Genomic DNA, 71,639 nt, shown 5'->3' with positions numbered 1-71,639 from the left:
TTCAACCCCAAAGGGCTTAGGCCTCTCAGGCTCCAGGCCCAGCACTTGCTAGGAACACAGTTGAGTTTGGGAACCAGATGGGTAAGTTATATGAAGCTAAAATGGGCAAGGCTCTAAATGGAAGCTCGAAGTCTTTGTAAGAGAGAATTTTAGACAGAAACACAAAGGCGACGGCCCTGTGAAGACAGGGCAGGTTGATACGCATGCCAGTCAGGCACTTAGAAATTGCTGACCCAAGTCAGAAGCAAGTAGAGGAGCAGGATGTGGTCTTAGAGCCTCCAGAAAGAAGCAGCGTATCAAGGTCTGTAGGTCCCTGGTGCTGTAAGACTGGATTCCCTGGCAGCTGAAGCAAGAGCTCTGCCCACCTCTTCAGTCCACTAGAAGAGTCAAGTCCACTTTTCCTTAAGCAGCTTCCGCCATTCAACAGGGAGAGGCTATCTCTGTGATAATGGATATAAGGTGTATCGGTCAGACCCTGGTTGGTAAGGAGCAGCTCTAAATGGCACTTGTCATTACCAATGCTGGTTTATTGCAACGCCAGAGCAGCGGCCCTGTCACAGCCTGGGTTCCTCAGGGAGAAGGCACTCAGGAAGAGGCTAAGGCTAAACCTCTGTCAGCAGAAACAGGGGGGAAAGACACAACATGAGACAAAGGGATGCTGCTCTGGGGTTGTGCCCACTGGGAATTATGCAGCTCCCATTGCTCTGTCCCGTCCTACTGTTGGTGCACCTAGACTGCTGGGCCTTTCTGTGCTCACGGCCATCAGCCCTTGAGCTTAGACTCCCTGAGAAGAGGTGACATCCCAGGACAAGCCTCTCCCTGCAGCTAAGGCTGTCCCCGAAGGGGCAGACAGCTGAATAGACGCACCCCCAGTCACTGTGGCAACATGTCCTTTAAAGGACGACCCAAGAGGAGGAGCAGCTCCTATCACACTAAACGCCTATAGAAACCTGCAGGAGGGAAAACATTCGCCATTCATTCAGAACCCAGAGCTGACGGTGGCCTAGGGGTCTTAGTCAAGGGAGCCTTTCAGACGCAAAGCCCCCGTGGTGGATGGGGATGGAGTCAGGGCAGACACACCCAGTAGGGCTGGACGTGTGAGGTGCGAGCAGGCGTGGTGGCTTGGCCTTGCTCAAGACTTGCACTGAGGAGTCTCCTCAGTTGTCTGGATGAGCTCGCAGGCAAGCAGAACACTGTCTGTGGCCATTTTAGTTGCTTCTCCTCTTCATAAAGGCTCCGTCCGCCATTTGTCTTCCTCTGTTGCATTCCTCTTTGTGTAAGTAGGGTGTAGTCTTCCAGTTAGCTAACCCTTTGGTTTCCCTGTTTTGAGAGCTTTGATTCCCAGGCCTATTCCTCCTCTAGCCCTGGTATCTATACATCTCACACTCCAATAGAGACCTTTTGTACACACTTCGGACTTACACATGTGCTTCGCTAACCCTGGCCAGGACAGCTGCTGACCTGGCCCTCTCTCAAAGCCGGGCCTGTCTGCCTTATCAGGTGAGAACCAAGGCTCAGAGAGAGGAAGTTGGTTGTTCAAACAACAGTAGGTGGTTGAGCCAGGAAGTGGGACTTACTCCTCACCCCCACCCCCACAGCGTTGGCCTTCTCTGGGCACAATGCAAACCCCCATGGAAACCAGGCTTCTCTCTCACATGGGCATCTGGCTTCACACACAGGGCTTCCCCCAACGAGAGCTCCAGAGGCCAAGGCTGCCAAAGGCTAGGACTAGGAGGGTAGCCGGGCACGAATGAAGCGGGCCTGTCTCTGAGGCCACCCTCCTTCTCCAATTACAGGCAGTGAAAATCTGAGTCCCAAGAAGAGGTAGTGACAAAGGTAATTTTCCATAGGGGACAAGCCCAGGTCAATTGTCCTGTTTTCCTAACATTGCCTTGTTCCCTGAGTTCACGTGGAGCCCCCTCAGAAGCTGTTTTATTATATCTGGTTTCCAGCACTGCCTCTCTTACCTCAGGCATATCATATACTTCCTAAGGGCAGGTTGCCAGGATGGACTCTGGGACGGGGAGTCACTTCCCTGGTGCCCTTTGGTTTCCTGTCTGCTGGTTAAGCGAGTGGCTTCCGTGAAGGCCTTTCCGCTTTGGAAGTATCTGGAAGGGATGGCTGTGCAGAGAAGGACTTAAAGGAGAGACAGGCAGGAGGAGCCATGTGTGGAAGCCAGAGGCCTGTCTGCTAACAGGAAGGGATTGGGGGGCAGGGTAGCAGGGAGTCAGGGCAAGGCATGGGACTTTCTTGCCGTGAGAGGGGATAGCCCCAGGAAGAGGACAGAGGAGAGAGAGATCCCATGCCTAGGTTATGAGCTGGCTCAGAAGGGGAAAGACAGGTGTAACACCTGGAGCCCAAGGATGCTTAGAACTTAACACCTCCTCCTCCTCTTCCCAGATCCAGGGCCCTGCAGCTCCCCTGGGGGGAGAATCCTACTCATCCCACCTGGTGTGGTGCTCCACATTGGATTTGCCTAAACCTGGGTCAGCTAGGTAACATCTGGTCACACTTCATACCTCCATTTTCTGATGGATTCCTTTTCTTACCAGTATTTGTATATCCTACTAGAGACTCGAGGCCCCTAAAGGATACGGCATGAGGCTCCTAATAGTTAGTGGTCAAGTGTTCCTGGGTCCTGTCTTTGTCTCCCAAATGTAACTCTCCTTACATTATATACACCCTCTGACTCTTCCCGGCTTCACTCCAACAGGATTCACCCGAAGACCCTCACTGGTTATTTGTGGATTGTACGGAAGGAGTGTTGAGCATTAAGCAGTGGGTTCCAGAGACCTGGGTTCCAGTCCTGCCTGGACAATTACCACCTCTTTTATGGAAGGCCAGAGATTCAGAACTTCTGTTTTCTTGGTTGTAGAGTACTGAGCTGGACCCTGAGAGGGGTGACAATATCACTGTCAGTATTATTTGTCCTCTGGAGTCCTAGAAGGGCAGCTCTGCTTGGCAAACCCCTCTGCTGTGGGCAGCCCCACCCTTCCTGCTCCTCTCTCTGCCCCTCCCCAGCCTAGTGATAGGTAGCGTGTTTTTAGGACAAGCATCCAAATTGGACCTGGCTTTTCCCACAAGCACTATCCCTTGAGGAAGGATGGCCCTACTCTCAAATGGGGGCACCCCTGCAGAGACCCTGGAAAAGTCCAGTGACCAGGGGCCTTTGCGAGCAGGAACATGGCCGGAAATGGGTCGGATGGCAGTGGCTGGTTGCTTGGTTCCTGGTTTAAATGAGGAACTGCCTAGACTACCCACTTAACCACAGACAAGGGCCTCAGCCTTTCTGCTTACCTCTGTCTCTGAACTCCAGTGTCTGGGCTGGGTTCCTGCTAGGATGGGCAGGACACCATGTTCCCAGCATTCTCCCGCCTGTTCCTGTCTGGGCCGTGAGGATCCAGGTCCCAGTTGTGTCAGCCCTCTGCCCCTATCTGCCCCTTGGATCTGTTCAGCCTGTGAGCAGTTACCAAGCCTGTGGCACTTGGTGGTTCCAGCCCCCAGGCACTGGTGGGGTTTACTGTGTTATTCCTGACCCATTCCACTAGGTTTGCCCAAGGCCAGGCAGCTGATTGGTGAGCACTGAGATATCAGCCAGGATCTGGCTGTCCCCAAGGCTGTTCAAACAACCAGGAAAGGAGAAGAGGGAAGGGAAGAAAGGAGAAAAGAGAACGGGTTTTGCCCATGTGCAGAACGCAGCAATTACCGCCTAGAACTGCCTTTTAGCTCTGCTGAAGGAACGTTTAATTGCTTCCTAGAAATAATAACAAAACCCTGCGCAGTGCCGGCTTGCTGTATGCCAGGGACTGAGTACTTCACATCATGAGCTGGTCCCAGGGTCGGGGTCAGCAGCACTGTCCTCTCTCAGAAGTCCCAGCCGTCCCACACTGGCCTCCGATAATGACACTCTTGCTTTGGCATTAAATCAGACATTTTCTCTGCCTCCAGTCAAGGAGGCTTTTGACCCCAGTTGGCTACTCAAACAGCACCCTGACCTCCAGTTTTGTGGCCCCACAAGCTGGACTGAAATCGTCTCTCCCTTCAGCAAGTGGCACCCCTGGTAGGAACTTTGACCTTGCCTTGGAGAATTCCTTTCTTAAAATCCCCCTCGGACTACAATATCCTTGCATCTACTTAGCCCCAATTCCTCATAGGAAATTCTCGTTTTGTACAAAGTTCAAACAGGGTATGGCAAATCACTCCTGTAATTCCAACACTTGGGAGGCCAAGGCAGGGGAATTACTGTCTAGGCTGATCCCTAGACCAGCCTGGGCTAAGGTGAGATCCTGTATTAAAATAATAATTATCACGTCAAAAGTCCAACATATATAAATTTCTTACTTAAATGCATGCATGCACATATGCGCACACACACACACACACACACACACACACACACACACACACACCTCACACACACAGATGTTAAGAAGATTGAAATTGTAGGACTCTTCTTTGGTCAGAATTTAAAAGCATCTATGTCATGCGAGAGACAGCATCCCACGAGGTGCTGAGAGACTAAGACAGTGTCAGGCACAAGATGTGCCAGGGTTGTCACTGCTGCTTAACACGACAGTGCTCTGGAATTGACTGCTGGCAGGTGCCAATGACCACCCAAGCAAAAACAAACCTTCAGGTGCTCAGAGCACGGTTTGTACGTATGTGCCGTTCTCTACAAAAGATACTGGCGCTCCTTGAGGAAGGCAGGTGCCAGGCCTGAAACAGGGAAATTCTCAGAAGACATGGAACATCCGTTTGTGTCAGATGTGGCAGATGGAATCTATAATACAACACTCAGGAAGCTGAGGGAGGGGAATTGCCATGCATTCAAAGCTTTAATCCACATAGTTTAGGCCAGACTTTGAGCGTTTCAAGGAGAGGAAAGAAAGGAAAAGAGGGAGGGAGGGGGAGGGACAGAGGAAGGAGAGAGGGGAGGGGACATCTTAACCTTTTTTGGTGCCAGGCAATGAGGAAATACTCAAAGAATTGACGTCAAAATGACACAGATCTGTCTGATGGGGTTCCCACTGGCTATATCTAGGACAATTTGGGTATCAACATAAATAGTTGTACTAATAAATTATAATATTTTGGTTAAAATAGGAATTTGTGGATCTATGCATTCCTTATAATAGAATGCCAGCATATGCATACATGTATGTATGTATGTATGTATGTATGTATGTATGTATAGTATGTATGTATGTATGGGCATGTATGTGTATGTATGTATGTGTGTATGTATGTATGTGTATATAGTATGTATGTATGTATGTATGTATGTATGTATGGGCATGTATGTGTATGTATGTATGTGTGTGTATATAGTATGTATGTATGTAATGTATGTATGTATGGGCATGTATGTGTATGTATGTGTGTATGTATGTATGTATGTGTATATAGTATGTATGTGTATATAGTATGTATGTGTATGTATGTATGCATGTATGTAGAGTGAATGATGGGTGTGGATGGTCTTCATGTGATACCTATCGTGGTGGATGATGGAGGCTGAAGTCTTCAAAGCATGCTAAGGGTAGTGGGTAGAGATGTGGGGACAGAATAATGGTGCTGTCTTGCAGGGTCTCCTCACCACACAGTTATCAAATGCAGAGCAAAATATGGTAACTGTGTGATGGAGAAATCTGGCTGGACCAGCTCGACTTAGTGGCAGGATGAGCCTCGTTGTTGGGGAGAGCTGTGTCATCCTGTGGGGAGCATAGTGTCTTTGTGTAGTGTTCTTGCCAAGAGCAAGCGAGCAGTCTAAGAGCAGAGGTGAGGACACAGGCTGGGGAACATCCAACAAAATGGTGCCCTGTGCTTTTTAATATTGTCACCAGACATGTGACCCATCCTATAATCCCAGCACTTACTTGGGAGGCAGAGGCAGGAGGATCACAGAAAGAATGAGGTCATCCTGGGGCAGCATGGCGCGTTTCAGACTCTTCAGGGCTGCATGAGACCCTGACTCGGAAAGACAAAAGGTAAAGAGTTGTGTCAGGGCGACAGTGTTAGGCGGACTGAGTTCTGCCTGAGATCCAAGGGAACAAAACAGGCATGATGGCCAAGTGCAATCCTCAACCCTGATGTGGATCCTGAACCAGAAAGGTGAACGAAGCTGGGAACGCTGAAGGCATTTGCGTGAGGCCCTCCAATAGGATGACGATATTAAATTGATTTCCTGATTTGGAGTGTCGAACTGAGGGAATGAGGAGAGGGTGGTGTTTGGAAGAAATGGGAACTGGAGCAGTTAGGATGGTGCTTCTCACCTGTGGCTCCCAGCCCCTTTGGGGATCGAACGATCTTTTCACAGGGGTCACATATCAGATATCCTGCACATCAGGTATTTACGTTACAATTCACAACAGTAGCAACAAAAATAATTTTATGGTTGGGAGTCATAAAATTGGGGTTTTAAAGGGTTGAAGCTTTAGGGAGGTTGAGAACCAGTGATTTAGAGGTCATGGGGCATCATATCTACCAAGTCACTCTCTCCTTACATTCCTCAGTCAGGGCACACAATCTTAAGTTCATTTTTCTCAATATTTTTTTTTAATTCATATTACATCCCAATCGCAGCCCCCTCCCTCCCCTCCTCCCAGTCCCACCCTTGCAAATCTCTCCCTCCATTAACCCCTCCCCATCTCCTCAGGGGAGGCCCCATTTGGGTACCATTCCATCCGGGGACATCTAGTTCCAGCAGGACTAGGCACATCCTCTCCCACTGAAGCCAAACTAAGCAAACCAGGTAGGGGAAGGGGACCCAATGGCAGGTGAGAGTCAAAGACAGTCCCTGTGCCAACTGTTAGGAGACCACACAAAGACCAAGCTGCACATCTGCTACAAATGTGTAGGGTGCCTAGGTCTTTGGTTGGTGGTTCAGACTCTGTGAGACCCCCTTAGGCCCAGGTTAGTTGACTCTGTAGGTCTTCTTGTGGTGTCCTTGACCCCTCCAGCTTGTTTAATTCTATCCCCCACTCTTCCACAAGACTCCCCCCAAGCTCCACCCAATGGTTGAATGTGAGAATGGAAATCAGGGTGTCTGGGGTGCATCTCTAGGACTACCTGGAGGCCTGCGATGGGGAAGGCTATGAGGAGTCTATGGTGCTGACCCTAGCTGATATTCCTACCAGTGGGGGAAATGGACCCTGCAGAGGCCACCTCCGATAGCTAGACAGGACTTCCAGAGGAGGGAGCGGGACATCAACCCACCCACAAAGCCTTCAACCCAAAATTTGTACTGCTTGGAGCAGAGACTGAGGGAACAGCCAACCAGCAACTGCCCCCAACTTGAGACCCATCCAATGTGAGAGAGTCAACCCGACACTATTAATGGTACTGTGCTATGCTCGCTGACAGGAGCCTAGTGTCTCCTGAGAGGCTTCATTCAGCAGCGGATGAAAGCAGATGCAGAGACCTAGAGTGCATTTCCTTAATAGGTTGCTTTCTTCTTCTCAAAGAAACTTCCCTGGGACTCACCTGGGAGAGGTGGCTCAGTGGTTAAGAGCATCAGCTGCTCTTCCAGAGGTCCTGAGTTCAAATCCCAGCAACCACATGGCAGCTCACAACTGTCTATAAGTCTAGTTCCAGGGGTCCTGAGATCCTCTTTTGACTTCCAAAGGCACTAGGCATGTATGTGGTACATGAACACATATGCAGACAAAAGCCCATGCACATAAAATAAAATGTTAAAAAAAAAAACCCAGAAGTTTTCAAGAAAAGAAAATTATAAATCTATGTAAAATATTAGGAGAACACACAGTCCATCTTTTCTCCATTTATATGGGGATACCGTTGGAAATAAGGATTTTGTTTTTATGGTGCCTGAGAGAGATCAGTGCAGGGACCAAGTCCCCTTCTGAGAGGCGCCCTTTCTTCCCAGAGAAACAGGTCTCAGGAGATAACCATGCTCAGAGTTACCTTAAAACATCGTTGAGTTTCCAGTTTCTGGACTTTGATGAGCCAGCTGATAGCACATTAGTAGCTTGAAAGCAATAATGGTTGGAGGACACCGGGAGACTGGGGTGTGTGTGTGTGTGTGTGTGTGTGTGTGTGTGTGTGTGTGTTGTTGTTGTTGTTGTTGTTGTTGTTGTTGTTGTTATTTTGAAATCCAGCTAAATAAACTTACTAGCATACTACTGACCATCAACACTCCCATCCAGTGCCCTGATTCTCAACCCTCCTAGTGCTGCAACCCTTTAATACAGTTCCTCATGTTATGGTGACTTCATAACTGTAATTTTGCTACTGTTAGGAATCATCATGTGCAATGAATCTGAGATGTGACTCCCAGGGGTCATGACAGTGGTGTAGAACATAGGCTGAGAACTGAATGCTGGGAGAGGTCTAACAGGTCTGATAGGGACTTGTGATCCGAGTCCGGATCTCCTCTTGAATACCCTTGCAGCTGACTACAGTAAGACGCTAAATTTACTTCATGTAGCTAGGATTGTACTTCATTATGCAAATAAGTACAACCCGTCTTCAAAATACTAACTCTGGGATGCTTTTTTTTTTTCCAAAAAGCAATCATAGTATCCATATAGGACAGCACCACAGAGCCAACCACAGAGTCAGGGGTCCCCAACAGTCTCCAAGACAGAAGAGGCGTCTCCAGAACAGGTAGACCAGTAGACCAGGAACTCGCCTGGGTACACAGCCTTCAATACAGGCACTGGCCTGGTACCTGCCCCTCTCTTCTCAATCCTGTGACCTTATGTTTCTTCCTTGACTCAGATAACCATGTGGAGATTGTCTGCAAGGGTGGCTGTGGTTCACCCAGGCTTAAATATAATCCCAGAGAAAGGCGACCTGCAGAGTTTGAGGATGAATGAACAAATGGAGGGTCTACTCCCACCCTGCTTCCCAGGCGAGCGAGGTTTTTGCTGCCTGGTCAGCTTAGAAATGGACTACCCTGAGCTCTCTCCGGGGAAAGCTCAAGGAGAGAAAAAGAATCAGAGGACTGGACGAAAGGCTTTCACTCTGAGCCTCTCCACAACCACGCAACTGTGGGCCATGGTGACCAGTCAGAGGGAGATGGGTTGAGTGTGACCCAGGAGTAGGGGTGAAAGGGCCAGGCCACAGCAAATTCCAGGAACACAGGGATGTCTGCCCTCTTCTGATTTAACTTCTCTCTGTGCCTTAGTTTTCCCATATGTGAAATGGAGCTAATCGTCCTCAAAACACCCCTGCAAGGTACTAATTACTGTCTGTGCGAGGCCTTGAGATCCTTGGATAGAGTGTAACCGTACTAATGGTGGGTAATAACACTCTGTCCACCCCCCAGCCCTTTCATCCGAGGATCTCAAAGCCTTTTACAAACCTTAATTAATTCTCACAACACCCAAATGCAGGAGGCTGACAGTCATTAGTCCCATTTTACTGGTGGGGAAACTGAGGGAAGCCAGGAGACTGGCTTGAGGCCACACAATAAGCTGGCATCTATCTGATGGGGGCTAGAACTCACAGCCCCTGGCCTCAGGGAAGGACTCAGGCAACATGGTTTCCGCCTGCCCAGCATGGAGATTCAGGGCAGGGGCCCCTGGGGTGCTGCTAAGGGGTCTATGAGACACACTGAGCCAAGAAACATAGGCACCGGTCCAGGGACTAGGGGCTGGCTAGCCTGCTTGAGGAGAGAAGTAACATTTATAGGGTACCTAGTGTGTGCTGATCACTAAGAAGAGATAATTGATCCATTCGTTTGTCTGCTTGTCTGTCTGTTTATCATTTGGTCTAACCCCCACCTGTGAAGAGAAGCCTACTGTCTCATTTCACAGATGTGGGACCTAGCTAGTTGAGCATGTTACCACTTGGGCTCACCTGCTAGGAACTGAGACTCTAGCGTGCGTGTTCATGGCCATAGCCATTCGGGCAACGGGAGGGGGCACCGTCAGCCATTAGAGATAGAGAAACTGGTGCATACAGAAGAAAACCAATTTGCTTGATGGTGGGACTTTCAGACAAGCCGCTGTTCTTCAATGACCTCTCCCTTCCCCAGCCCCTGCCTCCCTTCCAACCCCACATGAGATCATGTGAGGGCTTTGAAGTGCCCAGAGGCAGCAAGTCCTGGTCCTCCCCAGGGAAGACGAAGAGACTTGCCCTGGGTTTATGTCGTGGGGAAGTTCTCAGAATATCGGAAGCAACAGGGTCATCTGGGGACAGACACTGTGCATGGGCTTTGGGCTTTGCCTGTGGGCCGGTCTAGGAAAGAGGGGTGAGTGAGTGTACTACCATCACCTTCCCTAACATCTGTCTTCCTGGCTGACTCTTCCTCTAACCTGGGCCTGGTTTTCTAAGGAGGTTGACATGGACGAAACTTTGGAAGTCCCTAGAAGCTCTGATGATCCTGTCCCCTAAAGGTAGGGCCACTGCAGCAGGTCGTTGTAACTGTAACCCACCCCCGACCCTGCAAACATAAAGGATCTGTCGGAAAGCAGCTTCGTCCCATGACAGCGACAGAACCTGGGAGACTGGACAGGGTATCAGAGACCTGACTGTAGGCCCTGGCTATCTCTCTAGCAGGCTGTGAGGCCTGAACGAGGCCCTTGCTTGCTGTTCCTTGGCTCTATTTCCCTGAAGGTAAAAACTACTGTGGGGAAAGACCAGCATAGCAACTCTCATGGGGGCTTTGAAACCAAGGAAAGGAGTGCAGAGGTTGTTCTGGCCAGGGTGAGAGACAGGCAGGGCACCCAATATCGGGTGGGGATCTTCTGGAGGGAAAACGCTTAAAGATTCATGAGCGGGTTTGCTTACGGCTGGTTCAACCTTGATCAAGATTTTAATATTTGTGCAGCCTTCCGGGAAAGGTAGCAAACTGATTTCTTTCCAAGACTATGTTTCAATCTCCCTCCACACCTGCAGGAGAGGTATATACCCCAACATCCGGATACGGAAACCGAGGCTAGGACGGAGGGACAATGGGTTCAAGGGTGAACAGATTCTAGGCTTCCAAACCAAACATCCCCCTCGGGTGTTTTCTAGAGAGTTCTGGGCTCCGGAATCCATTCCCAGGTGGGATTGCAAGGCCTCCTTGCTGGGTTCTTTACCCCCTCTTGAGGGCCCAAGGGAGGTGTCCAAAGTTCCTTGGGGTGGGAGCCTGTTCCCGTAAGACTCTGGGGATGGTGAGGCCAGGGTGTGGCCAGTAGTGGGTGGTGCTGAAGGCTCTTGTTGGCTGGCTGGGCAGGGAAGGACATGGCGGGGCGTGGCGGGGCTCGGGAGAACAGGGTGACCTGGGCAGCCTGACCTGGAATAACTGAGCAGGGGCAACCAGGGATGGTGGAAGAGGCAGAGGTGTGGAGGCTCCCGGGTGCTTAGGAGCCCTCGGCGAGGAGTCCGAGGTGGGCTCCCTTTGCGTGCTTGTACCCAGCAGCTTCCAGAAGGCATGTTCCTTCCCTCTCACAGCAGATCATCTCTGGAGAGCCTGCTCAGACCTGCCCTCCCCACAAAGCACGGTAGCAACTCCCTGGGGCGGAAAGTGTCTCTACTGAAAGCAAGACAGGAGTTTAATTAAGCCCTAAACACGCACAGTTGAGCCTGAAATTAGGGTGGTGCAGGGAGGGGGAGAAGGCAGATGAGGACAGGGGGGCTTCAGCCCAACCCTGCCCAGCTGAGCAAAACAACCTTACACGCTAGCATCCCTGAACACAAGTGAGCCTAGTTACAAAACATTTCTGACCTACAAAGGGGGGTGGGGGTGGGGGGGAGCCCGCCGGGCTGCCTGCCTCTCTCAACTAGGTTTTCTCAACTAGGTTTTAGGATTCACGAGGACTTTGGAGAGTGAGAAGAGGGAAGCCAGAAGCCAAGAGGGGTCAAAGTTGCTTCCAGGGAGACAGGGGTCTGTGACTGACACAGGGCAGCAGCGGGGAGCACTCCTCGCCCTGAGGGAGGGGAGGTGGGAGGACTCTGAGGGCAGCGCTGGGCTCTGGATGAGCCAGTCAGACTGCACACACAGGTGTGCCCAGGTTGGGACTCTTGCCCAGAGCATCCATCTTTCAGGTGGGCAAAGCTCATTCTGTGCCCCCAGGAGGAAGGGAACACCCAGCTAGGCTCCTGGCTTTAGGGACAAAGTTACAAGACCTGTTTTGCCCACAGCCGCAGACATTTGGGTCATCCGTAGCTTTGAGAAATCTGATGGCTTCACCCCCCCTCCTGTCCCCAGGTCTCCCCAAGCTGCGGCTGAGACATTCAGACCGCAGCCTCCTCCTCTGCCTGGTAATTGATCCGCCTTTGCCCTGCAACTTGGGTTTGGTCTTAATTTGCCAGGGACTAAAGGCAAGAAGAGACGGGCAGGCAGACAGGTCATCGCTTGTCTCTGGGCAGAGAGGCGGTTGCAACAGAACTCCTAGGTGCATGTAAAAGTACACACGTGGGGACAGGCTAGTTGTCCTGCGTGTGTGTGTGTGTGTGTGTGTGTGTGTGTGTGTGTGTGTGTGTGTGTGTGGTAGGGACGTTATCATGGGGCTGATTCCTGTCACTGAGGCAAAGTCCCAGGACAAATAATGAATTCAGCCATGGTGTGGAATCCAGCAACCCCCTAGTGTCAGCTAAAATGAGGCAGCTGTCCTGGTCTAGCTCCTAACCCAGGGCTAAAGGCCACCTGTCTGGCAAGCCATTTAGTGGAGCTAGTCCCATACCCTACAAGCCCAGAAGTGGCCTGCACGTTCTTTAAGAGACTAACTTTGAGAGTGGCCATCTTGTTCTTCCTGTCCTGTGTGTAGCACTCAATCATAGTCTCTCCTTCCAGGACAGATAGGAAACCCCATCGCTTCCTCACTACCACATCACTGCATGGCCGATACCCTCAGGGGTACTGGCAGAGTGTGCATGGGGGAAAGACCCCGAGTGTCAGACGGTGCGACCTCTCTTCTGCACATTATACATCTCTCCTCAATGGCACCACTTATCCAAAACCACAGAAATGTCTTTCATGGCTCTGGGGGCCACCTTTGTCCTCCGGTCCTAATTTTGATCTCCAGAACACAGAGGGTCTTTTCCTTGCGTCTTAAGCTCCTGCGGTTGTCGCTAGCATCCTTTAGCTCGTGGCTGCATCTGTCGGTTCTCATTTTCACGCTGCTGGGGCTCTGGATGTGTAACTGCCCTCTGCCTCTTAAAGGGACACTCACCCTTGAATTTAGGGTCCACTCAGACAAGCACTCCTCACAAGAGCCCTTTATATTATTACATCAACAGATACTCATTTTACTATAATATAGTCACCAGTTCTGGGGACTTTGATGAGGACTTCCCTTTGACCTGTCCCATCAGCCAGTGATCGGTCAACTATGGTTTGGAACTCTCTAAGGAAGGCAAGCTCGATACCCTAACTGGCCACATCCACATTCAAACAGTTCTGACTGAAGTTCTTACTTGGGAGGGACTGAACTAATTCTACTCAATGGGAACCTCCTGGTCTTTAGGATATCTATGGGTTAGTAAGTCAACTCTCAGTTTCCACGTCCTTTGCCCCAATGACGATGAATAAAACAAAATCAGAACGATGACAAGATAGCTTCATCTTTTTTATGGTCTTGCATATAACCCAAGCTGGCCTCAGACTCTTGGGTCTTGTGGGTGTTGGGATTATAGGCACATACACCGTTCCCATAAAACTTAGGTTTTATGTGTATGTGTGTGTGTGTTTTCCCCCATTCTCCTTCTCTCTCTCTCTCTGTCTCTCTCTGTCTCTCTCTGTCTCTCTCTCTGTCTCTGTCTCTCTCTCTCTCTCTCTCTCTCTCTCTCTCTCTTTCACACACACACACACACACACACACCTGTGGAGGAGTTCAGAGTTCAACTTTCAGGAAAGGGATCTTTCCTTCCACCATTTAGCTTTTAGAGATGGAACTCAGGTTGTCCATTTTGGTGTCCGGCGCCTTTAAATGTTGAGGCATCTTGCTATACATACTTTGTCTATTATCATTTTTTTAATTGGTTTTGATGTTAGGGAAAGAGCACCAACCTTGGACACCCTGCTGACTCTGACCCTAGGATCCTATGCCTCAGTTTCCTTTCCATAAGAGGGCAGCTGAGTCACCATTTCATGAGACGTTTTCAGTCACACATCCCAGAGGTTGGCAAATGCCTCTGGAATCTTCAAGGCTCTGAGAAGTCTTGAGTGAAGAAACTGTATTCACGCGGTATTTTCCAAACTTACTAGGAAACAAAAGAGAAGAAAAACCAGAGTTCTTTTATCAGCTACCATCTTCCTTTATCACCAAGCAGAACTTCCTCAGCACGGTGGGAAAATGCCAACCTTAGAGATTCCCAGAGGCCTTTTCCAGCTTTCACAGTCAAATTCTGTAGTTCAGAGTCTCTCCCTCTGTCCCCAGCACCATCCATCCACTGACCAGCATCTTGGAGAGGACAACAGGGCAGACTAGGCCACAGCCTCCTCCTATGGTGAGGCCTCTTCCACACCTGCCTGCTTCTGAAATCCACAGAGAAGAGAGGGAGAAAGGAACTCCTCCCTCCAGGTGGTCCTGACCCCAGGTATCCAGACCTCCAGCCCACCTTTGACTCAATGTTGCCTGCCTAGCCCCCACTCCTTATACAGCACTGTCTCAGGCCTAAGCTCCCTAGACACTTTTTAAGGCTACATTGAAGGACCTCACCTACACCCTACTTTTTTCTTCTGGGAGTAAAAAATATGGATAACTGTCAGAAGTTGGACCCTATGAAATGGGATGGGGAAGAATAGGAAAGTCAGTGGGAGGGAGGAAAGAGAAGGGCTTGTGCTGAGAGAAAGGAGACCTGGATGACTCAGACATACAGGCTAGTTAGGAGTGGGGGCTCTAACCTGGAGCTGGAGACCTTGAAATGAGGGCTGAGAAGCAGTGTGACCCTAAAAGCTCAGCGAACTTTTCCCCTCTGGCCCCACATACACACCTCTAAGTGAGATTACATCTGGAACACCTGGGCTCTTACCCTCTGCTCTGTTTAGCCTCAGAGCTATTCTGGAACACCCGTGTAATCACTGCCAAAGCAAGTTCGCTTTGCTTTTAACTAGGGCTGTAGCTTTGTCTATTGAATGCCTGCATATCGGGCACTGTGTTAGCGGGCCCCACACACCTATCATTTAATTCTTACCACCTCTAACGTTTTGTAGAATGCAGCCAACAGTGATATAGAACATGGCACACTATTCCGCCCAAGGCCCACACCATAGGTTTCATTGTGAGTTTTCACATCTGCATCTGACGGTGTGGGAGCTCTCCCTAGGTCAGCTGACCTGGATCTGAGGAAAGAGAAGGGTAAATCCGATCTCCATCGGTCTGGAGAGACATCATCTATCCTCTGGTACAGGTGGTAGCCTTCCAGCTCCTGGGGTGGGGAATGTTTGCTTTCTGTTAATGAAAAGAAATAAATGTGATAATAAATAAATGCCCCACCCAGTGCAGTAATCGCTGGCCTGAACAATAAGGTTCTGTGTTTGCTCTCGGCTGTGTTATATTTATTGGCTGTAGGCGCTTTCAGGAGCCCCTTGGCACATCAACGGGGGCTGGGCTCCCAGGCACACATAGAAGAAATCAGCCCAGCCACTCTGTCTATGTGCTTCCAGGCGTCACAGCCAAAGTGAGGAAAATGTAGAAGGAAATACTTGGAAATGGTGTTCGATACTTGGTGTCCAGACTCCTGAAGCTCTGCTCCTGCTGCTCCGGGTGAGGGGAGCAAGCCTCTCCCTACCCCACCACTGACCTTTGATTCTTACAAGTGTGGAGGGGTTTGCTCAGATGAGGGCTATGGTTCCTTCCAGCTCTGACACTGCTGGACCTTACAGACTCTGCTCCCCCTGAACATGCCCATACTCTCAGTGCCCCCTCGGCAATGGTAGGCTCTGAGGTCCAAGAACCTAACTTTCTTGGGAGGCAACTGGGTGCCTCTTTCAGCCTCCAATTTCCTCTGTTTCTGCCGCTTCCTCTAGCCGTCCTGTGTATGGAATTTCTCCGTTTGCAGCCATTTTTAGAAATTGTTCCCATTCGAGTTCCCCAGAACATTGTGAGAAGCAGGGAGCAGAGTGCAATACTGTGACCATCGGTCATGCCAAGTCCTTCCCAGGCTGCTCTGCAACTCTTCCCAACAGCTACAGAGACCCCATGGGTATTGCATTGGGTTATAAATAAATGGAGAATGATAATTTCAACAAATATGTGCACACATAACTCTTGAAGTAGATCAGAGACCCTTTATTACATGCTATTTATTTATTTGTTTGTTTTGTGGGAGGGGCATATGCTCAAATAGACGTCAGGGGACAACCTGTGGAAGCTGGTTCTCTCCCACCCACTCAGTAGGAATTGAACTTAGGTCATCAGGTTTGGTGGTAAATACCTTTACTTGTTGAGCCATTTTGCCACTCTGGTCTAAGGACATGTTGTTACTATTACCACAGAGCCCAAGGGAGGAGAGTGGGTGGTGGAGAGGTCCAGGAACTGCCAGACTTGCTGTAAGGTAGCACACGAGGATTCTAACGCCCAGCTCTTTGATTTAAACCACTAGGCTTCTCTAGATTCTTAGGCAGACATGGAATCAGCACCCCTATACACACCACATACCACACACACACACACACACACACACACACACAAACGCATCATACACAAACACACACAAACACATATATAGACACACACATATAACACACACACAAACATATCACACACAGACACACATATACAAAACACACCACACACACAAACACATTGAACACACACACAGACACACACACACATCATATACAGACACAGACATACAACACACACAAATATCACACACACACACACATACAACATACACTACACACACAAACACATCAGACACACACACGAGACTCACACATACCACATACACAAACATCACACAAGACACAAATAGACACACACACAAACACACACACACAGAGATACACACACACACACACAGACACACAAGCACACACACAGACACACACACATAGACACACACATCACACACATACACAGACACTCACACACACATACACACACACTTTGCAGGTAGGTGGGTGGGGTGTACAACAATGAAACAACCATCAAGTTACACAGCAGGCAACTGGCAGAGCAGAAAGCACACCCCAGGCTGAGCCCACAAGCCTGAGGCTGTCTCTAAAAACATCACAGCTATGCCATAGCAGAGCCAGTGGAGGCCCTTCCATCCCTCCTTCCACCTTTGCTTCATTCTTTCCAGGGTTCTCCCCTCCTCTTTCAAGAGCTCATGTGCCCCCAACAGGAAATCACATGGTGTGCTCACTGGTGGAGATAACACAGTCTTGTTCCCCAGGCTCCTGGTGGGCCCCACAAGGCAGTGGCCCACAGCAGCTGGTCCATACCGTGTCAGGAGGGGGTGTGCTGAGACTCAGAGGGAGTTAGCAGGGATTCAGGCAGAACCTGGCTCCCTCCTTGGGTGGCACACGTGGGCTGGCTGAGTCTGAGGAGGTCTGCACCTTGCATCTGCACCTGCCCCTGACAAGTGAAGAGGTCAGTGAACTTGGACTCAGAAGTCACTTTGCTTTGATCTTTGCTCTCGGGCCTTCTGTCTATTCTGCTACAAGGGGTGCTCGGCTTGAAGCTGGACACTTTAGCGTCAGACTGTGTCCCTTGGTCCACGAAGGCTAATTCTCAAAATGGCTTAGAAAATTTAGATTACCTGCAGATTCCTATCATGCCTTCTCATATACTGGCCATGGAGGATTTCCAATTGCTTCAGCCCCGCCCCCATCTCTGTGTGTGATGGTAGTTTGGGGGTAGCTACCCTGAAGCAGAAACCATACCTAAGGTACACAAGTCCTGTGCACAGTAACATGTTTCACAGCACACCTCTACACACCCTACCCAGTCCAGAAGCAGATGGACCCTAGCCAGCATAGAGCCCTCAGACTCCTCCATTCTGATCCAACCCTGATTCCACAAGGCCGACCGCCTTCCGCCGTCTGGCCTCTAGATCACAGATCCACTCTGCCTTTAGAACACAATGTGTGTTGTAGTATGTCGCGTCTGAAATCTTCTGCTCGCCATTCTATTTAATTAGCTGCAGATCTGTGTATAGGATAAAACAGATGCATAGGTAATGTGCATGCGTATAGGGATGTATAGAAACATTTTCCTCCCCTCTCAGCTGAAATATTTTAAAAGCAAACTCATAAAAAGCATGGGCCAGGAGTCGGGCTCAGTGCTTAATGTGCACAAAACTCTATTCAATCCCTTAGCACAGAAACCCCTCAAGTCTTAGGCCGGTCACCCCATGCTCTTCCCTGTATCTCTCTAAATAATATTTATATAATGCAGTTAATGTTATCAACTCGTCTGATGAAGCTTAGAGTAATTCTGGGCAGCGTCTAATCTCCAGTCTGTGCTGATGTTTTCTCGGTTGTGTACTTGTGAAGGCGAATCAGGCCCACTGTGGCAGCTCCTACCAACACTGCCGCTCCTGCCTCCCAACCCCCTCCTCCCTCCTCCCTCCCCCTCCCCCTCCCCCCGAGTTGGCCACATCCTGAGGAGGCCTCTAGTCTTGCTCTTCCTTTTTAGTCCAAACCTTCTGGGCAAGGATTGCACAGCAGAGTCATCTGTCATCAGGGTGCCTATCAGTCTTTCCAGGGACAGCTGACTTAGACCCCCCTTTGGTTCTGAATGACACGTTCAGAGCTTATCGTGCCACCTCAGACCCCCTTTAAACATTTCCCCCAACTTCTGATGGTTCTCAGGCCAGCACTCATTCTAGCCTAACCTTACCAACAAAGCCATTCCAAACAAGACTGGCTCTTCTAGAAGACTCCTGGAGACACCTCAGGACCATTCTCTCTGCTCTGCCCACTCCAGACTAAACTCGTGAGACCATTCTTCTGGTATCGGTCAAGTCAGCAGTTCGTTCTCACCCCTGGACCCAGGCTTCCCTGGACCTAGACCCTTCCACCGCTGTCTGTCCTATAACTTCCCCAACCTTTATCTGTATCCTATCAGATTCCCGAGACCAAGTTCACGGCTACAGGGGCAGATACTTCTGCACTAACCAGAGACCATCCTGTGGTGTTGACTCTGCTGGCCTCTTTTAAAACCCGAGACTGTTTCTCATCCGTGTGCCAAATTCTCCAAAGAGTGGGACTACCTTTTCTAGAAATGTCTGGTGCACTGGGTGCTCCCAGTGGGTGCTCTTTGTGTGTTCACGGTGCAGCATCCAGGGCCCTTTTAGCTGCAAGCGATACTCCCCTCAAAATGATTTGAGCAGAAAGGGGAGGATCTTGTCAAAGAGCTTACACGTTCAGGGAGACACTGGCAGGTGGTCAAATACTGTGAGCAGAACACTCTACCCCTCCACTCTGCCTCCCTCTCTGTTGTCTTTATCCCTAGTAGCCTCTCCCAGAGAAGTAGAAAAAGGGAGTGCTAGTTCTAGAGGGATTTTAGCCAAAGCCTCAGATCTAGCCATCACACAGCAATCTTGGGTCTTATGTCCTCCCTATAGCCCTCACTCAATCAGTGACTGCAGCGTGGAACATTCTGTCATCCAGGCCTGTATCATGTGTCCATGAGTTCACTCTACAGCCCAAGGGTCAGCCATGACCAGCACACGAGGCAGGGAGGGAAGGGAAGTTTCCTAAAGGAAGATCAACAGAGTCACCACAGGAAGGAGAGGCATGGTGGGCCAGGTGAACGAAGCAGGCTCAAGACAGCTGGACAGAGTCCTGGCATCAGCTATGGAGGCTCCTAGCCTTCCTCTGAGTGACTCTGGTCTTCCCACGGTTGACCTTGAATCTGCGGCTTGCTTTACCTAAGCCTCAGCTATTGTCATTTATTCGGCATGTGTGTGGGTGCCACGGTTCACACGTGTGGAGGTCAGAGGGCAGCTTGTGGAAGTTGCCTCTCTCCTACCACACGGGTCCCTGAGATCAAACTCAGGCTGTCAGGTTTGGTGGCAAGGACCTGCCTAGCGATCTACATGCCCCCTGAACCTCAGTGTCTTTACCTAGAAAATGGGTGGTCGGTTAGTTTTTGTCAACCTGATACAAACAATAGTCAGTTGTGAGGAGGGACAGGGGGACCACCTCCATCAGATTGGCCTGTTTGCTCGTTTGTAGGCATTCCTTGACTAACGATCTGGCGGAGCTGAAAAGCCGAAATCCAAGCACGTCTTTTATCTATAATCCTCGAATGGATCTGAGACTGGGAGAAGGGGCGGGAAATTGGTCTTTTCCTCCTTGGGACTGGACAAACATTCCTATCAGGGGTGACTTCTGTTCTGACTCATCGATATTTCAGAATGATAGCACGGCACCTGTCACCATCATCTCTGGAATGTATCGAGCTTTAACACACACACACACACACACCACACACACGGCTCTTTCCTGAATCCTACCCTCTAGGATCTGTGGTAGGGATGGGGGTGAGGGCAGAAGGACATGATTTGTACACAATTTCCAGAACTTTAATTTGTAGTCACGTGCTGCCTAACAATGGCAACACTTTCTGGGAGGTGTGTCACTAGACACCTCTGTCATTGTGTGAACATTGCAGAGTACTCTGACCCAAAGTCAGACGGTTGTGTGTCCCCTGGAAGTTGCTGACCAAAGCATTGTTACTTGGTGTAGGACTATCTGTATATGTGGGTTGAGGTCACTGACGGCTTAGTTTATTACTGTTTCATTTTATTGAGGTAACACAATCTGGCAGAGTGTATAAAATTCTGCAACCAGAAGGGTTGGTGTGTGTACACACAGGTACCTCTAACGTCCACCAGATGAACATTTTATTTATTATTTTGTGAGGATGGGAGTTTTTGCCTCATCTCTGTGTGCACACCACATGTGTGCAGTGCCCCAGAGGAGAAGGAGGCAGAGGAGGATGTTAGATCCAGTGGGACTGGAGTTACAGATGGCCGTGAGCCGCCCTGGGGCTAGAGAGGTGACTCAGTGGTTAAGAGCACTGGCTTCTTTTCCAGAGGACCCAGCTTGGTCCTTAGAACTCATATGGTAGAACATTAATTTCATTTAAATATAACTTGTCTCCTCCTCCTCCTCCTCCTCTTCCTCCTCCTCCTCCTCCTCTTCCTCCTCCTCCTCCTCCCCCCTTCTTCTTCTTCTTCTTCTTCTTCTTCTTCTTCTTCTTCTTCTTCTTCTTCTTCTTCTTCTTCTTCTTCTTCTTCTTCTTCTTCTTCTTCTTCTTCTTCTTCTTCTTCTTCTTCTTCAAGACAGGGTTTCTCCATGTAGCCCTGGCTGTCCTTGAACTCACTCTGTAGACAAGGCTGGCCCTCCAACTCACACAGGTCCACCTGCCTCTACCTCGTGAGTGAGTGCTTGGATTAAAGGTGCATCACCATGCCTGGCTTTTGCTGTTGTTGTTGTTGCTGAGAGGGTCTCTTGTAGCCCAGGCTAGTCTTCAATTCCTTATGTAGCTGAGGATGACCTTGAACTCCTGGTCATCCTGCCTTCACCTCCTAAGTGCCTAGACTATAGATGTGTGTCACAGTGCTTGCTTTTCCTCTTTATAGCAATGATCACTGTAGCTCCCCATATGTTGGGGGAAGCACAAGTGTTACATCTCAGAGTGCATACGCTGCAAGTGCCCTTTGAGTCCTCCAGCAGATGCCGTAAGGTCACAGGGGGAAAGGGTGTCTTTGTTCCCTTAAAACCCCACTCCTACACACTGTGGGCCCCTTAGGAGATGCAGCAGTCTCCAGTCTTTCCTGGATCCTCACACCCGACAGACACAAACACACCCCTGAGGATTTGGGGCTCTGAACAGCCTCCCATGACTCTAGTGGAGGTCCATTTCCAGACAACAGATATACTAAATTCTCTTTCTCCAAGCCTCTCCGAAAGGGCTCTCCCCAAAGAGGTCACCACAAAGACCTCTTCCTCTGAACCATTTGAGCTGAAATCTGCTTGCTGATGGCCCCCTGACAGATGTATGGGTGCTCAGAAAACCCACGCACTTCTGTATGAAACACAGGTCATGCTGTTTGGCTCTGTGTGTGTGTGTGTGGGGGGGGGTGACTTGGTACAAACTAGAGCCATCTGGGAAGAGCAACCTCATTTGAGAAAATGTCTCTGTCAGGTGGCCTGGAGACAAGGCCACCTCTCTAAGGCATTTGTTTGGTTTAAGATTGGTGTGGATAAACCCAGCTCACTGGGGACCACACCACGGGGTTGGGGAAGTGGGTGTGCGTGTCCTCGACCATAGAGGAAAAAACAGACTGAGTAAGTCACGGGGAACAAGCCAGCAGCAGCACCCCTCCATGGCCTCTGCTTCAGGTCCTACTTCCAGGTTCCTGCCTTCAGTTCCTGCCCTCGCTTCCTGTGATGGGAAACTGTAAGAAACCCACTCTTCCCCAAGCTGCTTTTGGTCATAGCTTTTTATATCACAGCAGCCGGAACCCTAACCAAGACTCTGGTTTCAAATATAAATGCTTTCAGGAATCAGGAACACATCATCTAACATGTTGTTTACTATGAAATTATGACTGCAGATTCCTCCGAACAGTGTGGGAGGGTAGGGTTATCAGTAAGGAGTAGACTCTGTAGACTGTCAACGTTGGCAGAACACTGGGTCTAAGGTCATGGGAGATGGCTTTGCGTTTGGCTGCAGAGGCCGGACCCTACTGAGGAGGCTGCTTTGCCATTTTATTCTCTCGCTTTGCCTCAGCAATCCGCAGTCTGGCCCACAGCTGACCGTGCTCCCTGCTGGGGATGTTGTAAGACAAGTGAAGCCTCAAATATGAAAGGTCTTCACCAAGTGCTCTGTGCTCTGATGAGAGGGACAAGCATTCTAAGCTCCAAGGCAACTTGGGCTGGATGGGGTAACAGGGAAACACCCAGAGAGGCGATGAAGAATCAGCCCAACTACCATTCTTGCCCCACCGCGGCATCTCTCTAGCCTTCCCTCACTCTACATATTTACTCTGAAGAGAAAGAAGGGGCACTTTTAAGTGTCAGTTAAAGCCATGAACAAATGAAGTCTGACTTAGAAAGCCAGAAAGACGTTCCGGTAGAAGGCAGGTAATGCCGGGGAGATGGGGACACGGGACGGCAGAATCAGTCAGAGGCGGTTATACTCCCAACTCCTAATTAAACACTGGCCAGTTCCCTAGCTCAAGTTGCTTGGCGTTGTTTCCTTGAACTGACAGCTGGGAATGAGAGCTACCTCAAATGTTTGTTGTTGGGATTACAAGCGACAGTATCTGTTTTCCTTAAGATTCAAGACACTGGGGTTTAATCCCTGTTCTGAGCATCTTACTCCAGCTCCTTCTTAACCGCGTGCCCCGGGGATGTCTTCCCACGTAGGCGCCGCCGCTGAACTGAGTTTAGATAGGGCAAACTTCAAGCATCCACTGAACCCAGGGAGGCCACTTGCCGGGGCAGCTCTGCCTCTGGTGCCATAGGACTGAAAGGTGGCCTGGGCTGTGGAACTTAGGTCTCCTCTCCAGGCTGGCACGGGAAACCAGCTCACGTTCCGGAGCAGGGCCAGGCAGGGATCAAAGCGCTCTCAGGCGGGCCGGGGCGCACCAAAGGGAGGCCGGCGACTTGCATCAGCACAGATTCCGTGATGCTCTGCAGACGTCTGGGGGCTGCTGGGCTTTACGGGAAGCCACAAGAAAGGAAAGGACCGGGGAAGCGGGTCCGGGCGGGGGCGGGCGAGGGCGCGAGGTTGCGCTGGCCCGAAGGCGCGCTCCCGGCGGCGCCTGCTAGTGGCTGGGCGCGCCCGGGATGGCGGAGGCCTTGGAGGAAGCTCCTGTTCCCCTTCCCCCTCCACCCCCCACCCCCGCCCCGCGTTACTGGAAGGACTGTGTGGGAGAGACCCAGAAGCTCACGATTATTGAATGCGGGCTGGGGGAGGGCCGGACAGCCCGTGCGGCTCGAAGGAAAACCAAAAGTGCGTCTATTCCTGCTGCTGTGACACGCGGTTCCTAGGGGAGGCCCCTGCGCACCCCGGCCGCGCCCCCATTTGCTCACCCCAACCCTCCAAGATTTCTCTAGGGCGATCGAGGACCCGCACAGTACCGGGCGAGGCGAGTGGGAAAGTGTCACGATTTTTTTTTCCTGTGCCCTGCCCCCGTCCCCACCTCCAGTTTTCTGGGTTTTGCTGCTGCTGCTGGAGAAGGGCTGATCCGTTTTGCGTCAAACGGCTGCATTTACTCAGTCCTGCTGAGAGAGGCGCGTAAACACTCAGGCAGGCCAGGACGCAGGGATGAAGGAGGGGGCGGAATGGGCCAGTCACCCACGGCTGGTGCGTGCGTGCGTGGACGCCTGCCCCACACCCCGTTCGCCAGTCAGCAGAGCTGCACATTCTGCTGTAAGGGCAGCTGCAGAAATGCGAAGTCTGGCCACCTCGGCTCCCCACGCGCACAAGTCCTTGGGGATGGAGCTCAGGACAGAATGTGTTTTATAACTGTAAACAATGACCCCGAGTATTGTTTGGGATTACCGTATCTTGGGGCCCTTGGGGCTGCCAGATGCCGCCAGCCGTCCCGGAAACGCCGGCGCTTTATATAGAGCCCCCGGAAAGCTTCGAGTTCCCGGCTTTTATTTTTCTTTCCTAGTAACGCCCCCACTTCACAGATAAGGAAACTGAGGACCTGAGATGTGATATGGAAGATGTATAGCGCTTTAACGTCCTCAGCAGAATCCTAACAACCCATCTTCCTATTCACTCCTCAAAAGTTTAAGGATTCAGATGCACTGCTTAAGGATAGCTAAACAGCGTTGTTTCGCGCTTGTAATCCCGGCGCTCGGGAGGTGGAGATTTATCTTTGCTATAGAGCGAGTTTTAGGACACCCTGTGCAATATGAGACCCTACCCCAAAAGAAAAGAGTTCTTCAACTCCTAGTACAGCGCTTAGGTCTACACATTGTACCTTCTCTGGGGATGATGGGCTATCCGGAGCAGACAAAGCTTTAGAAGGTCGTCTTGCCCCAAACCTTTCATTATAAAGAGGAGGAAACTGAGACTCTAGACTCGCCCAAGATCTCACAGCTCGTAAATAGCATAGCCAGGCGTTCATACTCCAAGGCCTGCGCTCTTTACCCTGAGTGCCACCCCACCCAGCAAGGCGGGAAGAGCCTGGAGTCCGGCCACGCGCGCCCTGAACTTTGCTCCAAAACAGCTCAAGGCAACCTGGGGCACACCTCTCGGCCCCCAGTTTTTTTTTTTAAAACCCGATTTGCTTTTAAGGCCTGCTTACTACTATTAGATGCGTCCTAATTATCTAGCACAGAGGACCCCCAGAGTGTCTCGCTAGCTAATTTCGTCTTCAATATTACTTTTAGCAAATTAATTGGAAGGCCAAAACAAAATAAATAAACAGAAAAGAAAAAAGCACACACACACACACACACACACACACACACACACACACACACACACACACACACACACACACACACACAAAGGGGAAGCAGTGGGCAGGCAGGCTCTGAGTGAAAAATGGGCAGGCCTGCCCCGCCTGGCGGCGCCGTGCCGCACCCCGCCAAGACCGGGCCGCAGGGTGGCGCGGGTGCCCGGTGCGTCCAGGACGCCCGCTGCACCGGGCGGCGCCGCTGAGGGTGCGGACGACTGCGCACGGCCGCGCCCTCCCCGCGAGCGGCTCTGCGCGCCGGGCTCTCGGCCTCGCGGTGGCGCCGCACTGAGCCGCCCGTCTGGTCTTCAGGCTGCGATTTTTTTTTTTTTCTTCTAAAACCCAGAGCCCAGGCCCGCGCGGCCGCTTTCGGGGCCCCGCCCCGCGCCCCTTCCTTTTCGGGGGAGGGGGGGGAGGTAGGGAGGCCAGAGCGCACTCAAGAGCAGGCGAGGGAATCCCTCTCCCTCCACGTCACCCGAATGCGAGGAAACCCGCACTCGCGTCCTCTAACGCAAATGACCATCTTTGGCAACGTGCGCCAATGGAACAGACCAAGGGCGCTGCGCCCCAGGGGGGTGGAGGAGATCGGCAAGAACGCGGGCGGCCTCGGCGCCCCCATAGTGCGGGGGCCGCGCGCTCCCATCCTCCCCGCCGCCCGCCTTCCTCGCGCGGGGTGTGCGGCTGGCGTCAGCGCGACCGCGAGCAGGGCCGGGAGGGGAGCGCCGCGCCCGCCTCCTCCCCTCCCGCTCCTCTTCCTCCTCCTCCTCCTTGTCCCGGGCCTCCTCCCCCGCCGCCTCGAGTGCTCCTCCCAGCAAGGTGGAGTCTACAGTTGACGTGAGTGGATCCACATGGTGCGGGGCTGGAGAATAAAGAGTGTGGAGTTGAACTCGTGCCATTGTAGTGACTCATCTCGGGCAGAGCGCAGGGGCTCGGAGAGAGACAGCGAGCGGCGCTCGGCAGGGACAGAGCGAGAGAGCGCGCAAGAAAGAGGGGGAGACAGAGGGGAGGGCGAAGCGAGGCGAGACGCGTGAGACTGGCCGGTCCCAGAGCAGGCACCGGGTGCAGGTCACTGCGACGCGGAGCCACGTCCCTCTCAGCACCGCTCAGCCTGGAACCCCACGGGCGCTGTCCCACCGGCGCGATCGGGGCCGCTGGACCGGCGCTCATCGCCTTGTCCTAAGTGTCCGAGTCGCCGGGAAACTCAGTCGGCGAGTTGGCCACAGGAAGTTTATTCTTGGGCTCCTTTTCTAAAAGGAGGAAACAGAAGTTTCTCCCAACCGGCAGCTTTTCTTTTTCGCCCTTTTGGCGCCCTGGGAGATCGGAGAGGGAGTCCCCCAGAGCTGCCAAGCGACACCCGCAGAGCTCCTAGTCTTTTTGCGTTGCCCATTTTTCTCCAACCCGTAGGTCCCGGCAGAGCTCGGGCTGCGCGCGGGGGCGGAAGGGCGCGCGCAGGGGAGGGACCGAGGGACGCGCCGACTTTTTAGAGGGAGGGACCCGGTGGACAACCGGTTCCGCGGAGCTTGCAGAGCAGAAACGAAGTGCGGTGCGCGGCGATCGGGGGGTCATTTCCCGAGTGTCGCTGCCTCCTGTCTGCCTGGGTTGGGGGGACAGCCCGGGAGCGAAAAGCCCAGTCCGCGGCCGGGCCGGTGGACCAGCGAGCGCGCAGCAAACTGTGCGCGGCCGCGGCGAGGGCGGGGAAGAAAACCACCCTGTTTCCTCTCCGGCCCCCACCGCGGATCATGTACCAGGATTATCCCGGGAACTTTGACACCTCGTCCCGGGGCAGCAGTGGCTCTCCTGCGCACGCCGAGTCCTACTCCAGCGGTGGCGGCGGCCAGCAGGTACGTGCGGGCCGGGGTGCACCTGGCGGCGCGGGCAGACTCCCTCTTCTCGCTCCCAGTGCCTCCACCCCCAACCTCCGTCTTTTCCCTTTCCTGGCTAAGCTAGAAAAATACTTAGGGGTCACCGCTGTAAGTTGTGGGGTTTTGTTCTGTTCCGCCCCTCCCCTCCACTTTTTTTTTTAAACAAGCGGAGAGTGGGCTTGAAGAGCCAACGACACCCTCTCCCCCTTTTCTTACTTAATTTTCCAGAAAAGCTCATGATACTGCAGGTCCCCTCCGGGAAGCCTGTTGCCTCCTTCCGAGCCTCTCTCCCTTGCTTTTCACCTTCCTCTTTCTAGGTAGTGGATAGGCAAGAAAATCTTTGCACCCTCTAAGCCCCTCCCAACCGCAAGGACCCTGCGGGGGGAAGGCTTTTTAACCCTTCTTTCTTCTGTTATTCTTCGATCTTAGCTGTTTTCTGAAAAGGCTTGGGGGCTCAGAAACAAGGCTGGGCTCCTTCAAGTGATTGGGAGTGAGGACGAGGGTTGCCTCTGGGAATTAGGTGCGAAGGTCAGGAAGGAAGAAGCTGGCTTTGATTGGCTCTTGACACCTTCTGTGATACCCCCCCTCCAGCTTCCGGTAAGGGTTGGGCAGGAGCCTGTATTTCCCCCGGAGCAGATCCTTGAGGGGCTTGGGGGTACTGGGGCAAAGAAGCTGTCAGAGAGAAGTGGGAGAGAGAGACATCACTTGGGCTCCTGAGTGGTTTTAGAAGTAGAAAAACAACTCTTTTCTAAAGCAGCCAGACTGGTTTGCACTGAGGGATCTTGCCTGTAATCTATGTCTCTGTAGGTACTGGTGGGGCGGTGGGGGGCCGTGGGGTATCTGACTTGTGTAGCAGGAACCGCATACAAGATCTTTCGAGGGAATTGCATGCACTCACAAGGTCCCCTGCCACCTGAAGCCCACCTCAGCCAGCATTGGGAGTTCCTAGACAAGCTGGCTGCAGCATGAGTTACTCCATAAGCCAATGGCTATGGCCTTGACTTTGACCTTTAGAGGTCAGGGGTCTTCCAGGGAGGGGTCAACTGAGCTGAGAAATATAAAAATATGGGTTTCTTTGTAATCTGATGAGAAGGGCATCTCTCAAAGTAATGTCCCATGTCTGAAGAGTCCTTCCAAATGGCTTTTCTGTGTGTCCTCTCAACCCGCCCCCCCATACCTATTAAGCACCCCCTGTGGATAGCCTGGTCTAAGCGTTGAGGGTGCAGTCAATGAACCCTTACCACTGAGCACAAAATCACATCTCAAAAGTAGTTGCTTATATTTGTGTCCCTGTGCAGTTGGTGTTTTGGGTTGAATCCAAACATCATTCACCAATGGATTTAGAGTCATTTATACCTGTTGTTCCCCCTACTTTCCAATCCAATAACCCCACCCCAGGTACCTCTCCTTCCCAAACATCGTAGGAGCCTGGAATTTCTTCTGTTTCTTCCACTAATGAGACCAAGGCAGTGAGCATTGACTGACATAGTACAATCTCCCTGCCTGGCTTCGCTCAGACTCCGGGGCCTGGATGAAGTCAGACCGGACATCAGTGCCCCTACTGAATAATCTGTGTCACTAGGGCTTTGAGCCCAGGATGTGAGCAGAGGCAATTCCCTGTTTTGGAAGCAAATCAGACAGGAAACCGATGCTCGGATGAAGGAAGAGAGCTCCGTCCAGCCGTGTGTAATGGGGCCTCATTACCCAAGCAAAAAGCAGCTGTTGGCTAATTCCTAGCATGCTGTAACACATGAGGATTTTGCAATTAGCAACAACCAGTGCATGGGATTCTCAGGTCCGGCTGCCCATTCTGCTCAGCGGCAGGAGCAAGAAGTCTTTCAAACCAGAGGCATTGGCCACTTCAGCCAACTCTCAGCCTGGCCTCTCTGCTCCTTGCCCATGTGGTGGGTGGGAGATGGGGAAGGGGAGGGGGGCTTTCTCTTCCCTGCTCTGGCTTTCTGCAAAAACAGTTCTGTGGTCCCATTGATAGGCGTCTGCTTTTCTTACTTCCCAACTCCGAGCTACGACCCACCCTGATCTGGGTTCAAGGTAACTTTATTACACGCCAGATTAAGTCTGTAATCAACTCTGCTCCCAGCCTTCTTCACGGGGACCGGGAAGGTTTCCTGGCAGTTAGTGACTGGGCCTTCCTCCTTTATGGTAGCACTGTAGACCAATCATTGTGAGATGTTCCTGGTTTTCCCTGTTCTCCTTGTTTGTGGGGTCCTGTGTCCCCGATATGTTTGCTGCCCGCCACTTCCCCTCTCTGTCTAACTTCATAAGGTCTTGGGAAGCAGACAGCTTTGTTAAGACCTCTGCCTGGTGTACATGGCAGGAACTCGGAACATGAAAAATATTTCCTGCTGTAGCTGTAATCTCAATCTCAAAGGTTAATCGCCGGCAGTTCCATTTTCTTGGAGATAGCTGGATGTCCCTCCCGCTCCTGGAGTTTGCTTCGTTGTTGTGATTTTCTTTTTTTTCCCTGGGACAACACCTCCAGATATATGCTGTGCCTTGCTCCTTGGCTGTTACGGTTTCAGGGCCCTGGCATTACGCAATCCAGCCAGTTACACAAACATAGGTCATTTCATAACTTGTTTTCTTCAGCCAGGCCCCCTTCAAATGAAAAACAAAACAAAACAAGACACGGAACTTTTCCAAGGTGGCTATCTGTTCTGATGACTTGTGAGAGTAAGTCAAGGACATTTCCTTCTGGAACAGGGAATATCAGACCAACCTTTTCCCTCTGCCACATACTCCCAACAGGCACACACACACACACACACACACACACACACACACACACACACACACACACACACACACACACAAAATTCCCAGAGTGAACTTTTGCCAACTGTACCAGGCTGGGACATTCCTCACATCAAACAACTTTTACCAGAAATGACTGTGATTTCCCAAGTCAGCCTCAACCGTACCCCGCTAGTGCCCCCTACAGGACATTTTTGGAAGAACTATCCTGAGAATGTATTTTTCCAGTCTCCAGAGTGTTAAACTTGGTTAGTTTTCCAAATTCTTAGAATTTTTCTTCTTAGTTAAGGCAAACAAGTGCCGTATATTTAACAATAACTAACCACAAATGGCTTGAATTAAAGTGGAGTTTCTTTTTAAGAAAAAAAAATCTCTCTCTATATATATTGCAAATAAAGACTGTTTGGAAAAAAGGGTGCTTTTCTCTTGTTCACAAGGGTGCCCTCCCCATGGTGTTTTCAAATACCCAAGGATGTTTTCCCTATGTGCTTGCGTGAGGAATGTTGGGAAAAGGAGATGCAAATTAGGGGTCTGGTGCTTTCTCTCCGTTCATTTCCCTTGATCTTCCAGATGTTATAAATTAGGATCACACAGTTACCCCAGGAATGCGTCTGTTCTGGGGATCCCTGGTGGTGGAAGTGCCCTTCAGTTCCTCACCACCACGGGATGAAGGAGCAGTCATACACTGTCTGAGTGGCAGGTGAATTTTCCTTTCCAAAACCCTGAGTGCATTTCCCTTATTGTATTTCTGCCTGTCTTATTATTCACACTGAATATAAATTTTGAAGGCTTGAGGTGGATTTTGGGGGCTTTTTGTTGTTTTGTTTTTTCTTACTACAAACACGCCAAAGCCTAGACACATAGATCACACATATCACCATCACCATCACCATCATCATCATAATCACCACCACCATCACCATCATCACTATCATCACCATCACAATCATCACCATCATCACCATCATCACCATCATCACCATCATCACTGGTCTCCTCCACCCTTGCTGGACTATATGCTTAGCTGAAGACTGAGGCTGCTGGGCTCAAGGGCTTTGCAATACTGGGGTTTTTTGTTTGTTTGTTTGTTTGTTTTTACTTTTCTCAGTGCATTTAAAAAATTCTCCTTGCTAACAAATCTTCCCTCGAATGGTGAATTTGATATTTGAAAATGACCAGGAAGTCTTTGGAATTAAGTCTGACACACGAAGTCAGAATGGACAGACTTGGGGTCCAGTATAGAGTGAGACCCCGAGTCTTGTTGCTTCTCAGTCTCCAGAGTCCATTTGGAAAGAGGTCCTCCCATTCCGAGCCCACAAAATGGCCCCTGGCTGACAGCATCTTTGCGTTGATGCCTTGGACATTTTTTTTCCCTTTGTTGCACAGGAAGATTCTGGTTTATGTGTCGAAAGGGAAAACTTAGCCTCATTGCTGGGTAGACATAGCTCGTCTCTATTGTAGGTGGCGAGTTGTGACCTCAGCATATCAAAATAATGTCAGCTGCTCTGATTGAGGTCAATGTATCTGTCCCAAATCCCGCTTGGTAACTTGACCCTCTCAGCAAACTGAGACAACTCTGAATCAGCCTTGTCAAGTGGCTGATGTCACTGGGCTTCTGAGAGAGAGAGAGAGAGAGAGAGAGAGAGAGAGAGAGAGAGAGAGAGAGAGAAGAGAGAGATATGACGGACCACCAGCCCTCCTGTGGGAGCAGGCTACCGGGTCCACAGGTCCATGTCTTGTACGATGGGGGGTGGGGTCCTGACAAGAGTCAGGAAAGACATGGAAAACAGGATGGGCAAGCCTGATCTGATTGACCGCAGAACTTGGAGGATGGGTGAGAGGAGGGATTCTCCAATTCAGGAGCAAGGGATGGGGAGACCTGGGGATGACACCCCATGGAGGAGGGGAGGGGCTCTGCTTCTTTATGTTTCTGGCTTTCCTTCACCCTGTCAGCAAAGTACCACTGGCAAGACTAGTTCTTTTACATGAAGCTGGGACAGAGAAGAGACTGGTGGGGGATAGGTCCCCCATGATACATTTGTACAATGTAGAAGTTTGGAAATTGTGAGTTATTAACAGCTATTTCCATTGTGACACAAATGGTATTTCCTTCGACGAGAAAGGCCAGAGGTCAAGGTGATAGCCAGCGTAATGCTGTACTGGAGGCTGTGCAAGGAAGGCACCCGGGCTCAGTAACACACACTTGCCTGATGTTGGTGTTGGGCCTAAGCAGTGTGAAGAGAGCCCTTTACCCACCCCCTTCTCCCCACCAGTCTGCTGGGGTGTTGGGTTTCCCTAGTTGGAGCTATAGAAAGGATCTAGACTGGGTCTGTCCTAGATGGTGCGCCCACCTTCCCGCCTGGTGGAGCAGGTTTCAGGGTCCACGGGTTCATGTCTTGTATGATTGGGGTCCAAGGAGGACCTGGCCAAGAGGACAGGCCAAGAACACCAAGCTTGACTTCTATTTAAATTCTGCCTACCCAGTTCAGGACTCTGGGAGAGCCTCCATCAAAGTAAGCCATAGGGATGGTGGTCTAAACTCTTGTTCTGAGACTCTTCAGCAAGACTCTGAGGTATAATTCCTTCCGAACCCAAGGTCCTGTTGTTCAGTCCCAATGGCTGTTTTCCAAGCCAGCAGCTTCTGTGCTGAGAGACTTCTCTGGCCGGCGGAGTTGACCTCTGATTGACAGCACACTCACTAAGTGAGCAGTCCATTGCGCCTCAAGCACAGAATGCTACTGGATAACACTGAAGTCCCCAAGCCCCATGGACCCACAACAAAGCTTGTAAGGATTTGAACTTTTGCTCAGGGTCTGGAAGTCCAAGTTGGCGAGACTTCCATCTCCTTGGCTTCCTGGGTGAGAAGGGTATCTCTTCTTTTGTTTGTTTGTTTGGTTGGTTGGTTGGTTGGTTTTTGCTTGTTCCTTTCTCTTGTTTCTCTCCAACCTGAGCCTAGGAGACCAAGCTGTATTTGTAAGTGAAGTTTAATGAGGTCCAGGGGTGCCCACTTGCTCACATATTCCCTACTGGTGCTCCCTGCTGTAATGGTGGAGCAGAGTTGCAACACAGATGGTTTAGGCCCAGAAAGATTAAAACTTTCTCCCCTCTGGCTTCTTCGAGCGGAGCTCACCAGATTCGGCTCTGGGAGGTCTACGAGGGCCGTTTGTCCTTTTATAGACATTTACCCAAAAGTTGACAGGGAGACACAGTTTTTTTTTTTAAGTACTTAGAAGCTCTGCTAGGCTGAATGCCACATAGCCACCCAACATTTCAGTTCTGTCCCCAAAGGAAGAACTTTCCAGGGGCTTATACCCCAAGAGAACTGTGCCCCTGGTCACCTCTTGCATCCCCCAACCCAGCATCTCCCCGTCACTGCCATGCTGTACCTGGCATGGTCACAACCTTGCCCTGTGGCTGGAAAGCTGTCTTGGTTTCTTTCTCTTCAGTGTGAACTCCCTGGTGGGAATCGTGACTCCGTGCCCCCTTTATGGGACGTTTGGGCCATTCTTGGTCGGTTGGCATAGGAGGGTGTCAGGCTCACTTCCGAGACCACAGACCCTTAGTCTTCTTATCTCTTCTCTCATATCCAAGTGCCACTCTCGGAATAACACGTTTGGAGTTGAGACAAGACCCATCTGCCAGATCTAATTGAAACTTTTGTACGCCTCTCCAAGAGGCTCCTTTGGAGACAAAAGCCTGCTTTATCAGGGCTCAGTCCCCTCTGGGGACAGGACATTGTTTTTCTTGCAGTTGGGAGCTGGCGTGTTATCCAGATGGCTTACCCTCTGTCTGAAACAAGGTGTACATGCGATTCAGAGGCAGTCATTACCTCCCGCCTTGTTTTTATTGCCGCTTTGTTTTGTCTAGACCAAGCCGTCGTCGCTGAGAGGAATCTGGCTGGTGTCTACCGGGAAACTGTGTGTATATGTTGAGGGCCTGAGAGGAGCTGGGACGCACCTGCCCATCTTAGTCTTCCAGCTCGCTTTGGGTTTTCTGCTTCCTTCCTCAAGCCTAAAACTGGCACACGGTTGTTCTTTGGAATGAGAGTATTTCTTAGATGCTGTCCTAAAAGGAGAGCTAGCGGCTGCCCTCGAGGAGGAGATGGTCACATGAGGCCATTGCCCCGGGTACCTCTTCTATCTGAGGACCTGTCTTGGGGAAAACAATAGAATACAAAGTTGGGTGCCTCCAAACGTAGGAAGCTGGCGACTCCCCCAAGAGCTAGCCTGTGCACAGACCTGCATCATGGGGTGACGTGATGTTGCTGGTGGCAGCGGCGGTGGTGATGGTGACGATTTGTAGTGCCTTCCGTTTGTTTGGGGCAATGTTTTCCTGCTCTGGTTGCGTGTTATAATAGAATTTTCTTGGAGTCTGAAAAAGTACCTGTAATGGGGCTCCACCCCCGAACAATTATTTTAGACGCTAATGATGAGGCTCTGACGTTGCCGAGTTTTACAAGCTCCTCAGAGCATTCTTAGCCAGGCTGAGAACCACTTATGTGCTTTGCAGCCTGTGATTACAGTAGCCGTGGCTTTAATCCCTGAAACAATGCAGGAAGTTCAGAATCAATATGCTCTCTTTTGTCCCAGAGTTGAGTCGTCAGTGACTGGCTCAGGGCAGCTCATCCTTCAGGCCTCCTCGTAGCCCCAGAGAAACATACACCAAATGTGCCCCCTTCTCTCTCGCCCTCCCTCTCGGTACTAAAGACTGAACGTAGGGCCTTGTGCATGCTAAGTGAGTACTCTAGTCCCTTTTATATTTTGAGAGAGGGTCTCACAGAGTTATCCAGGCTGGCCTTGAACTCATTTTACAAAGGCCTTGGATGGTTTTTGTTGTTGTTTTTTGGTTTTGTTTTGTTTTGTTTTTTCTTATTCTTCTGCTCCAGTCTCCTTGAATAGCTAGGATTTATAATCTTGAACTTCCAAGTCTGGCAAAGCTATTTCTTTTCAGTCAACTCTTGGTTCCGAAACAAAACCACCCCTTCTTACCTTAGCCTTCAGTGGTATAACTGAACTGGCTAGACTGGCCACAAGCCACTACACTGGACAACCTCCCTGATAAAATCCCAGAATCCATTGCACTGGGGAGCTTCCCTACACTGGGGCAATCTGGGAAGTGAGGCAGTCATGTTCTTCCATGCAGACTGGAGTCGTCAGGTGGCGGCAGGATGGTATGTGAGAATGGGTCTGTCAGCTCTGTCAGGTACAGAGTGTGTGTGTGTGTGTGTGTGTGTGTGTGTGTGTGTGTGTGTGTATGTGTGTGTGTGCAGGCTTCACTTTACTTTCATACCAGAACCTATGATATTATCGGCAGGGATAAATACTGCAAAAGTGGTCCCTTCCAATTTCCCTAGTTTTGATTGCTCTGACTGGACCAGGCGGAGGCTACTATAGCTCCTGGGCTCATGGCAGGATTTCCTTTTGGGTGAAACCAGTCTATGGGACCTCCTTTGTGAGAGGGGAGATCTGAAGGGATCCTTAGCACAGGTTAGAACTCTAGCACTCAAAGCTGGGTTTTGAGGAAGAAAGAGGGCTAGAGAAATCTTGGTGGCACCATGCTGAGAGGCTCCTGTCTTAGTCATGCTGATCTGTGTTTGAATTCTGATCTCACAGCTTTGCAGCAGTAAGGCCCTGGGTAAGTGGCTTGATCTCTCTCTGACTGTTGCAGCCCTTAAGATGAATGTAATGGGGTACTTACCTCAGAGGGGAATCTAGGCAAGACATTAGCATGGTGTCTGTCATTCTGGAAGTGCTACCTGTTACGACTGTCATTTTACCCATGAGACTAGGGGGCAAGCTGCAAGATGTTCTTGCGGACGCAGATGGTCCGAGGATGGGTCTTTGACTGGGACCGTAGAGCGCTTTCTCCTGAACTGCTGGAAATGGGAGGGGCTCCCTTTTGCCCCTCTCACCTTCCAGGAGCTGTCCTGGAGAAGGAAGAGTCGAGGCCAGCTGTCGCCATCCTGGCCTGAGGAAAGACTTTCTAAAGGGAGACACTTGTGCCCCTCCGTTTCAGGTGTCAGGCCACAGAAACGATGGTCCCCAAGAAACTGGATTTGTCCCAGGAATCTTATGCTGAGAGAAGGAAAGGGTCTTCGCATAGTAGGACAACCTGTCAGAGTACCCTGCAGGATAGACTGAAGATAGTAGTGATGTGCAGGACCACATCCTGACCAGGGCTACTTAGCTATGCATCCCTTGGCCCTCTAAACACCAAGCTTATGTCCTGATCCTGAAGACAGACCGAGGGAAGGGGGTCACTGGGTCCCTTTGTTCCTTTCCTTAATATGGTCACATAAAATAAATCTCCCCACTTTCCCCCATTACTGTTTAATTGGCCAACTGGGGATGGGCGAGGAGCCTACGTAGTTAGTGCTACTGGGGCCCAGGCTCTGACCTAACAGCTCCAGAAACAGAGTAGCCAAGGGGCCTGAGGTATTGTGCTTTGGTCCTCCTATGTTGGGGTTTAAATGTAAGGCATCCCATAGCACACAGAGCTCTGCAACAGGGTCCTGATGTAGATTAAGGGAGAGACAGAGGGAAACCTCTGAGCTGCCAGCACCAAAGTGTCCCGTCCGACACATCTGTGAGCCCAGGAAAATAGAGTTAGACACAGCACATCTGCCCCAAGCAAGAGGTCAGTGAAGGGGAAGATGCAGGGTCAAGGACAACAGTAGGAAGTCTGGTTGCAAAGTCAGACTCACGGGCCACAGTCCCATCCACTCAGAGTAGACTCCAATAAACAGAGAGATGAGGATTCAGCCTTCTCAACTTGACCTTGATCTGATAGGCTTTAAGGCACATCACGAACTTCCTTAGAAAGCACCAAGCAGACACAGTATATGCATGGCAATCTCTCTTGATCTACCGGTGTGCAAATCTCCAAGAGACGTGTCCTGTGCTGGTACCCTGGGGAATAATTGGTAGATGACTCAGAGGCCCAGGAGGCCCCGTTGAAACATCCTGCAGATATGTATGCTGGAGGGCTGCAGGGTAGAAGAGAGCAGCTCAGCCTCGAGAGTGTTCTGGAAGTCACTTGGGTTATGGCTGCCTCCTCCTGAGTCCCTGAGAATGAAGTGTTCAGGACTCCAGGCAGGGAACAGATCTGACATATAGTCAGATGAGATCTGCTCAAGGTTCGGCTATGTGGGACTTGTCCAGGGAAGCCCTCGAAGTCTACGGTGTCCGGCCTTGGCTCTGGCTCCGCTTGTCCTGCTCTGCCGTTTCTTGGCTTAGTGTCATGTCTCTCTCCTTGTTTCAGAAGTTCCGGGTAGATATGCCTGGCTCGGGCAGTGCCTTCATCCCCACAATCAACGCCATCACCACCAGCCAGGACCTGCAGTGGATGGTACAGCCCACAGTGATTACCTCCATGTCCAACCCCTATCCGCGCTCGCACCCCTACAGCCCCCTGCCAGGCTTGGCTTCAGTCCCTGGGCACATGGCTCTCCCCAGACCAGGAGTGATCAAGACCATTGGTACCACCGTGGGCCGCAGAAGGAGAGATGAGCAGGTATGTCGCCTCCAGCTAGTGGAGAGGAGCATCGGTAGCTGGGGGAGGGAGGGACTCGCGAACGTAGAACGTTCTGCCGGTGCTTAGGGAGATTGGGGCACCTTGTAGGTGTGAAGGATCAGTGGACAGGAACTGTCATGGCTTCCTACTGTAGTAGTACCAGTCCTGAGCCTTAGGGGGAGCCACGGGGTGAGCGTCATAGGACAGGGCTATGAGCACCCACGTGACTGTGCATTCTTCCTCAGTGCTCATCCCACAAGACCTTGCGGTAGTGAACCCAGACACGGGAACCCTTTAGCAGTAATACATCCTCCGTTTCAAATGTGCGTCTGGTGAAACTTTCCTTTTAACTGTGGAAACCTTCACCCCAACTCCTGTCGGTTCCCACCCGAGGGCACCAGTGTCTGCTATATCCTAGTACTAGTAGCAGTAAACATGACTCCCTGTGCATACTGAGGGGTCCAGAGCCAGCAGACCCAAGGATGCCTAGTGCTACAGAGCTTACCCCTCCACTGCCAGGGCAACCTCACTCTCCTGAAGACACAGTAGGACCTCACGCACAGCCAATCCATGCGGACGACGTCGGAGTCCCGGTGAAGCGCCCCTGAGAGCTATGGGTAGTAGACCCTGTACTATAGTTGCATGGTGTGGGAGGCTACGGGCCCCTTCTGAGGGCTTCCCCTAGTCACAGCTACAGGTGGTGTAGCAGTGGCAGCACTGTCCTTTGTAATTGTGCTTCCCAAGCTGAAGCCATGACCATCACTGGGTCAAACCGTCACAACCTCTGACAGGCCAGATCGTTCCAGGATATAAATGGTGCTGAGTGACAGCCAGAGTCCTGTGGGCTGGCAGGACGTTGAAGCACGGTGTGTGCACGTTCGTTCTCTGCTGGGGCTGCCTTACATTCCGTTCAGAAGTTTACCTCTGGAAGGGGCATTAATAGATAAAGAAGCTGAGACCTGGAGAGAAGGGCCCAGGGTCATTCCGGGTTAGTAGCAGAGACCGGGACCCACCACTTGGACCCTCGGTTAGATGTTTGCAAGGCCACATCACCTGGATGTGCTTCAAGACCAGCTGTCTGGAGACATCTTTCCTTTATGGCAGGGAGAGAGAGAGAGCCAGTCAGAGGACCACTGACCACATTATAATATCTTTCATGGCAGCCACATTCTGGAGCCTTGACTCCTGGGTTCCTACCCCTAAGGTCTTGTCTGTGGCTTGTTCCCACTCCCACCCTCACTCCACCCCCACTCTCCACCCCTGTTTCTACCCTAAGGCTTGTCCCAAGAGTCAGCTTGGTGCCTCATGACCTCCTCCAGAGCCTGCCCAGGAGGCTTCTCTGAGCCCAGGGTGGGGACTGAGGAGAAGGGAAGGGAGGGCGTGTGTGGCTTGTGGGTGGGTCCCTGGTGATGTTAACAACACTGAGGCTGTAACCACGTTGATCTCACCACCCCAGAACATTTCCTATGTCGACAGTACCCACAGTTGCCCCACACCTCCCCAGACAGGGAGAGACCTCTAAGGCTGAAAGTTACAGAGGTGGGAGGAGAGGCGTGCTGTGGACCAAGCTTAGTGGTTTTTATTTTATTTTTTTAATTTTTTCTCCTTCAGCAGTAAAGACTGCGGTGAAGGAGAGAGTTGTTGGGGGAGTAGGCCTGTGAAGAGACCTCAACCCAAGACTACCACAGGGCCACAGGCTTTCTTGGTAGCTTAACTTTGTAAACCTTGGACCAAGACAGGTTTGGGGACAAGTGATCGGTGTGCTAGCTGAATGGTCTTGTGATCTCCTGTGCGGTCACCTCTGTGTAGATAAAATGACCTTGGCCTCTTTCCTTTGTAACTCATGGTGTCACAGCCACTTAAGGTGGCAGGGAGCATCCTACAGGTCCCAATCTAGGCCCAGCTAGCAGAAATGGCTTGTTCCTCGGGTTGTGGTCTGTAGTTAGGTAACTTCCTTCTATGGGATGGCTTGAGCTTCTATGGGTCCCTTGAAGCATAGGACTCAGGTCCTACCATACTTGGAATCTTTTGGGCCCTTAGCAGAGCATCAGCACATAGTAGGTATGCATCAATGTCTAGTAGCTGACATTATAGTCTTCCCTTTATCCTGCCTTGGGCTTTGGCCCGTGGCCCTCTCCCTGGTACTGTGTGTGACCAAGTCTCTGACCAGTTCTGGGGAAGAAGCCAGTTCCTGGTCTCTCTGCAGGGGGTCTTCCTGAAGTGCACAGATCAGACCTCCTGGAATCTTGTGTCACATAGAAGGTCACTGTCAAGTAAGCAGAAAAGGTGCACAGTGAGACTTTTATGCCTAGGCTGCTTTTTCCCCCTTGCTCAGCCTAGCACTGTTGGCAGGCCCCTAGGGAGTCCTCAGGGGACCTGTGAGAAACTGGCACTCGGGTTGGCAGAGGGAGTTGGGGATAGAGTGATACCCGTGGCCTTCCTACTGGTGACGGAACATCAGAGCATGTGTCCTCCGTAGATGCAGCTTACCTGTGTGGAGACTGCGTAGTCAAAGGTGGGCAATGAGGCTTGTAGAGCAGCTGACTGAGGAGGGGAGGGAGTTAGCCAGCTCTAGAGGAGCTGCTACAGCAGGTGAGGCCAGGCCTGGCTTCCTGGTAGGACTCTTGCCTGCCTGAGCCTCTGAATCAGAGCTGACCGACAATTCCTGCCCTGGTGCAGGGCCCTGAATCCCACTCTTCACCTGCTATCCCTTTAACCACCTTCCACAGAGGATCCAGTGACAAGCTCTCTCCAGGCAGCCACATAGTAGTGGCTTCTTCGTGCCCTTTGACCTCTGAACCTGCTACACTCCCCCCCCCATTCTAAGAGAGCAGGTTGCATTCCTCAAAGTACAGTCTTCAAAACATTGTGATCCATTTGTACCGTTCTGACCGTGACTCTTGACCTTGGCCTCTATAGCTGTCTCCGGAAGAGGAGGAGAAGCGTCGAATCCGGAGGGAGAGAAACAAGCTGGCCGCCGCCAAGTGTCGGAACCGTCGACGTGAGCTGACGGAGAAGCTGCAGGCGGTGAGGAGCTGTGTGTGCTGTGGGAGCTCAGGGCGGGCTGAGGGCTGGAGTGCTCCTGCCCTTTGAATCCTGTCCTTATGATTGGTGTATTTACGATGTGTCAGGAGAGATGGGCCATCCTTCTCTTTTAAGAACATGGGGCAACATTAGGCTAATCGAGAGGGTGGTGGTGGGAGAGAAAGGATAGACGGATGAATGAGAGTTGACCTCCACCGTCTGGAGAGAAGACCACCCTTGCGGGTCCATTTTCTCACTTTAGTACCAGAGTGCACTCTGTCCTCAGACCCGCTGGGCCTCTAGATGAGAGTTGACAGTTCTGGTGAGCTAGGGCAAGCGCATCAACATTTGCCTCTCCACGAGCCTTCTCAGGGTTCCAGTTCCCCCCATGCCCAAGGTGGCCCAGCCTGGCTGAGGAACCCTGGTTTGAGCAGGGTGGGAGCAAGTGTCCTTGTGTAGATGGGTCGCATGTTAGTTGAGTTACATTTTCTTGGAGCTTTTGTGTACCCTTCATTGGCAGGAAGGTTCCCCATCTTTATGGTGAGCAGAGAGCGTCATTCTGTCCTTGTGAGTCACCCTCCCATGCTCCCTAATTGCCCAGACCCAGGGGCCCATGCTCTTTCTAAGCTGTACCTGACCAATGTCACGTAACTCACTTCTGTGTCTGGCTAAGGGAAGGGCTGAGCGTGTGGTAGAGGGAGTCCGAGGCCGGTGCTGACTCCTGGGATAGAGTGCTTTCAAAGCGAGGAGATGAGCTAGGAGATTGTCATCTGGCCAGCAGAGAGGTCGAGAATGTCTTTAACCCTTCCACGTACCGTGTGTCTACTTTAAACTGTTTCCTTCATGCCCCAGTATCAACATTCAGTAGACTACGTACTTGGTGAATCCCATGACCCCTGTAGTCACAGCCTATGGTGCTGTCAGAGTAGGGATGGGAGTTGGGGTTAGAAGTTCTTCCTCCCCGATGAGGCGGATCAGGGAGAGATCATCCACCATGGGAGGCTCCCTCAGCAGGGCCCTCCATAGCTAAGCTCATTCTTTGAGGAGCTGGGCTTTAGTGACTCCTCAGGGCATCCCTCACCACCAGCCCAGAACAGCCACTCCTCTAAGTCCTCCCTACTGTCCTCCCCTCTTCCCAGAAGTCTCACACCCTACCTCTCCACCTCCCCCACGTCCTGACCCGGCTACCCTGAACCACATCCTCCACAGGAAGCCTCTGACGTTCATCAGACCCTTGAGACCGATGGAAACTTTTTTTTTTTTTTGTTTTCACTCCGGAATACACTGTAGTGTGCTTAGTGAAGCTCTCGCCTGTGTCTCTGCATTTGTGAATGGGGATCTGTGTTAGGGAAAAAAAGCAGAAAGGAGGCTGCTGACCCACACCTCTCCTCCCCCCTCCCCCGCCCCCCCCCATTCCAATCTGCAGGCACTGAGGGCTGCTCTGGCTTTGTATTGAGGGGAGTTGAGGCCCCCACTGGTGACCTCGGTATTCCCACAGGCTCTCACAGTCTGTCGCTTCTCTGTTGGGCACATAGACCTTGGGGGTCCCTAATTTAGGGAGCTTTAGAAACCAAAATAAGGGGAGAGGGGGAGATTCAGTAGGCATTGGCTGGGTGTTTATTACAAGCCAGGCACTGTCCGTTCCAGTGCTGGGGGTAGAGGGTTATCATGAGGGTCTGCTCTCATACAGCCTCTCCCTCATGCTCTGTGTGCGATGGTGGGCTGAGATGGTAAAGAAGAGCTGAATAGAGTCCTCCTTTCTCTATGAGTATCCCAGGCTAGTCTGCCGGGAGACCCAAAGCTTGTACCGGCACCACGAGGGTTGAATGTAGTAGCACGCAGACTCTGGAGTCGAGTGCCCCGGGGATTCAAGTCTGGCTAACTCTGCTACCTCTATAACTTTGAGCAAATGACCAAACTTCTCCGAACCTTGGTTTCCTCCTCTTCAACATGGGTGGGTGATAGCATCTGCCTTCAGAAGCTTCTGGAGGGTTGAATGAGAGTGTCTGTTAAATACGTGACATAGTGAGAGGCATGAAATGCTCAATTACAGCAGCTCCAGATGTTAATTCACCTGCCCGACAAGCCGACTTTGTTCCTTCAGAAGAACGGTGAGCCGCCATGTGACTCACACCCACTTAACTCTCTGGCCAGGTGTGCGAGATGCTGTGGTAGGTCCCCCGAGGACACCGTACATCTCCCTTTCATGCCTGGACTGTGACCCCTCAGGTCAGCCTGCAGGCTTCTGTCCCTCACACCCTCCTTTCCCCCCTTGCAGGAGACAGAGGAGCTGGAGGAGGAGAAGTCCGGTCTGCAGAAAGAAATCGCTGAGCTGCAGAAGGAGAAGGAGAAGCTGGAGTTCATGCTGGTGGCTCACGGCCCTGTGTGCAAAATCAGTCCTGAGGAACGCCGATCTCCCCCCACCTCCGGGCTACAGTCCTTACGCGGTACGGGCAGTGCTGTCGGCCCTGTGGTGGTGAAGCAGGAGCCTCCTGAAGAGGACAGCCCCTCTTCCTCAGCAGGGATGGACAAGACCCAGCGCTCTGTCATCAAGCCCATTAGCATTGCTGGGGGTGGTTTCTACGGGGAAGAGCCTCTGCACACCCCCATCGTGGTGACCTCCACACCTGCCATCACTCCGGGCACCTCAAACCTTGTCTTCACCTACCCCAGTGTCCTGGAGCAGGAGTCGCCTGCGTCGCCCTCTGAGTCCTGTTCCAAGGCTCACCGCAGAAGCAGTAGCAGTGGGGACCAGTCATCAGACTCCTTGAACTCCCCTACACTGCTGGCCCTGTAACCCCGTGCTCCTCTGGCCAGCTCTGGAGGAGTCCACATTCATCACTGCCCTTCCCAGGGACCAGCACCTTTAAGCACTCCGGGGCAATGAGGGCAAAAGGGGTCCCTGGCTCTGGGGACCCACCCGATGGGACTTAGTGGTGAGACACTGGTTGTTCTCTTAGAAGCCCTGGGACACCCCTCTCCCTCATGCATCTTGCAAGCAAATCCTCTTTCTTGAAAAGCCGCAGAGAACTTGGTTTGTGGACTCAGACTTGTCTCCCGCTTCTGAAGCCCCCCGAGCTGGCCCGGATGGCTCCTGTCCCCTTGTTATTCGTTGTCTCTGGAGTGACAGTGTCCTTTCCTGCCCCGCCAAGCATGCTCAGTGCCTTTTGGTTTCCCTTCCTTCCCCTAGTATCAGTTTCTGCTCCCTCTGGGTTTTTATGAGATTTGCCATGACATTTCATCTGGGTGGCCCAGATATTAAAGCGCTTTTATTTCTGGAGCTGGAGAAGCAGATGACCCTTCCACTGGGGCGGATGTGTCCCGAAGGGGCAGTCAAAGTGCAATATTATTGAACCTTTCCTCCCCACACACCCAGTGCACTGTTATTACAGACCGTGGGCTCCCGGAGTTCAGCCGGCGATGCTGCCATGACTGGGATACACCAAGGACCTTTCCTCCCCAGTCTCAGAGGTGCACATCTCTGTGAGGATCAGCTTGGCCGGAAGACAGGGTGTGAGAGCGACAACCAGGGCACAGGTTGGGTTTGCCAAACGTCTAATTACCAAGCCAGGATTTGTGCCAAGAAAGCCACATGGCTGTCCTAGTGAGCTTCCCTTCACCTGGTGTCTTGAGCTGGGCGTCTCTTGTAATTACTGCCTCGCCGTTCCGCCCCTGGACCCTTCTCTGTAGACTTGGGGAACACTCCTTCCTAGGAGCCACACATCACTCCAAGGCCCTGCTGTGCTCTGCTCATCCCTAATCTCACGGCGACACCACCCGTGGATATCTAATGATGGCTTTGAGTGTCTATGTCATTCTTATCAAAGCTAGTGTGTGTCCCTTTCTACTGCAGAAGAACCACCGTTCTCATGGGTGTCCCAGCTTCCAGCAAGGGCCTGTTTCCTGCCTTTCTCTTCCTTTGTCCCCACTGCTTGTTGATACCAGTTTGGAAGTGGAATCTGGTCAGAACTAGTTTCTAGCGCTAATGCTCTGACCTAGTACTTCTGCTCGAGATCCCTGTCCACCCAGCTAAAGCCCTGTTATTTGACTCAAACTTAATGTTGAAATCTGACTTTTGAGAGAGAAGGGATGCCCTTCTCACTCCAAGTTCACACGTTCCTACAAACACAGGCATGCAGAACACACAGGACTTGGGAGCCATGTGGGAAGCATACACAGCCCAGCAGAGCTAAAAGGAGCAGGCTTGGCTAGGTAGAGAGGGAGGAGAAAGGAGATGATTTCGCTATGCTCTTTCCTGTATGCCTTGGCTTGCACTCTGCCGTTCTGGGTTCCCAGAGCCTCTGGGAGGGGGGGGTGGGGGAGTGCTCCTGAGGAAACAGAACAGGTGGTTTGCTGGCCCCAGAGCCCTAGAAGCAGAAGACAGCCAAGCTGGGACTGGAGGAGTTGGGAAAATACCCTGGGCGGTCTCAGCCGAGAAGCCTTATCATCTCGAGCCAAGCAGGAGCTCTGCCCCTCCTGCCTATGGGTATTTCTGAGATGAAGCCGCTTCCTGTCCTTTTCTTTCCCAAAGCCCCTTTCTGACCATAGCATGGGTCCCAATTCAGGCCTGTGACTTGGTGCCCTGGTTGGACACCCCCGAGACTCCAAGTCTGGCTTTCAGTTCAGATTTCAAGCTATGTTGACATCAGTGCCAGAAAGCACAGCCAGCTAACTGGGCCTCAGAGGCCCCTGAGGTCACCTTCCCTTCCGACCTGCTTGCTTTGTCCTACAAGACTTTTTGGCTTTTCCAAAGACAGAGATTTCTGGGGAAAGCCAGATATTTCTACCTAACCTGTGGGCGTAACCACAGTTCTCTTCCTCCTGGCTCGATGTCCAAGTTGGGTCACATACATGTCACTCACGCAGGCCTGCACTCCTGAATCAGGTCCTTCGCTGCCTGTTCAGGGAGCAGCTGCAGTGGGGTTGGGGGGAGGTGGGTGCTTTGCACTCATGGACACACATGCTCCTCCCCATGTGTCCTCAGCTGTCATGGACTTGGGCTGGACTGAGCAACTCTGGGTTAGCACAGGGCAGGCACTCCTTAATCAGCTAGCAGGAAACACAGTCCTGTCATGGCCGCCAGACTTGTGTGGGAGCAGTCCTTCTCTGGCGGGCTAGCTAGGGACAGCTATGGCACAGGGAAGAGTAGAGCACAGGTGAGGCTCAGGAAGTTTCAGGAGCTAACACCAAGCAGCCAGTTGGGGGGTGGGGGTTTGGAGAACTCAGATGCTGTTTTCACAGGCTAAATGTACCCATGGTGGCCAGTCATGGGAGCTTTTCCAAGCCAACAGTAAGCAGAGCCTGGAGCTTTCTCTGGCTTCGGGGAGAGAAAGCCTTATCTGCTTCCACGTAACTCCCAGTGGAAGAGGCGTAGGCACATCTGAAGCATCTGGATTCATTTTCCCCCACTTTCCTGAGAGACCAAAAGTGTCCCTTGAGATGTCACCATTTATCTTTAACAGTGACTTCCTTCTCTGAGCAGACGTTCATGTGGCCTCGTTGGGAGGAAAAGAATAAGCACCTACCGTGTGCCAGGCACTATGAGGCACTTTTATATGTATCCTCTTTTAAGATGGGACTAAGGGTTCATCTCCTTCTAGAAGGCCCCCAAGCAATGAGGGCTTTCTTCAGAGACTCCCAGGTGGGGGTGCCTGTAGTCTAGTGGTCCTCAAAGACTCATCCTCTGCCCATCCCAGGCTCCTCCCCCTCAGACTCCTCCTACCTGGCTTGTGCTCCTCGGGTGGCTGAAGGGGCAACCTTAGTTCTCATAGAATTTGTGGACCAATAGGATAGGTGTTGTGTATGGCTTTCTTTTTAAACTGTAAGTAAAAGGGTCTTGCAGCTTTGTGCTATCTTGGCATTTATCTTCAAGCCAGCATCTCACTATTTATTGACATGGCTGTGTGAGTCAGGTGTGTGTGTGTGTGTGTGTCTGTGTGTGTGTGTGTGTGTCTGTGTGTGGTGTGCATGCATGTGTGTGCACGTGTGTGATTGTGTGTTCATGTGTGTGCATGTGTTCGTGCGCACGTGTGTTTGTGCCTGTGTTCCCATTCATATTCCCACACTTGTGTATGCTTGTGTCTTCCTGCAGCTTTTTTTTTTTTTAAACGATCATCCTACTGCTAAGTCAGTGTCTCCTCTTGATTCTAGTGTTTTGGCCACGCCTCACCAAATGTCTGCAATGATCCAGTACTCACAATATGTTCAGGAGGAGCTGGGTCAGATTTTGACAGAGGGTATGGGAAGGGAAAGGGGAGAAGAAATCGACATTTATTTTATTATTTATTTTAAATGTTTACATTTCTTTGTGTTGTTCCAAGCCTGAATAGAAACAGATAGCATTAAAGGACTCTGTTCCCACCCCTTCTCGGTCTCTCTCTCCCCCACTTGTGCTAACTTAGGATAACACTCTCTATTTCGTTTTGTTTCTAAAGTGATTTGTGGACTTGTGCTGTGTGAACTGCATTAAAAAGGTTCTGTTTTCAAAGATCGGTTGTCGTTCCTGTGGGGACAGTGGCTCCTAAGAAATCTGCATTGTAAGAGAAGACAATGAAAGACCCTGGCCCTGTCTCTCAAAACTTAACTCTCTGTATGATTTAAAAAAAAAAATTCCATTTACTTTACTTTGTGGTTACTTGATTTTGAGGAAGAAAATATTCAACTTTGTATAAAGACTAGGTATCAGGGTTTCTTTTGCAGTGGGAGTTGTATATATATCGTATTTTGGTATATCGTAGAAACTCAAGCTTTATGCATCCGTATTTGGGATATGTCAATGACGTGGAGTGAAATTTGCTATTAGACCCTGGAGGCAAACAAGTTGTACAAGGTTTTATGGCTCCATGGGGAATTCTAATTTCCTTTCTGGGGACCTTTTGTCCCGTTTTTACAGTAATGGTGAAATGGTCCTAGGAGGGTCTCTCTAGTCGAATTCTCCAGGCAGGACCACGTGCTCAAAAAAATCTTTGTATAGTTTTAAATTTTTGAGGAGTATCTCTGCTCAGAAGCATCTGTGGTGGTGTGTGTTGCGTTGTTCTGTGTACTGTGTGTGACACAAGCCTACAGTATTTGCACTAAGGAAAGCTGTTTAGAGCTTGCTGCTATAGAGGGAAGAACATATTAAAACTTATTTTCCCTCGGGGTTTGTTCTCGTTTTATGTTCTTGTTGTTGTCTTGTTGGCTTTCCTACTTTCCACTGAGTAGCATTTTGTAGAATAAAATGAATTAAGATCAGAGAGCTTGTGATGGTTCCTTCCCCATCGCCACCTTCCCCTTCCGTCCCGGTATCTCTCTGCTTCCCCTGTTCCTTTCTGCCCTTGGCCCTGTGGGGGTGAAGTTGGGGAGGGGGGCTCATCTCAACCTCGGGCTGCAGGGAGGTTCCTCATATCCTTCCAGACCTTGCCTTTCTGCTCTTAGCCTCACCCCTTCCCATCCTGTGTCAGGACCCAATCCTTAGCCAACGGCCAACTGGTGCCCGGGTATGATCCAGTCAAAGTTAAGGGTGTTTTGTTGGAATGGGTTAACTCTGGAAGCCCTGAAATCTTCAAAGGACCAATTAAATGTGTCATAAGGTTGTCATGGTCAAGCAGATAGAAGGCAGGAAGGAGTCCTGATAACAAGACATACAAGTACACAGGGTGCCACATCTCTAGACTCTTTGGAAAGTCACGGGCTGTCAAGAATGGAATGGCCGGTGATGACACAGCAGGCTCATTGTCCTGTAGAAGAGGAAAACTGAGTGACTGGGGGGAACCTTCCAGTGTGTTCCTTCCCCTCTCTCTTAGTGGTCCCAGAGGCAAAGCCATCACTGCATGACAATGGGCTACTTACTATTTATTAGTAAAATAGCCCTAAACATAATATCATTTGCTCTGCTTAGTATGCAGCCATTCTTTGGGTTAGAAGCACCCTGAGTCCTATACCTGCCTCTAGGAACTGATGGCGAAAGCCTCAGGTTTCCTCCCTGCATGGGGGTGGGGCAATGATAGCAGGAAAGAGATACCTACATGGGAGGCCTTAGCCGAGGTAACACTAACCCCTCCACTTCTTGGCAGTGGGCCCATGGTGTAGAGGAAGAAAGCTGGGCCTCACTGTGACCTCTTCTGCCTGGATGGACAGGAAAGCAAATTCAGACAGAGCCTGGGTGTTTCCATGATATCTGTATTGTGTCAAGTAAGTCATGTTTCCTTGGGTAAATATGAAGGAGGTGGCTACCAAGACTGTTCCCCAGAGCTTCTCTAGGCTGTGAGGATGACATGGAGAGACTTGCAGTGACGATTTCGTGCCTCTTGTTCATGCCTGGCTACCGCCATACATTCTCCATCTCCCAGGAACACCTCACGGTCCCTACCTCTTTACCCATATGGCAATTAGAGATGCTGATGGTTGACAGGCACTTATTACATGGAGTCATGTGCTTCTCTGTAGAGCTATAAAGGTTTTAGCATCCAGACAGCCAGTTAGGCTTGGGAAAAAGAAAGAAGGAAAGAAAGAGAGAAGGAAAGAAAGAGAGAAGGGAAGGAAGGAAGGAAGGAAGGAAGGAAGGAAGGAAGGAAGGAAGGAAGGCAGGCAGGCAGGCGTGGCCCCACTAGGTTCTCAAATCTAAGAGGATCAACTAGGGGAATTATGGAGTTACCTGTAGGTGCATTGAATTGTTTCAAATCACTCCCGTAATTGGGAGTGGGTTGAGCTGTGGATTCTCTTCCCAACACACACTTTTAAACTGAGAGCGTTTAGATGCACAAGGAGTTCAGCAGGAGCCTTCCTCAGAAAAGATGCTTTGGTCAAGAGGTCAAGATGACAAGAGAGAATCCTCTGTGCCGGAACTAGAGTCCCACTGGTGAATATAGCTTTTCTTCAAAGCCTTGTTGAGTAGATTCTGGGTAAGGAGTAAACCATCTCCTGGATTGAGTAGATTCTGGGTAAGAAGTAAACCATTTCCTGGAGCAGACAAGTTTCCAACTGTTTGAGCCACGAGACCACACAAGTGAAGGCTTTTGAAAAGCTAGGAAGTGCTAGAACCAGGAAGAAACTCAGTCATTAAGTCCCACAGACTTTGGTTATAAAGTCAAGTGATGCAACATGATTACAGTACAGTCCCTGGGCCCTGGGCCCAACCGCCATGTCTGAATTGAAGGGTGTATTTTCCCATGAGGCCGTAGGTGTTGAAAGCATGGATACTTCTCTGTGGATAGCTCCATCCCTCCTGTTCAGAGCCCCACCAGACCTCACCTAGACAGTCCTACTACAGGGGAGGACTGATGATCTGGGCTGTGTACACGGTGGAGGTGTGCTTCCTGAGTCTGCCCTTGCCTTTGCGGGGAGATAATAATTCTGTTCCTTCCTGGTTAGACAAGAAGGGACCATGTCAAGGAGTGATTGTGAGCTGCTGCTGCTGATCTATGAAGTTTTCTTTGTTGTCAGACCTGCCTGGAGGCTTCAGAAATTGCTCTGGGACTCCGCCCACAATGCGGGATGCTTCTCTCTCTCTCTTCCGAAGGGCCCTGGTGGACAGTGGTCACAGCAAAGCTTATCATAGTCTGTGAGCTGTTGTCTCCGGAAAGTCCTGCTCATGTGAAGGAGAAAAACAAAATGCTTTAGGCTCTACTCTAGAACGAGAAGACCCTTAACCAAGTTAGACATCTGAAAAGTCCCTGTGGAAGCCAGAGGAGGAAACCGGAGCTGTGCTGGCTGGAAATAGTGTTCAGTCTGGTGAGCACTGTGCACACAAGGTCTCCATTCCCTTCGCTGGGGCAGAGTACTTATCACAGTGGGAACTGGGTATGTTCCCACCAGTGGTGTGCACTTCTGGAGCCGTCCGGCCTCGTCTATTTGGAATGCATTATCAAGGGCCAAGTACTTTTTTTTTTTTATTAAGTTTCAATTCACTTAACACGAAATTACTCATTTCAAAGTGAACAGTTTCATGGCATTTGTGTCTCCACAGTATGGGGCAACCACTGCCCTTACCTTGGTCCAGAATATTCTCGTCACCATGAAGGAAACCTTGTATATTAAGCAGTCCACCTCCCTTCCCCTGTCCCTGACAACCACCAGCCTGCTGTCTGCCTCTGTGGTTTATTTTTAGGTAACATTTCCAAGGATTCCAACAATTCCATTTTCCAAACTGGAAAAAAAAAACCGTTAGCACATTGCAAATAAACTAAACTAACTATTGGTTTATTATTTATAGACATGGCACCTCCTTCCTTTAGCCTCATACCTTTCCATATGCCTTCACATACACAGCCTCATTCAGCCCAGGAGACAAATGTTGCTGAATGTGTTGGAAAATACCAGCTCCGGAAGAATTCCTTTGCCCTTACGCAGTGGCCTGTCTGGCACTCTGGCAAACACAATCACTGCCTTCATCCAGTGTGCAAGGCAAACATTCGCTTCCCAAATAAAGATGCAACAAACCCCGTAATGACACAGACTTTGTTCATCGTTGAGGACAGACACTTTCTTCATGGGAACCTAAAGAGAACCACATTTTAAAAACTAATATTCCAACAAGAGGGTTCTCGACTTATTCGGAAAGTTATGAGGAAGAAAGGTTCCCCCAGTCACTCAGAAGTACTCTTGTGTCCCTACTAAGTGCCAAAAAGTACACTTTGAGACACAGCCAGAGAGGGCACTATTTGTACACAAGTTATACAAGTTGTCTTCTGTTTCTGCAGTTAAGTGTTTTCAGAGGAAGACTTGAAGTTGCCCTCAAGCAAGTTACAGTAGGACAGGGAACATGACCCATGGCAGGTGGGGGAGGGTGCGGGAAAGACACCATGGAGGAAAGGGCTGGGACAAAGGTAAATGTGGTAATCACGGAGGACAGAGCGGAGCAAGCGTGCCTAGCAGCCAGAACGGTGGAGCAAAGACACAGGGGGAAAAGGCCAGGATGACTGAGTGTCGTGAGCAGTCGCTGATTTGGGGGAAGATAGATCTTTAAGCTGTGATCTTGAGGACTTGAATGACAAGCGTCGGTCATGTAGTGACCGTCCGCTTGTATCACGTATCTTTTGCTCCAGGGAGTAGAGCAGATCAGGGGCTCCTAGTGTCCCCACCCTCTTCCTATGTCTCCATAAGAGAGAGAGAGAGAGAGGGAGAGAGAGAGAGAGAGAGAGAGAGAGAGAGAGAGAGAGAAGAGGAACAAGGTACCATGGGTACAGGTAGCATTTGGGATTTTCCTGAATCTGGCAGAGGGGTGGGGCCATGTCCCAGAACCAATGTTATTTGACACAAAACCCCCAAAGTAGGTGGAAATCAGAGTTAATTTCTGCATATTTAGCTTTAAAGGTGGCAGTGGATATGCTGATTAGGTTTGTCGAGTCACCCAGGAAGAGGGCAGGCATCTCAATTAAAGAAGTGCGGCCGTGACCTACCTGGTCTAAAGGCACGTCTGTGTGGCATGTTCTTGGTTATTGATGGAGAGGGGAGGGTTGAGCTCACTGTGGGTGGGGCCACCCCAAGGCAGGTGGTCCTAGCTTATAAAAGAAAGCAAACTGAACAAGCTAAGGAAAGAAAGCTAGTAGGCGGCATTGGTCCATGCTGTCTGCCTCAGTTCCTGCCTTGGGTTCCTATCTCGGCTCCCTTCGATGATGAACTGTGAGAGGCAAGTGCAAGCAAAGCAAACCCCTCCCTTTCCAAGTTGCATTTGTCACCTCAGTGATAGACACCAAAACTAGGATAAAGGAGCTGAAACAGCGGCAGTCGGCAGTCGCACCTAGAAGATGAAGGCGACCTGAGTGTAGGGCAGGCGGAGAAGGGAAGGAAGATTTAGGAAGCCTTGGCAACAGCCTGAAGAGTTGTAGCCATGGACTCAAGGGGCAGTCTGCTCCTGGGGGGTTCTGGGACATTGGGAGGCGATAGGAGCAGGGGGAAGCCTGGGTTCCATGTTTGGTTTTAGACGTGTTCATCTGAAGCACTGGTGGATGTGCAGACACCGACTCCCCCTCCCCCGACTTAGACCACAAAAGCACAAAGAAAGGTAACCAGGAAGCTCAGACGAGGGCCCGCCTTCCAGGGAAAAGTATGGGACCTCAAATGACCTCACAGCTCCCAGTTACCATCAGCTCACTTCCACGGTGCCCTAGACCTCACCCTTGGTGCTTTCCTGGCCAGGTCTCCTCTCGTTCCCCAGAAGAGCTACTCAGCGTTGTCTCCTCCCTTCTCAAACTGTCCCCAGCCTCCTCACTTTCTATTTCCCATTTCACATTCATTTCCCGTTTCACAGGAACGCAGGTAATCTCTTCAAGGTCCCCTCAGGAAGTTTATAAATGGTTGGCTTCTCTCCCTTCCGGTCCCTTTGCCTCCCTCCTTTGTCAGTGCCGGGACCCTCACGCTGCCGATTCTCAGGGACCCTCTTCAGTGAGTTTCCTGTCCTTATTTTGTTACTGATTCTGCTTTTCTAAAGGCCTTTCCCCAGCAGTAGTAAAGAAGATAGTGTCACCCCGTCTTTAAGATAACAAAGCCTTCCTCAACCCAGCTAGAACACGTCCCAGTCCAGGTTTACCAACAAGCTGTCAGTGTAGTCCTCACTTCAATGCCCACGTCTCACTTCCCACACCTCTCCACCCACTCATCTGACTCCTACACCCATTGTCAGACACTGGACCTTCTCGCAGTGGAACACTGCAGACACATCTGGCCTTGAGTGCTCTTGTCCGTGGCACAGCTTCCTGTTCCTTATGTGCTTCTGGTCTACCCTCGGTCTCTGTGTCAATGGATCCTGACACCACCTTCTATCTGCTTTAAGTAGAGACGACTTATCTAGCTATATTGCCACCTTCCCAGCACGAGCTGCCATTTCTGCCCAACAGTCATCTCCAGTCCCCACCCCGCAGCCCAGGCCCCTTTTCACAGCCAAGTCCCCATTCAGCAGCCCAGGCCCCACTCAGCAGCCAAGGCATAAATGATTACAGGGCCTTATGATCTCTTTCCCGGGCTTACAAGTTCCAGAACCTTAACCCCAAACTATTGCCGTAAGGCTCTTGCTCAAAGCCTATCATGGAGAGCTAGGATTAGGTAGAGCTGGGCCTGACACAGAGTCCAAATAAGCAGGCACTTGACCATATACGGTTTTATTCTCTTACTAGTCTAGAGTCTGGGGTGGAAGACAGACAGCATTATGCTCCTCAGAAGGAACTCTGGTACAGTTTTTGCTGTGTTGATGGACTTTTCCTTCTGGGAGAGTCCTCCCGATCCACAGTCTTCCATGGTCACTAAGAAAATTGGTCTTGATGAGTGACTTCCATGGGGACCTCAGGGTGTTCAGGGTCTACCTCCTGTTACAGGCTCTTGGCCAAAGGACTATTAAGACTTTGGTGGGTCACAGCCAATAGCTGCCTTAATATTTTAGTTCCTTCAATACACGATTTTTAAAGGCTGTTCTACTTAGGGTTGCTATGGCTGTGATGAAACACTGTGACCAAAGCAACTCGGGGGCGGGGGGATATTTGGGTTATGCTTTCAGATCACTGTTCATCCTTTGAAGAAAGCCAGGACAAGAACTCAAAACAGGTCAGGAGCCTAGAGGCAGGAACTGATGCAGAGGCCATGGAGGGGTGCTGCTTACTGGCTTGCTCCTTGTGGCTTGCTCAGCCTGCCTTCTTGTAGAACCCAGGGCCACCAGCCCAGGGATGGCCCCTCTCACAAAGGATTTGGCCCTCCTCTATCAGTCACTAACTGAGAAAATGCCATATAGGTTTGCCTACAGCCTTATGTTGTGGCGACATTTTCTTAATTGGGTTCCTTCCTCTCTGATAACTCCAGCTTATGTCAAGGTGACCTAAAACCAGACAGGACAAAGGCATAGCTAGAGTTTTCACTCTCTGCTGAGGTCGCTTTCTCATGCAAAAACCTTAGATAAAAATCTATTGTGACTGTTATGTTAAAACACACAGGAAAATATAGATGGTGACACGCACCCTTACATTCAGCACTCAAGAGCAGAGGAGGGCAGATTTCTGAGTTCAAGCTGTACAGAGGAACTCTGTCTCAGAAAACCAACAAAACAAAAACAGGAACCCAGTATGGCTTGGGAAGGTTCAATTTAAAACTCTTCTCTTGTGGCCCCATGACACCATTTCACCAACATTACTTTGACATGAAGCTTTGGAATGGGTATCCTGGACGCCTCCTCTCAGGGCCCTCAAAGCAGTGTCCCTCCCTCATCCAACGAACCTTGAATATTTGGTACTTACCTGGGAGATAAGCAAGGGTGCGACATGGCTGACTTCCTCTGTGCTTCTGCTGTGCCCTCCTCCCACCATCCTTTGGACCACAGTCAGGGGTTTTCCTCTGTTCTTCCTTTTTTTAAAAGGGGGATTATAAATCCATAGTTTTATTGATACAAAAACCCACAATAAGGTGTACTATTTACATGAAAACAAAAATTCCAAAGAAACCCAATGCATGTCTGAAAAGATTGTATAAGGCTGTTAAAATGGCTCGGTCAATAGAGATCTCATGACCTATGTCTGATCCCCTGATTGTATAATTTGGTGAGATAGAACTAGCTTCTGAGAGTTATTCTTTGACTTCCATATGTATTGTGACATGTCAATGCTTAATCACACATACACACACACGCACGCACGCACATACACACACATACACATACATACACACATAAACACACCTACCTACACATACACATACACATAACACACATACACATACATACACACATAAACACACATGCACGTACACACATACATACACACATACACACACCCACCTACAAATACACACACCCACATACATACACACACATACACATACATACACACATACACACATTCACCTACACATACACACATATATACACATACACACATACACACACACACCTACACACACACACATACATATACACACACATATACACATACATACACACACATATACACACACACATACACACACATACACACACATACACACATACACATACACACATACACACACATACACACACATACACACACATACACACATACACATACACACACATACACATACATGCACATACACACACATACACATATACACACATACACATACATACACATGCATACACACATACATACACACATATACACACATATACACCTATATATACACATACATATGCACACATACATACACACATACACATACATACACATACACACATACATATACACACACATATAGACATGCACATGCATACATACACACACACACACATGCACACTTGCACTTTAAGCTAGCTGGTTGATAGTCCTAGCTTTGTCCCCTTGGGACTTGTTTGCTCTTTGCTCCCTCTCCCCCTTTTAAAGGTTAATTTTAAAAACTGAAATTAAAAATTAAGAACATCATTTCACCTTCTCTTTCTTCCCTCCAATCCTACAGATGGACCCACCTCCCACCCCCACTGCCTCTGAAAATCATGGCCTCTTTTTCTCTAATTGTTATTGTTACACCCACAGCCTCTTCTTTTCCTAATTACTATTGCTACACACACACACACACACACACACACCCCTCATATGCTCAGTCCATTTAGTGCTGCCTGTATGCATGTGGTTTTAGGCTTGGCCACTTGGTATGAGGTAATCCACAGTGTGGGGGTCGCCTCTGGAGAACTGTCTCTTCCCCTAAGCATTTCTTGTTTGCCTGTAGTTCTGTGTCTGTGGTGGGCCCTGTAGATCCCCCCTTCCTTGTTAGGATGTCTATTGGTTGCACTTCTTCAGGTCCTGTTCAGGTATCGTGGGTGAAGCTTCTCTGTCATTTGTAGGAGACACAGTCTCACAGCTTTCCTGGTCGTCAGCTCCTACCCTCTTCCTGCCTCTTCCATGATGCTTCCTGTGCCTTAGGTGCAGGAGCTGAGGTACAGGGTGTATCAGTTGGAGCCAGGGACCCCACCCTCACTTGCCCTCACTTTCGATTGGTTGTGATTTTTCGTAGTGGTCTCTCTCTCTGTGTCGAAATGAGACATTTCTCTGACGATGGGTTGAGTGCTGCACTTATCTGTGGGGATAAGGCTAGATATTCAGGATCGGTTAGGAGTTATTCTGGTTTAGTAAATGGTAGGCTCCCCTCTGAGATCCGTGACCTCACCAGCCCCAGGTATCCCCTCTGTTCTTTTATTAAAACATCCCAATCAAGCTTGCCTCTTGATATCTTCGGAGGGGCTAAAGGCGTTCATTACATGGTTTTAAAGGTGTTATTTCTTTTTAATTAAATTAAAATTTTATTTACTAGTATATGTGTATGAGCCTGTGCATAGGATGTGTGTGTGTGTGTGTGTGTGTGTGTGTGTGTGTGTGTGTGTGCGTGTGGAGGTTAGCAGATGACTTTTGAGATTCAGGTTTCCCCCGAGCCCCACCCGTGGGCAGGTACTTTACCCTCTGAACCATTACCAGTCCCTACAAGTTTTTTTTTTTAAAAAAAAGGAAACATAGTTTACTGAGTACACTGCTAGAGGGCTATAAGTGGAGTAGCCCATGACGTCACAGCACTCTCTCCCTTCTGGCTGAGAAATCCCATGCTGGTTGTCACAAGCTAAGTGACATCTTTATTTTTCTTTGCACCTTTTCCTTTGATAATCTTTATTCTGCTTCTCAGGTGAGCGAATATTTAAGTTGACCAGGGGAAGGTTCCATGTACCGGATCTAAAAGAGACGTGCAGTTAATTCCATTTTTCAAGACAGGATCCTGTTTACGTAATGAAGGACTTCCTATTTTGCTGAGGGTAAGTCCAGAATGTGTAAGAGGGTCCATCTGTCCATCCTGTCCCACCGCAGGTCTCACTGGGCTCAAATGATCCAACTCCTGGCCTGACACTTTTCACAGTGGCCACACTAGACTTTCTCAGTTCCTCCAAGAAGTTAGCTTAGCACGTTCTTAAACGCTGGAGTGTGATCTGGAAACTTCTCTTTATCTTCACTACCACCACCACCACCACCACCACCATCATCATCATCATCATCGACAAAGTCAGGCTATGTAGCTCAGGATAGTCTCGAACTCATGACCCTCTTGAGATCCTCCTGCCTCAGCATCCCAAGTGCTGGGTTTAGGTGTATGCCATCACACCCAGCTTGCCTCTAAAAAAATATTCAATGTATATATGTATGTGGTATGCACATCTTTGAGCATGTAGTGTTACTCGTGTGTATGTGTGTTTAGGGCTGGCTACTTGAGCTTAGGTTGGGGGTTTCTTCCTAGGGAAAACTGATTCTCTCTCCCTCTCTCCCTCTCTCCGTCTCTCCCTCTCTCCCTCTCTCCCTCTCTCCCTCTCTCTCTCCCTCTCTCCCTCTCTCCCTCTCCCCTCTCCCTCTCCCTCTCTCCCTCTCTCCCTCTCTCCCTCTCCCCCTCTCTCCTCTCTCTCCGTGCAGCCATTTTCCTTCACCCGCATTTACTGTGGTGTCATTCTGAGGCATCCATACTGCCGAGGGTCCATGTGCAGCTCCCTGTCCTGTCGTGAGAGACACTCTTCAGCAGCAGGCATCGTGATCCTCTGGTTCTTACAATCTCTCCATCTCCTCATCTTCAACCTTCCCCTAGTCTTGGGTGTATGGATTTTGTTGTGGATGACAAATTGGGGCTGATCTCCCACAGTTCTTTATTCTCTTTCAACCTATCAATAACCCATCCCTGCCAAGATTTCATTCCTTGAGAGGGTCTCCTGGGCCTGGAATCCATTAAATCCTCTGTACCCTTTGTGATCATTGATTTAATTATTGTTGTTGTTGTTGTTTTGAGACAGGATTTCTCTGTGTAGCCCTGGCTACCCTAAACACACACTGTAGAGCAGGCTGACCTTGAGCTCAGATACCAACCTGCCCTGCTGTGATTAAAGGCCTGTTCTACCACCCCCCAGCAGATTTAATTGTTCTGAGGGAGTATGAAAGACCCTCTGCTGGGAACTTCAGCCAGGGGAGGGCGGGAGCAACAGCTCTGTCTGCCTGGCCCCTGGGAAGATATAGTATTCTCCAATCTGGATGGGAAGATGCATTTCTACAGGCCTTCTCAAACCGCCTGTGGTTCCTTTTTCTATTCTAGGTAAAGTCCAGTTCCCTTGTGTAACTTCCAAGACCCCATCTTCTCCTCCTGCCACCTCCCATCTTTATCTAGGCGAAACCATCTCTCAGCCTATGAAGGGACTGAACCTTTTGCTTACAGGTCTCTCTCTAGGTGTGGCATCTGACTTCCCAGGACAGACCATTCTCCAGCCTCCAGCCTTTAGCTGGAAGGGGAATTGTTTGAATGGCTGGCCTGCTTGTACTTATCGATCCTGATTGTCAGAAGCTGTGCAAAGATCCTAGTGCTGAAGCCACAGACGGTCAAAAAGACCCCTGATCTTTCCCTGACTATTTGGATCCCCAGTAAGGCTTGAACTCTGGGGCCCACTGGCTTCCCTGGTCCCCTTACAGGAGATTGAACCTGGAGTCTCACTCACATCTGTTGACTGGTGCTTTACCACAGAGCTATATATCCCTAGCCTTTTCTTACTTTTTATTTTGAGGAAGGGTCTTAGTATAATGCCTCAGTTGGCCTTGAATTTGATGTGTCTGTAGCCCAGGCTAGCCTTGAGTTTGAGCTCCTCCTAATGCAGCGGTCAGAGCAGCTATGATTAAAGGCATGTTGTCACTATAGCCTCACGTGTCATGAATAATTCGTTGACTGAATCTACAAGCTTTTAAAGCACTGAATTAGAGGTTAGAAGAAATGGGAAGTAACGTAGCTGTGTGATCCGGGCCATGTCACTGTAGGTAGGTATCACAGAGGAGAGTGCACAGGGGACAGGGAAGAGGGCACAGGTCAAAGGTTCAAGATCTTTCTTCTTCCTCAGGGATCCAAGGAAAACACTTGGATGCAGACACAAAGGAGCATATGTTATAAGATTCCATTTAATCGATTACCAGACTAGGTAAACTTGAAGAGACAGAAGATAGATTGGCAGTTGCCAGGGCCTGGAAAGATGGGAGGGTAGGCAAGCCAGTAGTGACTGGGGTTTTCTTCAGGAATGAAAAACGCATTTGCAGCTAGGCAAAGGTGATGTTTGCACAACATTATGAATGTGCCAAAATGCTGCCGAATTATTCACTCAAAAATGGTTTATCTGAATTCCACATCATACAGAGGGAGAGGGAAAAAGAAAGGGGACACACAGGAAGGAGGAAGGGAGGGCAGAGGGGGTGAAGAAGAAAGGGGAAGAAAGGAGGAGGAGGAAAGCTGACAGGAGCTGGAGGGGGAGTGGAAGGGAGGAGGGAAGGAGGGAAGAGGGACAAAGGAGAACTAGGAGGTCCGTTCTCTTCTCCTGCTGGTCCTGACTGATCTGGTCCTGATGACTCCTCCTCAGAGCCTGGGATGCCTGGGGCTGCTGAAGGAAGCCACTGGGTACAGCGAGGCGTGAGCACCTGGACTGGGGTCAGTGTGGGTCAGGGCACAGGCCAGGTGCTGCCAGGACGCACCCACGAGGCCCCGTGGGCGCTGTTTACGGTGCTGGGTTTTGGCTTAGGTCGGCCCTGATTGTAGGTGTGCCCTGGTTCTTCCCCTCCGGAGAAGAGAGCATGTAATTTATTTTGGATTTTTAAAATAAGATCTATTTATTTAGGTATTTTATGTACATACGTGCTCTGTCTGCATGTGCATCTACGCACCAGAAGAGCGCACCAGATCCCATGACAGATGGTTGTGAGCCACCCAGTGGTTGCTGGGAATCAAACTCGGGACCTCTAGAAAAGCAAGCCGCTCTTACCCGCTAAGCCAGCTCTCCAGCTTCCTATTTTAGATTTTTAAAGGAGCCGCAGTTAAGAGACTTGGGATTTTTAAAGAGAAACTTGGACTTTTAAAGCATCGGAACTTTTTAAAGACTGTGATTTTTCAAAACTGGACGATGTGTTTGTGGGTCAAGTCGACAACTGGTATTAGTAATTACGAGTCTACTGACCTACAGTATTGGTTGCCAGCTTGACACAGCTGGGAAGAGAGCGCCTTGGCTGAGGGTTGTTTCCTTCACACTGACCTGTGGGCATGTTTGTCTGAAACTGTCTTAACTGTTGACGTAGGAGGACCCGGCCCTCTGTAGGCAATGCTACCCCTGGACAGGAAGTCCTGGGGAACATAAGAAAGAGCTGAGTGTGAGCCCACAGTGCGTCAGTAAGCACTTCCTCCATGGCCTCTGCTTCAGTTCCTATCTTGGCTTCCCTCAACGGGACACTGTAAGCTGCAATCCACCCTTTCCTCCCCTGGGTTCCTTTTGGTCATGGCATCTATCACAGCAACAGAATGCAAACTAGAATGTGTGGCAAGAGAGGAAGGTGGGTAAGCTGCCCCCGGACTTAACTCTCAAGCCCAAGGTTAGTGGGAATGTTAAGGGTATGAGCTCAGTGTGAGGGGCAGATGTGGTCAAACAGCAGCTGCTTAAGCACAGAAGTGGAAGAGCGATAGGCAGCTCATGCTATAGCAGCTAATGGCCAAACTGTCTTCATTAAATCGCATTTCCTCCTTTCTGTTGGCAAGGATGGGAATGGTACTGCCCCTGCATCTCTAGAAGACACAGAGGTGGATTTTACCGCCCCTGCTGCGTCTCTAGAAGATACAGTGGTGGTTTCCTATGACACGAATCATACTCTTACTGAATGATTCAGCAGTCGCATTTCTTGTATTTACTCCAAGGCAATCGGAAGTTGAGATTTACACAAAAGTAGGCCCCCACAGTTTTTGTTTTGTTTTTTGTTTTGTTTTGAGACAGGGCTACTCTACACGGCTCTGGCTATCCTGAAACTCCCTCTGTAGACCAGACTAACCCTGAACTCACAGAGATGTACTTGCTTCTGCCTCTCGAACCCAGTCAGGTTACAACTGGAATCAAAGGTGTGCACCTCAGTGCCCGGCTTGCACCAATGTTTCATAGAAGCTTTATTCGTTCATTCGCGCCCAAACTTGGAATAATCTTTAGAAACTTGGATAAATTGTGGTCCATCCAGGCAATGGAATATCATCCAGGCAATATCACTGTTTACGAGATATGAGCCACTAAGCCACGAAAGCCCGTGGAGGAACCCTAAATGCATACTTCTAAACGGAAGGAGCACCAGGATTGGAATGTGAAATGTCCCAGGTTGGTGTCGATTTTAGGCTGTAGGTTGAATTCCACACTGAGCCCCTTTATTGTTAGCATGTAACAAGCAGCTGATATACCTGCTTTGCTGCATGTGTGCATTCGTGCGTGTGTGTGTGTGTGTGTGTGTGTGTGTGAGTGTGTGAGTGTGTGTGTGTAAGTGTCTGTATGTGTGCATGAGTGTATGAGAGAGAGAGAGAGAGTGTGTGTGTGTGTGTGTGTGTGTGTGTGTGTGTGTGTGTGTGTGTGCACTCTCACTTCTTTGGAACCACTCCTCCATGCCTCCCTTGAAGTGATGGGTCAAATAACCTTAAATTGTTTTGCTGGCTATTCTATCACAATGACGCGGAAGGTCTGAAAGGGCTACACTCTGTGTGATTGCAACTACATAATATTCTGGGAAAGGCGAAGGCATGAAAATAGTCAAAAGATCAGTGGTTTCCAGGGGCGGGGAAATAAAGGATGCGTGGAGACTCATGGAGGATTTTCAGGGCAAGGAAACTATTCTATATGACACAGCGGTGGATTGTCCAGTTGTCAAATCCCTTGAGACTACAACTCCAAAAGTGAGCCCCAATGTAAACTTTTGGCTGCACATGACAATGAGGACCAATCTGGGCTTGTAGATGTAAGTAACTGGCCATTCTTGCTCAGGGGTCTGACAGTAGAGACCCGGTGTGTGTAGGGGCAAGGACTCTATACCTCGTGTTTGTTTGTTTTGTGAAACTTAAAACTGCTTTTAAAAGTTAGGTGTCTAGGGCCAGGGAAGATGGTAAACTACTCACAGTACAGTGTGAGTGTCAAGGGTCCCCAGCACACATACCCACTGCACAGTGTGAGTGTCAAGGGTCCCCAGCACACATACCCACTGCACAGTGTGAGTGTCAAGGGTCCCCAGCACACATACCCACTGCACAGTGTGAGTGTCAAGGGTCCTCAGCATACATACAGAGCTAACACTATACACATCTATAACCCAGCACTGGGAGGGTGGAGGCAGGGTCCCTGAGAATCTCTTGGTGTAAGGGTCCCTAGCCTAGGGTCCCAGCACACATACCCAAAGTGTGAGTGTCAAGGGTAGCTCTAGGTTCAGGACAGACCCTGTTTTTTTAAAAAGGGGTAAGGCAGGGAATTTGGGATTTGGCTCAGTGGTGAGCTTGCCTAGCCAAAGCACAAGGCCCTAGGTTCGGGCCCCAGCCCTGAAAAAAAAAAAAAAAAGTAAGGCAGGAAGACACACAGAGCCAACCTTCAGCCTCTATGTGCATATACATGTGCACACATACATGTGCACACATACACATGCGCCAACCTACCTGACCTTGCCTTTCTCTAACCTATGGGTGATCATGTACGCCTACAAGGGAGAGGGAGTTAGACCAGACACCAAGCAGAAGGCAGGGGAAGAAAAGAGGGGCTGAGAGAAAGGATGAGCACCCTGCTCACCCACTGAGTCCAGCCTGGAGGATTTCTCAAGCAAAGTAGACTTGGTCCACTATCGTGTAACCACAGTGTGGGGCTGTCCTGAGGACAGTGTTGAGATGTTACTGTCAAACTTTTCCTTCCAAATACCAGATTCTGAACTCCAAGGTGCTCACATGCCCGGTACACAGAGCTATTCCTAACAAGCCCTGAGCACGTGCTAGACATCTCCGTGCAGGTTAAACCATCTCTGACCCCCTAACCCTGGACATTTAGGGCTAGCAGGGGTGCCCAGTTGTCTGTATCCTAGGCAGGTCTTCCTGATAGGATGTCTACTATTCTGAAGCTCATGTTCCTGCCTGACCCAGCCTTCCTTTAAAGGCCACAGTTACCATCATATAGAGTTTCCAACCCTATCATCACCACCTCAGGACATCACTCCTGTGCTACACACCACACCATGTCCCTGGAGTAGGTGTGAGCAGGATATTGGTTGAGGGAGACCCAAAGACGACCTTGCCAACCAGGCCCAGCTGAGAGACCTATAGAGTATCCATAAAGAATGGCCACCAGAACCTCAGTGGCTTTACTGTGTGCTAATATGTCACATGCAGCAACCTCCACTTAGCTGTCATCATTGACCCAGCGAGAGACAGGGAAATTGAGACTACAGAGCTTGTCCAAAGTCACATAGCTTGACACTGGCAAACATGGAACTTGAGTCTTGAACCACTGTCCTTCTGTCAGGCCCACAGCTACTACACCGTCAGGACCTTGGAAGCAAGAGCACAGAAGTGGAAGGCTGTGAATTGAACGTCCACACCTGTTCCCCTGCATCAGACCCTGCCCACTCTGGCTTGTGTAACCTTGAAGCATATTACCAGGATGTTCTGGGTCAGGTCCGGGGACAGCTTCCTTGTTCATCATTTGGAGATGCCTTGTCTGTCCTGAGGCACCAGGTCTGGTATCAAGCCAGTAGGGCAGCTCTCTTGAACCTGAGCCCCAGCGGAGTGCCTGCGACCCTGCCACTTGGATAGGTAGGGAAGCCAAAGTGGGAAATGAGGGTGTGAGAGGCCCAGAAGTGTGTGTCTAGTTAGGGAGGGGGTTATAGGGTGCTGTCACCTACTCTGGCCCTACTTGCTTGCTTCCTCATTCCTCCTCTATGTGCACTGAACAACCCAGGAGCAGTCCCTACCTTACCTCCGCAGTCGCCTTCTTGTATGTCCTTTCTCATCCAGTCAAGACCCCCCCACCGCCCAATTCCACTTATAAATAAGAAAAGATTACCTATACACCCACTGGGCACAGGGCCTGACAGGTGGCCTCTCACCAGGTGCCTGCTGCCCTTTTGTGTTGACCTCTGCCTGGGGCTGGTACAGTCTCTCCACAACTCCCACCTCCAACCTCTCCTCCAGAGCGCCCACACGGGGATATGCAGGACCGATAGATCTCATTGCCCTGCTGGGTCACTGGCATTGATCTTCTCCTCGTTGACTTTCTTTTTCTGTATGAATTCTACAGAATTGCCACCTCCTCAAAGCCTGCTGGTATTCCCCTGGTAGCCAGTGCCCTGCCCAGCCCCCACAGAGCTCTGCCCACACTTGTAGAATGCTTCCTCAGAGCTCCTGGTGCTGTAAATTCATGGTGTACCCCTGGCCTAAGAGTTCCTAAAGAGATTGGCATACACCCTCTTTTTAAACACTGGATATTTTTTAACTTTAAAAAACTATGTACTTTGTGATCCGTGACTATGTGTATATTGAAAAATAAGTTTAAAAATGAATAAATGGTACATACAGCTGTAATCCTAGCACTTGGGAGGAGGATCAGGAGTTCAAAGTCATCCTTGGCTACATACTGAGTTCAAGGCCAGCCTGGGATATGTGAGACAAAGAGAAACAAACGAAAAAAGAAAAAGAAAGAATTTAAGTCCTGACCCAAAATGCTAGGGTGTAATTTTGTATTTTTCTTTTTCTTTTTTAAATTAATTTTTGTTGATAATTTCATATCTGAGTACTGTATTTCTATCATTTCCCCCAACTCTCTCTCAAATTCATGTCCTCTTTTATTTATTTTCTCTCTCTCTCTCTCTCTCTCTCTCACATACACACACACACACACACACACACACACACGCACACACGCACACACGCACACACGCACACACAGTCACATGGGCATGAATTCATGTACACACACACACAAAACCACATGGGCATGAATGCACACACACATGCACATGCACACACACACATGCACGCGCACACACACGCACAGTCACACGAGCACGAATTCATGTATACACACACAGCCGCATGGGCAGGAATGCATGCACACACACACACACACACACACGCATGCACACACATACATGTATATATAAGTGTACTCTGCTTAGTCTCTTTGGCGTTCCTTTGTTGTATATGTGTCTAGGCTGACCCTTGGGACTGGATCACTTGTCAGGGAGCTCCTGCTTGGAGCTCTCTCAGCTGCCATGAACTGCCTTTAACTTCATCCTGGGAGGTGGGGTAGGGCCTCGTGAGATCTACTCCAGCCACGATGGCATGTCGGCTGCTGGTGTCATTGTGTAGGTGACTATAATTTTTGAGATTTCATTGGTACACTATCTCACAGCAGACTGGTTGAATTGGGTGCCCCTGAGTTCTTCATCTGCTGCAAAAGAAGCTTCTTTGATGAGGTAAGGAACACGCACGCAGGCACGCACGCACGTGCGCACATGGATCTGTAAGTCTAAGGATATAAAATGCAGCTAGACATCACATTGGGTTTGGAAAGTACAAGCGTGGATTCTCCTCTAGGTCCATGACTTTACCAGGCGTGAGCAGTCGGCTGGCTTCAGGGGTACCGGGAACACAGTCCCTCTTACTGAATGGACCTTAAGTTCACGCAGACAGCGTTGGTACCACTGGCGCATCCCTGAGATATCGTGGGAGGCTGCTCATCACTGTGGTTTGTCGACATCATAGTTGGGTAGGACTATTGGTTGCTTTCTCCCTAAGCAGCTTACACAGCTTCTGTGGACAGTAGGAGAGCTGGTCCTCGGGGAGGAAGGAGGCGTCCGGGCCAGTTGGCGCTCGATCCTGTGTCCGACGTATGTGGTGTGACTTCAGCCACAGGCTCACCTTGGAGTTCTGGAAGACAGCCAAGGGCAGCAGCAATAGCTAACCGGCAACTGGAGGAGGGATTTCTCATGCTGACACTGGGGCTTCTCTTAGGCTGTCACTCCTGGAGAGATCACTGTCGCCCCAAATAGCATTACTTCATCAAGTTTGCATATATATGAATATGTATTGTACGTTACAATTATTTTCACCAAGATGAAAGAAAATGTTTCTTTATGGATTCTTCAAACAGCCTGAGTGCTATTATCCCTCCCTCCCTCTCTCTCTGTCCCTCCCTCCTACTCCCCCATCTTCTTGTCCCCCCCATAGCATTCACATATTTTCTTTTGTAATTTAATTTTTAGTTAGCACTCGAGGATAATGGCTGCCGTGACGTTTCCCATTATGATGTTTTCCTGTAGACATTCCCTGTGGCCTCCTTCACCATCGTCCCACCACAGCTTCCCCTCCTGCCTCCCTTGCTCTGTGTTTTCTCTCCACACGGGTTACTTAGTATTTTTATATGCATGCTATTCATCTATATTTGCTACCTTTCATTTTTTTTTGTTATTGTTTGTTTCTTGCTTTCCCCCTTTTCACAATCGTGTGTCAAAACCATAATGGCATTTAGAATGTTTGGTCAGGAGGATCTCCATGAGTTCAAGGCCAGCCTGGGCTTCCTAGTGAGACCCTGTCTCATGAGAAAAAAACAGATAATGACTGATATTTAGATGTAGACATCATAATGTTCCCCCAAACACATTCCTATTCTGCTCCTGCGATGTGTGGCTGGCATCTTAACATGGCTGAAGGAACTTTGCTGATGTGATTAAGGCTCCTAAGACGGAAAGCCGTCCTATACTACCTGAATGAATGTGGTGTCATCCTAAAAGAGGAAAACCAATAAAGAACACATTTGAATATGGCTGCTGTTGGGGCTAGAGGAGGAAGTCAACAGCCAAGCCAAGCAGGCAGCCATGCAGGAAGAGCCGTGGAAATGGCCGCTCCCATGATGCCTCCAGAAGGAAGGTTGCCTTGTGACACAGAGACCGTACCCAGTGACTACAGAGCAATACATTCACAGACTTAGGAGCCAGTAGACTCTCAGTAATTTGTTATAGCAGCACCAGGAGGCTGATATAGTGCTGAGACGATGTCGTGTTTATGATAACACCTCAGTGTCAGTTGAGTATTGTATGCCAGGTACTGTGATGCTTCATGTGGGACGGCTGAGGACTTCAGCCACAGAATTTATCTTCTCGTGGTTCTACAGACTGGAAATCCATGATCAGGGTGTGGGTAGGACTCGCTTCTGTAGCATCTTTCTTGCTTTGTAGATGGCTACTGTGTGGCTGCCTCACATACCCTCAATATTCTCATGGTCTTTTTCTGTGTTCATGTGGGTCCCCATTATCTTCCTCCTTCCCTCCTCCCCCTTCCTTCTCTCCCTCCTCCTCCCCTCTCCCTCCTCCTCCTCTTCTTCCTCCTCCTCCTCTTCTTCCTCCTCCTCCTCCTCTTCTTCCTCCTTCCTCCTCTTCTTCCTCCTCCTCTTCTTCCTCCCCCTCCTCTTCTTCCCCTCCCTCCTCTCCCTCCTCCTCCCCTTCCTTCTCCCCCCCCCTCCTCCTCCTCCTCTTCCCCTTCTCCTCCTTTCACATGAGTCAGGTTGAATTCGGGTCAACTCCAATGTACTCTTTTCACTCAGCCATCTTTTTAAAGATCTTATCTCTGGACATCATTGCATCAGGAGCTCCTGAGGGAGGGTTAGTGTTCCAGAATACGGATTTTAAGGAGAACAATTGTGCCCATTCCATATGGACTGTCTTGTTCAATGAATACAATAACCTATCAAAGCAGAACACCTGAAGAAACTGAGTCACAAAGTTGTTACTTGCCCAAATTCACACAGCAAGCAAAGAGTTGAGTCACGTTCAGGAATTTAATCTTCTCTTCCTCTTTCTCATCCTCCTCTTCCTCTCCCACTCCTTTCAGTACCCTGAGCGAGCCTAGGGGTTTACGCATGCTAAGTGAGTGCTCTATCACTGAACTACCCAGTCCTTTTAGTCCCTTTTAAAGTCTTCATAATCAAACTGGTCTTGCGCTTGACTTATAAAACCAACTGGGTCTTAAACCTGTGATCCTCCTGCCTCAGCCTCCCAGAGATCACAGGCTTGTGCCACCAGGCCTGATTCTGACCATTTTTCTTTCTGTTTCTTTTGTGGGGGGGCAGTAGGGGTAGGGGACATAGGTACTCAGTAGGTATTAATTATAGAAAGGGGGAACAACAGCTTCCAGGACTCTTAGAACATGAGCAAGCCGTACTAAACCTGGTACACTATCCCACAACTGGCCAAGTATGCCTATGTGGAAAAGTCAGACACTAAGCAAAAAAATGGGTGGAAAGAGAGGGCTTGGGAGAAATGGGTTTCACCCTCTATTCACCACTGAGCACAGCTCTAGAGGCTTTCTCAAGGCAAGTGGATGTGGTCCACTGTGGTGTCACATAGACAATGCCGGGGAGCTGCTGTCAAACCCTCTACTCATTACCAGATTCTGAATTCCAGGTAATCATATGTCCAGCGAGAACACTTCTCAACAAGAAGGATACGGTTGGGCAAGACTGCATAGGAAGGAGGATCAAGTAGTCACATGACCAGCTGAATCCTGCAGGCAGGTGGCTGGCTGGCAACCTCCGTCAAGTGGAGACTAGCCTCTGCCCAGTCTAACAACTCATTTTGATCACTGTGGCAAAGGGCACAGTTACTCTCAGGGCCTAGGCGGTTCTCTGGCTGGCTGTGGGAACATTCCAATGGGAATGTCCAGGTTGCCCATCAGAAAGGGCAGGGAATGGTTGCCTCAGAGTGCTTACCCCTCAGAGGAATGGAGCTTGAGATGTGAATTCCATATCGGTCGAGTTTGCTGCAGCTCAGGAGCAGCACATACATACATATACATGTGTACACATACACAATACATACATACATACATACACATATATGTACAAACATATACACACATGCTCACACACATACATACACACTTACGTACACACCCATAAATGTAGGGCATGTGGGACTGAGCTACCAGACAGGCATAAGAACCAGTGAGGTGGGGCATGCTCGAATTCCAGGGATCTCGGAGATCTGAGCTGGTAGGAGCAGAGCTGCCCCCTCCCAGCCTCCAATGTTGAAAGGACCGACCGTGGGCACTCAGTCACAGTAGCATAGCACATGGAGCTCTTCCCCCATGCTAGTGAGGTATATAGATAGCCTTAGCCTCAGGCAATGACCTTCCTGGGTATTCTCATACCCCTTCCCCTAAAAGTATAGAATCCCTGGTTCACCCCCAACAAAGTGTATGGCATTCATATCCACCCCCAATAAAGAAATATGAGCATGCTAAGATCATCTCAGTGATCGCCATGGGGAAGGTCTTTGCCTGAAAGAGCCGGGACTCTAAGACTCCTGAAGAAGGTCGTTCTCTTCTCCTATCTCTCTGGTACTGCACTCGCTCCCAATAGGACTGGATCCTGCTCATACGAGCTCTGCTTTCCCCTTCCTGCCTGGTGTACACATGGTACAAGGGGAAACGTGGACCTCAGCCCTCCATTCCTGATGTCCTCTTAGGGCAGGTTTTACTGAAAGCACCAGGTACCCTGAGAGAAGACCTGGGACTAGTGCATTCATCTCAGACTTCACTTCCCCTCCAGATTGCAGTGGCATCTGATGCCCCAAAGGGAAACAGGGGCTGGGGACTCCCCGTTTCGGACTTTACCCTGCCTTCTCCAGGTCAGTATATTGATGGTGTCCAGACATCCCCAGGAGAGAGGCAGAATACCATACCACACACACATACACACATACATATACACACATGGTCACATACATATACATACACATATACTCATACATACACACATACATGCACATACACATATACATACTCAAACATCTACACACACATACACGTATATATACATACATACACACATATACAAGACACATACACATATATATACACATACATACTCACACATACACATACACATACATACATACCTACAATACATACATACACACATACACACATACATATACATACACATAATATACACATACATACACATACACAGATATATATACATACTCACATATACACGTACACATGCACACACATACATACACATATGTTCATACACATAATACACACATGCATACTCACACATACATGTACACATACAAACACATACATGCATATATACTCACATGCATACACATATACATACACACATACATGTATACATACACACATGTATACATACACACATACATACATACACATACATACGTACTCACACTATTCTTATTGTAGACCCATTTTTGTCATCTCTCTTTTTTTGGTGGGGTGGGGTGGGGTTGGGTCATATCAAGACTGGCTTTCTCTATAGCTCTGGCTGTCCTGGAACTTTCTTTGTAGATGAGGCTGGCCTCGAACACACAGAGACCTACCTGCCTCTGCCTCCTGAGTTCATCTCTATTCTTATCTCTTAAACAAATGTAGTAGCAGGAAGAGCTCTGTCTTGCTCCAGTTTAGCACCCAGGGAGAGACATCAGGGGCTCAAACAGAAGAAACAAGTTCTCATTTTATACACAGGCTGTTGGTATGAGAACACACGAATACCATACATCCCATTACTCCCACTTACCTATGCATGGTTGAATTTCCTCTATACCATCCCCAGGCACAATGCTACTCAGTCTTTGTTTGAACTCTCCCATTGATGGGAAGTTTCCACCTTCCAAAGCAGCAGGAAACATCCTCAGGCAGGTCCTGTGACTAGCAAGCTGTCCTTATACTGACCCACCCGAACCCATCTGCTGGGTTCCCAGGTGACTGCTAGCTTTCATGGCTGTTCAGGTATTTGAAAGCAGGCGAGGGGTTGGGGATTTAGCTCAGTGGTAGAGCGCTTGCCTAGGAAGCGCAAGGCCCTGGGTTCGGTCCCCAGCTCCGAAAAAAAGAACCAAAAAAAAAAAATGAAAACTTTTAAAGGGGGCTCGTCCTGAAGTGCTGCAGCAGAGAGATCCACCTCCAGGAGAGGTTTGTCCTGAGTTTCTGTGGATCCAGACGTGGCCATGGGCCAACCACATGGCAGGTTCATAGTCAACTCTGAGAGCGGATGTCATACCCTCGTTATGAGAGGGCCTCACCTCACTGTGTGGACCCTGGTGGAGTATCTCTAGGTCTCCAGTCTTGGAGAGAGGGACACCATGTGGGGTAGCACGGACTATCCTTTACGTTAATTCACCACACTTCCAGGCCTGGTTTAACCACTTCCAGGTTGGGACTGTGTGATGATGAAGCTTCACTGGCATGCTGAACAGACTTGCAATCACCCAGGAGACACACTTCTGCATGTGTCTGTGAGGGCTTTCTAACCGAGGATGGAAGACCCTCTCTGGTGTACTAGTTTGCTTTCTGTTGCTT

The 71,639-nt window shown here is 50.0% G+C and overlaps 1 protein-coding gene across 1 annotated transcript; it reads left to right on the top strand.

The window, feature by feature from the left end:
• Positions 1-26,203: 26,203 nt before the first annotated feature.
• On the top strand, positions 26,204-43,788 carry Fosl2 (FOS like 2, AP-1 transcription factor subunit). Its single transcript, XM_032908964.1, has 4 exons — positions 26,204-27,179; positions 37,233-37,484; positions 40,404-40,511; positions 42,787-43,788. The coding sequence occupies exons 1-4, from the start codon at positions 27,078-27,080 to the stop codon at positions 43,303-43,305; spliced, it is 981 nt and encodes a 326-aa protein (XP_032764855.1). The 5' UTR covers positions 26,204-27,077; the 3' UTR covers positions 43,306-43,788.
• The last annotated feature ends 27,851 nt before the right edge of the window (positions 43,789-71,639 follow it).

This window comes from Rattus rattus, chromosome 7, assembly GCF_011064425.1.
Source record: "Rattus rattus isolate New Zealand chromosome 7, Rrattus_CSIRO_v1, whole genome shotgun sequence".
Lineage (NCBI taxonomy): Eukaryota > Metazoa > Chordata > Mammalia > Rodentia > Muridae > Rattus > Rattus rattus.
Note: the sequence above shows the minus strand (reverse complement) of the source record. Positions and strands in the feature narration are given on the sequence as shown.

Excerpts from the sequence above, each read along its gene's own strand:
- Fosl2 (XM_032908964.1), top strand. The coding sequence starts at position 27,078 with ATGTACCAGGATTATCCCGGGAACTTTGACACCTCGTCCCGGGGCAGC. Across the intron at positions 27,180-37,232 it reads GCGGTGGCGGCGGCCAGCAG|AAGTTCCGGGTAGATATGCC; the intron begins GTACGTGCGGGC and ends TCCTTGTTTCAG. Across the intron at positions 40,512-42,786 it reads TGACGGAGAAGCTGCAGGCG|GAGACAGAGGAGCTGGAGGA; the intron begins GTGAGGAGCTGT and ends CCCCCCTTGCAG.